The sequence below is a fragment of the Salmo salar genome, chromosome ssa28, assembly GCF_905237065.1.
Source record: "Salmo salar chromosome ssa28, Ssal_v3.1, whole genome shotgun sequence".
Taxonomy (NCBI): Eukaryota; Metazoa; Chordata; class Actinopteri; order Salmoniformes; family Salmonidae; genus Salmo; species Salmo salar.
In genome coordinates this window covers 25411541-25483629 of record NC_059469.1, presented here as the reverse complement: position 1 = coordinate 25483629, position 72089 = coordinate 25411541, and the positions used below count along the sequence as shown (strand labels likewise).

The window sequence follows — 72089 nt, the reverse complement described above, 5'->3', positions numbered from 1 at the left end:
TACAGAACTCCTTTATTAAGCAATCGCTGTGTCAGATTTTAAAATAGCTTTTCGGCGAAAGCACATTTTTCAGTATTCTGAGTACATAGCTCGCCATCACGGCAAGCTATTCAGACACCCGGAGCAACCTAAACTCAGAATTAGTATTAGAAATATTGTATTACCTTTGCTGATCTTCGTCAGAATGCACTCCCAGGACTGCTACTTCCACAAGAAATGTTGTTTTTGTTCGAAATAATCCATAGTTATGTCCAAATACCTCCGTTTTGTTTGTGCGTTCAGGTCACTATCCAAAGGGTAGTGCGCGAGAGCAAATCAAGACACAAAAAGTCAAAATGTTCCATTACCGTACTTAGAAGCATGTCAAACGCTGTTTAAAATCAATTTTTATGGTATTTTTAACGTAAAATTGCGATAATATTCCAACCGGACAATAGTGTATTCATTCAAGGAGGAAAAGAAAAAACAGCGTGCTCGCGGGAACGCGCATATCCAATCTCTTTGTCCTCAGGCAGACCACTCAGTAACTGAGCTCCTATACTCTGCCCAGAGACAGGAGAAGGCTCAATCCACTTTCTGAAGGCTTTAAGACAGCCAATGGAAGCCTTAGAAAGTGCAAAGTAACGGCACAGATACTGTAGTTTCGAAAGGGACTAGAAAGAAGAACTACATTTCTCAGATCCTACACTTCCTGGTTGACTTTTTCTCTGGTTTTTGCCTGCCATATGAGTTCTGTTATACTCACAGACACCATTCAAACAGTTTTAGAAACTTCAGAGAATTTTCTATCCTAACCCTAACCCTAACCCTAACCCTAACCCTAATGATATGCATATTCTCGTTTCTGGGCAAGAGTAGTAACCAGTTTAAGTCGGGTACGTTTTTTCATCCGGCCGTGAAAATACTGCCCCCTATCCATATCAGGTTAAAGCTGCAATATGTAACTTTTTGGGCAACCTGACAAAGTTCACATATAAATGTGAGTTATAGATATGCAATTTTCATTGATCTGTCATTCTCATAGAAAGCAAGCCTAAGAAGCAGTAGATCTGTTCTATGTGCACTATTTCTATGCTTCCCCGTTTGTACACCAGCTTCAAACAGCTGAAAATGCAACATTTTTGGTTATGTAAAATATATTTCACAGTGGTTAAGATGGTACAATGATTATCTACACTATAATTGCTTGTTTAGTCACAACCTGAAATTAGGCAAACTATTAGAATTTTATCAACCAGGAAACGGTGAAGCGATTTCTGCATATTGCGTCTTTAATATACCTCTAACTAAACATCACCTTTAATATACCTCTAACTAAACATCATCTTTAATATACCTCTAACTAAACATCGTCTTTAATATACCTCTAACTAAACATCACCTTTAATATACCTCTAACTAAACATCACCTTTAATATACCTCTAACTAAACATCACCTTTAATATACCTCTAACTAAACATCACCTTTAATATACCTCTAACTAAACATCACCTTTAATATACCTCTAACTAATCACCTTTAATATACCTCTAACTAAACATCCCCTTTAATATACCTCTAACTAAACATCATCATCACTTCCAGTTTTAAACATGAACATTTCTTATTCCCTTCAAATCAAGCTTTAATAGTATAATTTAACTCAATTCTAATCTAACTTATTACTCCAGTTACATCTTTAACATTCAACATCCCATCATCCTATTATTTCATTATAACATTTCACTATCAATCTCCTACAAGCCCGATAGACATAGTCCAAATGTACCCTAAAACAAATAAACATCTCATCCTAAACCATTTTACTATATTACTTCAGTCACCCTTTAACATTCCACAATGTTTCCAACATTTAACATATTCAACATTTCATAATAATTTTTATTGATTCTAGTTTCCAATTCATTTATTTTTCTTCTTTTCTATGGTCAATGTCAGTTTCTCTCAATCTTCATTCTCCTCTGTGCTCTGTGTGTGGGTGTGTGAGTGGGGCCTTCCTGTCAGCACTTCCTGTCCATGCTTTATGCCACCAAAAAATGTCACAGAAAACTAGGCCCTTAGCCTGCCATTCTGACAGTCGTCAGGATCTATTGTCCCAGGCACACAGGAGAGTTTGGCACAGACAACCGCAGACATGGGATCTGTGGGTTTGGCCCCTGAAGGTTGAATTTGACGGCTAGGGGTTTACTTTTGAATGTGATTATGACTATACAGTTGGTGTCAGGTTAAAGGAGCTTCTCCTTTTCAGAGCTATTTGGCGGACATTTTGATGTTCTTGGAAGAGATTTTTGAGCAGAGTCTTTCTTTTTCCATATTGAAGGTTTATATAGCAGACATCTCAGCGTGTAATGAAGGGATTGACGACTCTACCTCGGGTGTCATCCTCTGGTGGTACAGTTCCTGAAAGGCGTGCATCGACTAAGACCAGTATCTAAGTTTATGGTACCGACCTGGCTTTGGTCCTGAACGCTCTGTGTGAGTCTCTGTCTGAACCATTGCAGTCTGTGGATCTGAATGTCCTTTTCTACAAGACTGCCCTGCTCATGGCCTTGGTGTTGGCCAAGCACGTCGGGGATCTTTGCATGCGATCAGTACACCCTTTCTGTTTGGAGTTCACGCCTGGTTACTCCAAAGTGATGTTACCTGCTTATGCAGCTTGTGCTCCCAAGGTTTTGCCTATGTCTTACAGGTGCCTGGTATTTGAGCTGTTCCCCTTCTCACCTCCTCCATTTGCTTCCAGTGAACAACAGAGGTTGAATGGCCTGTGTCCGGTGCATGCTTTACACAAGTACACTGAACAAAAATCAGCGTGTTGGTGCCATGTTTCATGAGCTGAAATAAAAGATCCCATAAAAGGTCACTCTAAAATGTCTCTGTCACACCCTAATCTGTTTCCCCTGTCTTTGTGCTTGTCTCCACCCCCCTCCTGGTGTCGACCATCTCCCCCATTATCCCCTGTGTATTTATACCTGTGTTCTCTGTTTGTCTATTGCCAGCTAGTTTTGTTTGTGAAACCTACCAGCATTTGTTCCCCTGCTCCTGCCTGTTTTTTGCTCCTGTTTTCTAATCCTTCTCAGTTTTGACCATTCTGCCTGCCCTGACCCTGAGCCTGCCTGCCATTCTCTACCTTGCCCCACCTCACTGGATTATTGACCCCTGCCTGCCCTGACCCTGAGACTGCCTGCCGTTCTGGACCCTTTGCACCCTCTCTGGATTATTGACCCCTGCCTGCCTTTGACCTGTCATTTGTCTGCCCCTGTATTAGAAATAAACATTTGTTTCTTCAACACTGTGTGCTTCTGGGTTATACCTGAAATGTGATAGTCTCAAGTTTTGAGGGAGCGTGCATTTGGCATGCTGACTGCAGGAATGTCCACCAGAGCTGTTTCCAGAAAATGGAATGTTAATTTCTCTACTATAAGCTACCTTTAACATCGTTTTATTGAATTTGGCAGTACATCCAACCAGTCTCACAACAGCAGACCACATGTAACCACACCAGCCCAGGGCCTCCACATCCGACTTCTTCACCTGCAGGATCATCTGAGACCAGCCACTCGGACAGCTGATGAAACTGTGGGTTAGCACAACCGAAGAATATCTTCAAAAACTGTCAGAAACCATCTCAGGGACGTTCATCTACGTGCTCGTCGTCTTCACCAGGGTCTTGACCTGACTGTAGTTTGGCATCGTAACCAACTTTAGTGGGCAAATGCTCACCTTCGATGGCCACTGGCATGCTGGAGAAGTGTGCTCTTCATGGATTAATCATGTTTTCAACTGTACTGGGCAGATTAGGCAGCAAGTAGCCTAGTGGTTAGAGTGTTGGACTAGTAACCGAAAGGTTGCAAGATTGAATCCCCGAGCTGACAAGGTAAGAATCTGTCATTCTGTCCCTGAACAAGGCAGTTAACCCACTGTTCCTAGGCCGTCATTGAAAATAAGAATTTGTTCTTAACTGACTTGCCTAGTTAAATAAAGGTCAAATTAAACATTTAAAAAATGTCAGACAGCGTGTATGGCGTCGTGTGGCCAAGCAGTTTGCTGATGTCAACGTTGTGAACAGAGTGCCCCATAGTGGTGGTGGGGTTATGGTATGGACAGGCATAAGCAACGAACACAATTGCATTTTATAAATGACAATTTGAAAACACAGAGATATCGTGACGAGATCCTGAGGCCTATTGTCGTGCCATTCATCCGTCGTCATCACCTCATGTTTAAGCACGATAATGCATGGCCCCAAGTAGCAAGGATCTGTACACAATTCCTGGAAACTGAAAATGTCCCAGTTCTTCCATAGCCTGCATACTCACCAAACATGTCACCCATTGGGCCAGTTTGTGATGCTCTGGATCGACGTGTGCGACAGCATGTTCCAGTTCCCGCCAATATATATATACCCTTCACACAGCCGTTGAAGAGGAGTGGAACAACATTCCACAGGCCACAATCAACAGCCTGATCAACTCTATGTGAAGGAGATACAGTATGTCGCGCTGCATGAGGCAAACAGTGGTCACACCAGATACTGACTGGCTTTCTAATCCACGTCCCTACCTATTTTTTAAGGTATCTGTATTCACAGGCATGTCAAATCCATCGATTAGGGCCTAATGAATGTTTTTCAATTGACTGATTTCCTTATATGTCAGTAAAATCTTTTAAATTGTTGCATGTTGCATTTATATTTTTGTTCAGTGTATATGTATAGGACCAAGGATATCCACATTTGTGACCAGCTTTTTGTCTTTTTCGCTAATTCAGCTAGGGGTAGGGCACTTTCGAAGAGGCGTCTTTCTTATTAGATTGTGGAGGCTATCTCCCTGGTGTATGACAGCGAAGGACAAGGGTTGCCTAGCAGTGTGCGTGCTCACTCCACTAGAGGTGTGGCGGCTGCTTGTTGATATATTGGTGATATCTGTGCTGCAGCGAGTTGGGGTTCCCGACATAGCTTTGTGAGGTTTTATCGCTAGGACATAACTGTTTCCCAGTGTGGCTCATTATGTTGTTGAGCAACACTGTTTCAGGCAGTGGGCAGTTTACATATTTATCCAGGTTACCACTATTCCCTGTGGGTTTGAGGCTTGGACTTCAGCAGCATGTAAAGTGCTCATTATAAGGGTTACCACAGTTTCCTGTGGGTTTGAGCTTTGTGCTGCTGTTGTTCATTGACTCTGGTCGATGCTATGCAGCGCGCATGTGCACTTTACCAAGTCACGACAGGTGTTCTATTGTTTTGGGCTTGCAGTTCCTTGTACAAGTTCTGACATTTCAGGCTCGCATGGTAAGTATTGTTCTTGGAAGCGTGGGGTTTATGGACTTGGGTTGCAGTGGCAGCTTGTCAGTGCGCATAGCCAAGTTGCAGCAGGTTCTTGTTCCCTATATGGGGCTCTGACAGTTCAGGCCTCATGAGGCTCTGACAGTTCATGCTTCTTGGGTACGTTTTGGGGAAAAAGGTGGCTTCTGTAATCCCTTTTTGGAGCCAGTGGAACCTGTGAGTGCCTGGGCTGCCACGGGCCTCCTAGTTTGGTACCCTCTGACCTGGCTTGGGGTGTGATTGCTTGTCCCCATAGTATGTTATACAGAGTGATAAACTGAAAGGGAAAGTACAGTTATGAATATAACTACTGTTTCCTGAAGGAGGGAATGAGGTATAACATATTTTGGACCTATACCATCAGGGGATTTGGGCTCGCTAAAGAGCGATACTGAATTGAGGAAATGAATGCTTGTCCCGGTATTATAGTCAGGAAATGAGGCTTCCGAGGGCGGGCTCGGAATTTATTGGACCTATGATACATTTATTGGACCTATGATCACTAAAACAATACAACATACCAATACATTACATCCAATAATATATCATTCTAACAACAACACTATCATCATCATCATCTATCATCGTCTTACATATGAGGAAGCACAGATAACTCATGTGTACAGGTTTGGATAGATTTGAGCCATGTTTTCAAATGAAATGTAAAAGTACAATAAACAGTGCAGTTTCTCAAGTCCATGGGCATTGTATTCCAGTATATCGTAGTTCTAACAGAGAAGGCCGATTGACCGAGTTTACTGTGTCGAAAAGGGACAACGCAATCCCCTCTAATTACTGCCCTTGGAGGTGCTTTCCTTGAGCATGATATGCTGGCATAGGGGTGGAGGGGCAAGACCATGCAGGATCTTAAGACAAGGCTTGCATCTGCATACTGCTTAAAGCTATCCAGACTAAATAAGTTATGTTTGTAAATGATATGACAATGGTGGTAACGGTTTGGATTGTTTTAAAATCTTAAGTGTTTGTTTGTAGAATGATTCAATTGGTTTCAGAATAGTAGCTCCTGCTTGTGACCAGCATGTGAGGCAACATCTCAGATGTGAGAAGATCATAGCATATATAGTTTGGCGGCCTCCAGAGGAAGGAAAGGTCTTATCAACCTGAAGGTGGATAATCCAAACTTAACCGTGTTAATCACTTTCTTCACATGTTTCTTAAATGCCAAGTTGGAGACCAAAATGACACCAAGATACCTGGAGTTAGACACAACTTTCAGATTCTCCCCATTAACAAGAACAGCTCACTGGGAAGAATCCATGGATTTCTTGGAGAAGTACATACAAACAGTTTTATCGATATTTAAATGAAGACAAGAATTAGTCATCCATTTAGAAACATGTACCATAGTTTCAGTTAAGCGCCAGTTGTCTATTTTTTGTGTACATACAGAACTGCATCGTCTGTATTCATCTGCATGTTACTTGTGGGAGATAATTTATATATAATGGTAAACAGAAGGGGGCCTAATATTGACCCTTGTGGGACCCCAATGTTATAGTAAAGAGAGACAGACTGAGTGTCCCCCAGACGAACCCTTTGACTTCTGTTTGCAAGATAAGAATACATCCAACTAATGACTTCAGTGGACACAGTAAGGTAAGATAGTTTGGATACGAGGACCTAATGATTCACAGTATCAAAAGCCTTTTTAAGATCCAAAAAGACTTCACCACCTAGGTCCAGTTTGGATTTAATGCACTTCAGAAAATATGAATTGGCTGTTTCGGTAGAATGGTTAGTTCTGAAACCGAATGGCATTTGATGTATGGAGTTGCCCTGAATGAGGTGATCAGTCAGATGATCAACCACCCATCTTTCAGCTACTTTTGATAGCACTGGAAGAATGCTTATAGGTTGGTAATCTTCCACCAGTGTTGGGTCACCAGATTTTAAAACAGGTATCACTGCAGCAGACTTCCAAGATTTGGGGAAGAACCCATATTTGATGGACAGATTAACTAGATGTACAACAGAGAGTATATTTGTGTCTCTTCAGGAACACAGTGTCTAGACCAAATACATATTTTGTTCAAGAGTCCTGAAGAAGCTAATAATACTGTACACTGAGATTTCAGGAATTCTGAGTATTGGTTTATTATTATCTATGGGAGTGAGGTCTTGGTTGAAAATCTTAGAGCCAGTTCCCTGACAAAGTCAACAAAAAAATGGTTAAAGGTCGGAAATCGGAGTCTTAAATTAGAATCCCATTAACCTTTAATTTATGATGACCTCCCTGTTAGTTTGTTGAGATTTTCCCAAATCACTTTGCCATTTCCTTTTGCTTCATTGATCACTCTAAGAAAGAACTCTGCTTTTGTTTTTTTATATTCCTTACCACCTTATTTCTCAGTGCTGTAAATATACTTCTGTCATCATTCTGACCAGACTTCAGTGCTTTTTTTCAAGGGAAGATCCCGTTCTCTCATCTGCCTCCAGAGGTCCTCGTTGAGCCATGGTAGAGAGGTTTTTTGTCTTGGCTTACGTTGAAATTTCCTAGTAAAAGAGGTATCCACTTTGTCAATAGCTGACAGAAATGTTCTGTATCCAGACTCTGGGTCTTCACTGCTTAACAGATCAGACCCAGTCAATTTGACTTATAGCTGCATCGTAGATACTCTGCTCACTTTTCAGGATTTTTTTATCGTACTGTTACACATTAATATGGTTCTTAAATCTCTTTTTAGTGAGATTTCTTCGATCAGGTCTATTAGTATAGACCAGATCAATTTGAGCCTGAGATGACTGTGTTACTCTGCTTGGACCTTGTATGATTTGAGTCAGGTTGAAATAGTCTGTGATCTCTTTTAGTTTTTTCCTGCAAGTTTTGTTTTACCACTTTATATTGAAATTGCCCATGAAGATTGATCTCCTTCTTATGATCACATTCTTTAAGCATGGCATTTAGATAGTCATAAAATTAGATTTCACATGTTGGTGGTCGATATAATCCAATAATAGTGAGAGACATATGAGGGGAGAGGAAGACATTCAGTCCCATACATTCAAGGTCATTGGCATGTTTCCATATGATATGATTGCATTTAAAGCTATATTTCATGTGCATAAGCAATCCACCCCCTCTGCCCTCTCCCCTGTCCCTCATGAATATGGAATATCCAGGGACATTAAAGGCAGAAATAGGAGAAGATTTCTTCAGCCATGTCTCAGAGAAAAATAAAAAATCAAGATCAGAATCATTCAATACACGTTCTACCTGATCACTCTTAGAAATAATGCTACAAATATTCAGATGACCTCCCAATATTCCTATAGGCTTGGAACGAGGGTCCCAGAGCATTTTAGCCTGATTAACGGTTAGAAAAAATGTCATGGTACAACGTTTTCTAATACCTGGGTTAAGGGAACTGAGTTTCTGTCTCAAAGGCGGGTTTTGTTGGGGACATGTATCAAGAGTTGGCATTAAAAGGGAATGATCAGCAGATTGCTCCTTCTCTTGGAAAGCCATGTTAGTGACAGAGGTTATGGTCACGTACACATGTCCTTCTTTGATAAAATAGGCTACTCAAATATAGATTATTTCAATCATTCATGTTCCACCATGCATCAATGCTTTCGTTCTGGATGGCTAATTAGGGGGACTTTTCTCCACTTCTCCCAGAATTACATCCTCCATAACAGCCTTTTTCTGCAGGTGACCTAACTCCAGACTCTGATGGGGAGCTTGGTACCCTGGGCCGCTTGGGTGTTTGTTGATTCTGGATTATTTGAATGAAGGCCAGCATTGATGTTTGGCTGCGTTCTTTTGTATTCCGCAGAGAGTTGTACCGCCTTCGGGGTTCCTTATTATCCTCAGAGTTTTCTATTGGGTTATGATTGTCACTTGTCTCAGTTGCCACTTTTCCAGCTTCATTTTTAGAATTTTTCGTATTATTCTTCTTCTTATTCTTGGAATGAGAGGTCACTGTTGTAGACTCTGGCTCACCAGGTATCAACTCCAATGTTTCATTCACTCTGTCTTTGACCTTGGGAGCTGAGGAGATATCCTCTTCAACCTCAGTCTCACGTTGTGTCATTTCAGCTGCGATATGTGATATGTCTGCCCTACTCATGGTGACAAGATTGTTGTCCTGCACATAGTGTCAAACGTTTCCTCTATGCACCTTATGCTGTCCAGTGTAGTAGGACTGTACTCTACCATCTCCTGACCCCCTCTAGCGTGGGATTGTGTCAGCCAGTCCTATATACGCACTGACCTTGTCCATCATAAAATACTTTGATCCAGTGAGTGTCCATCTTTACCGACCGTGTTATAGGAGTGATGGGTGCTGCTTCAACATATACAAAAGGATCTCCATTGGAGCAGTTTCTAAATTGACCCTTGTATCTTATCATGCACCTCATCATTCTCCCCACCACCTTACACCCAGCTTTAGCCAGAAACTCAGTCACAACACTATCATCTGCTGATTCAGGTAGTTCTTTAATTGTAACTTGAATTGAGTTCTGGTCAGCCATGCGCTAGTAATATACTATACCAGCAACTAATTATTTTAGACAGACCATAAGATCCTTTACCGATATCATTGGCCTCTTGTACATTGAAATTAACTTACCATGAACCCTGTTACTGAGTCTATAGATTCAGTACCTGGATCCCGGTGTTTCTGTACTGGTACCTGTTGACTATTGTGCTTGCTAACAACAGAGGGAATATTATTAAGGGTTCACAGTGAAGCTTCTTCTCATGAACCATCCAAATAACACCAAATTCGGTTTGTAGGCCCATGGTACACTTCTTAACTTAGTTTGAGAAAAGCTAAGGGATTGGTTATGATCGGTGGGGCCCCCACGGGATGGTTGAGCTAACGTAGGCTAATGTGATTAGCATGAGGTTGTAAGTAACAAGAACAGTTTCGAGGACATAGACATATCTGATAATGGCAGAAAGCTTAAATTCTTGTTAATCTAATTGCACTGACCAATTTACAGTAGCTATTACAGTGAAAGAATACCATGCTATTGTTTGAGGAGAGTGCACATTTATGAACTTGAAAAGTTATTGATAAACCAATTAGGCACATTTGGGCAGTCTTGATACAACATTTTGAACAGAAATACAATGGTTCATTGGATCAGTCTAAAACTTTGTACATACACTGCTGCCATCTAGTGGCCAACATCTAAATAGCGCCTGGGCTGGAATAATATATTATGGCCTTTCTCTTGCATTTCAAAGATGACGGTACAACATTTTTAAACACATGGTTTTTTCTTTGTATTATCTTTTACCAGATCTAATGTGTTATCGTCCTACATTAATTTCACATTTCTGCAAACTTCAAAGTGTTTCCTTTCAAATGGTATCAATAATATGCATATCCTTGCTTCAGGTCCTGAGCTACAGGCAGTTAGATTTGGGAATGTCATTTTAGGCAAAAATAAATAAATAAAAGGGGGCGGATCCTTAAGTTAAGACAGCGTTTTCCAACCAAATATGTGAAGAAAAAAAATATTGGGAAAAATATGACCCCAGGCAGGAAAAAAAAAATTGGTCACTGGTGTGAAATCTCTAGTTATTTTATATTTATAGACCCACTTTTTTAGTTTAGTTTGTGTGTGTGCACATTGCTCTGTCTACCTGGTCTCTGCCCGCCCGTTGGCACAAAGTTTGATCCTCTGCTTGTGCCAAGTGTCCGTGATCCTTTGCTCCTCGCGCCAGAGTGCCTGCTGCTGTTATCCTCACAGAAACTGATTGATAAGACAACAGCTGATGCACTGAAGACTGTATCATTGTCAAATAACATGTTGTACCGTAGGATCGACGACATGGGCGTTAATATTGTTGAAAAAATATAATTTCTGTCCATTTTCTCTGCAGTTGGACGAATCGACTGATGTCAGTTGGGAAGCCCAGTTGATTGCGTTTGTGCGATAGAGACATTTCAGCAATTAATGAGAACATTCTGTTCTGCTAGAAGCTAACGGGGAGAACTACAGGTGAGGATGTGTTTGGATTTGAAATTCTGTGTTCATGTGTGCCTGGATGGAGCTGCATCAATGCCTGGGAGAGTAAAATGATTAATTGTCCACATAAAGAAAGTAAATCCCACTATCATTCACAGAGAGGCATTAGCCAGCAAGAGAATGAGTCCTGAGTTACATTATGTTTTGAATGATGCAGTGAAAGTAATTAAGTTTATCATCATAAATCCAGATCTCTGAATCACGACTGTTTGAAAGGCTCTGTGATGAGTTGGAAAGAGCACCAGCAGCTACAGCTTCACACCGACGCCCATTGTCTAACCAGAGGGAAAACGAGGCTTTTTGAGCTGCGTGCCCAAGGGATTTTCTGTCTGAGCACTCACACCCTCTTGTGGCTGTGTTCAAGGACACAGACTGGGGAGCCCGCCTTGCCTATCTTGCTGATGTGTTCAGCAAACTGAACAACCGGAATCTAACTGTGCAAGGTCAAGACACGCATTCTAAACATGTATGACAAAATGTGTGGATTCATGAAGATTAAACTCTGGGAGAGGAAATGTGATGATGGGGATATAAGTGGTTTCCAGCAGATTGACACCTACCTTTTTACCAGTGACGTTGACATAGATTCTATGGTGCAAATAGTAAACTCACATTTATCCAAACTCAACAGTGAGTTCAACTCCTACTTCCCTGACATTCAAAACAAGTCTGCCAAACTTGACTGGGAGCGTAAACCACATTTTTGCTAAAGTACCCCCTAATTTAGGAATCACGCCGGTTGCAGGTGCATGAGGGATTTTTTTTATGCAGGTCAAAGTGTTTTAGGGGTACAATACCCCAAAACGTTTGGGAACCACGGGGTTAAGAGACGGCTGTTATTGAGAAATCAGTCACTTATGTAGATGTCAGAGTGGAGCGCAATGACAATCACCGTAGCCCGATGATAAAGAAGTCACGACGAGAGCATGTTGGCGTTTCTCTACATTATATTCCCACATGTACAGTCTTTGTGTACAATAATACCAAATGCGACATATGTAATGGTTTGAAAATAGAGCAATAGCTTTCAAACAATTTAACAGTAAATTCCCACGCTGCATTATGGGAGTCTAAATCTGCATTTATTTCTATGAGAAACTAGACAGAGCACAATAATATACAGGTGTTGTTGCACAGATACACAGGCGACTGAAATAGCACATGCACCACACAATAACACTGACAAGGATTGACAAGGACTTTGACAGTTTTGTGTGCTATAAGACCAATGTGGCATATCTATAAATAATTTAAAGAATAGAACAATTCATTTCAGACAAAATATTTATAACAGCAAAAATATCACTGCAACTGTCAAGTCCCCTTAGCCAGGGGGAGATTGTCATTCTCCCTTCTGGCCAATTTACAAAAGTACCAACACGATTACATACAATTCCTCTGTTTGCTAAACTGATATTCAAAACAATACATTCTTGACAATGTTAAAGGCTTCTACTCATTCTGTCATTGTGCGATGTAGAAGAGTTTTGTGGAAAGAACTACAGTTAAACAAAAACCCTGAAACGTTCTTAGATGATCTATAAAACATAATTCTGCACAACACAACCACATGTTGAAAATGAAACGTCTACATTCTCAAGAATGGACAGCAGTTTCCTGTCTGGTACAATACAATCAGGTAGGGTCTGGTGCTATAAAAGAAGTCTGTCCCATCGGAAAAATGTACTCATATAGTATGATTGAGTAGTGTATGATATAGGCTAGTCTGTCCTACAGATGTAGGATCTTAATTTGATCTATATTGTCACAGCAAAATAATCCTGCAGCAACAGGATTTGAACGTTTTGTCCATAATGTTGCTTGATTGGTGGTTAGGCTATTAGCTGGCCATATGTAGGCTACATAAACAGTGCAATACTGTTAATATAACCATATGTTAGTGTGGGTTTTCAGTGAATTTATGTAAATCACAAAGCTCATCTTCAAATTCTCTGAAACAAAAGGGTAACCAAATTAAGATCCTAAATCTGTATAAATAATATTACCAGTATGTACACAAGCAAATCAGCTTGTACTGTAGGCTACAAGCAAATTACTTCCAAATACAGGATGAAATATGTACAAGCAAATCAATTAATGTTCCCTGATGTACATCTTAACTTAAATGTTAATATAGTAAATTTTTTGTAGATCTTTGGACAATATATGTCAGATAACTCATTATGTAGCTATTGAAAATCAGTTCGAGTTGTCAAGGGAAATGATTTGACTGCATTGCACTGTAAAGCAATCAGTGTTTCTGTCAATCAGTGTTTCCTATCTTCAAGTTTCTCTCACAATGACCCTCTCATGGACTACCTTTACTTGAAATCATTATCTGCATAAATCACAAATACACATTTGTAAACACTCCACTTTACATCCTCCAAAAACACTAGGGTCTTTTTAAATTTGGTTCAAAAACAGTTTATATTCTCATCTTTAAATAGAGATTTCCAGTAGCCAATAATGTCTTGTGTCACAGAGCAGTCCTGAAGTTTTATACAAACTGCCAGCCAACTAACATTACTTCTTATGAATTCAGTTGTTGACCCTCTTTGTCCTCTCACTTAAAGATGCACTATGCAGAAATTGATCCCCCATCTCTTGGTTGGCAAAATTCAAATAGTACACCTAATTTCAGTTTATATGGTGGCAAAACAAGCAAGTATAGTGTAGAGAATCATTGTACCATCTAAACCGCTGTGAAATGATGTATCATTTCCACAACCAAAATGTTTATTTTCAGCTATAAGCAGCTGGTGTACAAATCCAAAAACTAAACTTAACGGCAAGCATAGAAATAGCACACATAGAACAAATCTACCACTTCTTAGACTTGCTTTCAATGAAAGATCTATAACTTATTTATATGTGAATTTGGTCAGGTTGCCCAAAAAGTTACATATTGCAGCTTTAAATCTGAGGTCTGGGAAATTACTTTTGTACTTTCCAGAACCCATTATTTTTGGTACAAAATGTTCAACCCAGTAATTTCCCATTTCCGAGTGGTGTCACATAAGGTACAGTAACCTGCTGTGTTCAAGTAATTGATGAAAATACACTGCAAAAAAAATAAATAAATGAAGGGTGCTTTGTGGTTCTATATATAATCTTTTTGAGGGCCATGTTATGATATGAGCAACTGAACCTTTGTTTTAAATAGCAGCATTTCTTCTAGCAGCGTACACTGCTTGGGGTCTGCCTCTTTCTTGTTCCCCTTTAAAAAAAAAAAAAGATTAAAAAAAAGCTTTTATAATTGTCACTTTAACATTCAATAAACCACATATTAGGCACAGTAAATCCTTTTCTTTTAGACGAATCAACATGATAAATACACACAGTACAGCGAGAGACATGAAACATTTAACTACCTTAAAATAACATTGCAAGTTGTACTTTAAACTAGCATCAAACAAATGTCTTACTGTAATTAATACACAGAGCATTTACAACAATGAAATGTGCTACTGTTGTATACCTGATACAGTTAACCTGAATACATGCTTTCCATTTAACTCCTGTAAAATAGTACTTAAGGTATATGTATACAGACACATTACGGCACAATGTGATATTCAGTTACATTTTACAAGGTGGATATCCTATTAAATGTTCCCTAATGTGCTATTGTCATGTCAGTTCTATGAAGCCCATATCTGTGCTTATGTATTACGACTGCCTTATAACTCGCTATGAGTGAGTTCATAATGCATTATAGATACAGTATGTGCTTAATGTTATTCCATCCATGAGAACAGCTGATAGATAGCATGGCTGTTCTGAGCGAGGATTTTGACAATGAACAAAGCTATAGCAGGTGTTTCCCTTATTAAGTTAACCAGCGTACATATCAGCTATACATATGAAGGCTATATTAAGGTTTTCCCTATGTCAGTGAATACAGATCTTGTTGATGCAGTATAGCACAATATGCTCATTTTTCATCATTAAGAGAGTGATAGTAAGTTTCTCATGGATGATAAAGGGCTAAAAGACAATCGTTCAGTTTCAACATTACTAACAATGGTTTGAAGTTGAGCTTTTGTTTTTAAAATGCATCCTTATGCTGAAGCTTAAGTTATAATGTAGTCACAAATACCCTTCGACGAGAGTCCTCTGTATCACCCCCCCTCCATAGGTTGCATCCCAATTCTCTACCCTTTTCATTAAAAAGCATTGAATTGGTGTAAGCATTGACTGGGGAGAGTTTCAGCTAACGTTAAAGAGTTTCATCTAGAGAATTCATGATAGGCAGCGCACACTTCAAAAGAAGGATAGCGAAATGGGATGCAAACTTGGTTTCACCATCCCCCCTTCAGTACTCTCCTCGTCCTTCCCTAGTTGTCTGCCTATTTCACCGCAACGTTTTAACTATTCCCCCCCCCCTCTAGTTGATCATGGGGTCATCCCCACCAGGTGAGGCCAGCACGGGGACACTAACGAAGGGTACGTCCTTAGTCTTGTCCTCCTTCAGCGAGGTGGAGTTGGTCTGGTGGGACACGGAGGTGAAGGACAGATGGTCGTGCTCCAGTATTGCCAGGCGGTCCTGTGGTTTCTCCTTCTTCAGATAGAACATCTTCCTCAGGGTCTTCAGCTGCTGCAGCTCACAAAAGGTCTCCAAGACAACCAGCATCACAACCAGGCCCAGGAGGAGGTAGACTGTAGAGAGAAAAGGAATACAGATAAGGGGTTACTAGAGGAACCATTATCAATCACAGAAGGTTTCCAGGACCATCAGTATCACAATCAGGCCAAACAACAGGTAGACTGAGGGGGGCAGCAGAGACGGAGAGAGCGATGTTGCATTTCATTAAAATAAAATCTTCAGCAATATTTACTCATGGATTTCATGCCAATGATGCTCATTGAATTGAGAAGGAGAGATGAGTTAAACCAACAATAGCTGAGACAGAGAAAGGATGTGACCTTAGTAGTGGAAGCAACACTAACTGAGACAGAGCGATAAGGTAACCTTAGAAGTGTAAGCAACACTAGGTGAGAGGAGGTGACCTTATCCAAAGCGACTTACAGTTAGTACATTCATCTTAAGATTGCTAGGTGGGACAACCACATATCACAGTAAGTACATTTTTCCTCAAAGTAGCTCTCAGCAAAGTCAAAGCTAGTAAGAGAAAACAAAATGTGTGTGTTAGTTCACAAAAGGGGGGATGCTGTAGGATTTTTTAAAGATTCTCTTTAACGAGGTAGCATTTCAGATGTTTTCAGAAGATGGACAGGGACTCATTGGGGTGCCAGGACAGAGAAGAGCTTGGACTGTGCTGAGCAGGAACTTACCTCCAGGTAGTGTTGCGAGGGCCAAGAGACCAGAGGTGGTAGAATGGAGTGCTAAGGTTGGGCTGTAGGTTTTGAGCATAGCCTGAAGGTAGGGAGTAGAGGTCGACCGATTAATCGGAATGGCCGATTTCAAGTTTTCCTAACAATCGGAAACCGGTATTTTTGGACACGGATTTGGACGCTTTTTTTTTTTTTTTACACACCTTCATTTAACTAGGCAAGTCAGTTAAGAACACATTCTTATTTTCAATGACGGCCTAAGAACGGTGGGTTAACTGCCTTGTTCAGGGGCAGAACGACAGATTTTACCTTGTCAGCTCAGGGATTTGTTTTTGCAACCTTCCGGTTACTAGTCCAACGCTCTAACCACCTGCCTTACATTGCACTCCACGAGGAGCCTGCGTGGCAGGCTGACTACCTGTTACGCGAGGGCAGCAAGAAGCCAAGGTAAGTTGCTAGCTAGCATTAAACTTATAAAAAAAACAATCAATCTTCACATAATCACTAGTTAACTACACATGGTTGATGATATTACTAGTTTATCTAGCGTGTCCTGCCTTGCATATAATCAATGCGGTGCCTGTTAATTTCTCATCGAATCACAGCCTACTTCGCCAAACGGGTGATGATTTAGCACTGTCGTTGCACCAAACCTAACCATAAACATCAATGCCCTTCTTTAAAATCAATACACAAGTATATATTTTTAAACCTGCATATTCAGTTAATATTGCCTGCTAACATGAATTTCTTATAATTAGGGAAATTGTGTCACTTCTCTTGCGTTCCGTGCCAGCAGTCAGGGTATATGCAGCAGTTTGGGCAGCCTGGCTCGTTGCGAACTGTGTGAAGTCCATTTATTCCTAACAAAGACTATCATTAATTTGCCAGAATTGTACATAATTATGACATAACATTGAAGGTTGTACAATGTAACAGCAATATTTAGACTTAGGGATGCCACCCGTTAGATAAAATACGGAACGGTTCCGTATTTCACTGAAAGAATAAACGTTTTGTTTTCGAAATGATAGTTTCCGGATTCGACCATATTAATGACCAAAGGCTCGTATTTCTGTGTGTTATTATGTTATAATTAAGTCTCTGATTTGATAGAGCAGTCTGACTGAGCGGTGGTAGGCAGCAGCAGGCTCGTAATCATTCATTCAAACAGCACTTTCGTGCGTTTTCCAGCAGCTCTTCGCAACGCTTCAAGCATTGAGCCGTTTATGACGTCAAGCCTATCAACTCCCGAGATTAGGCTGGTGTAACCGATGTGAAATGGCTAGCTAGTGAGCGGGGTGCGCGCTAATAGCGTGTCAATCGGTGACGTCACTTGCTCTGAGACTTGGAGTAGTTGTTCCCCTTGCTCCGCAAGGGCCGCGGCTTTTGTGGAGCGATGGGTAACGATGCTTCGAGGGTGGCTGTTGTCGATGTGTTCCTGGTTCGAGCCCAGGTAGGGGCGAGGAGAGGGATGGAAGTTATACTTTTACACTGGCAATACTAAAGTGCCTATAAGAACATCCAATAGTCAAAGGTATATGAAATACAAATCGTATAGAGAAATAGTCCTATAATTCCTACAACCTAAAACTTCTTACCTGGGAATATTGAAGACTCATGTTAAAAGGAACCACCAGCTTTCATATGTTCTGAGCAAGGAACTTAAACGTTAGATTTTTTACATGGCACATATTGCACTTTTACTTACTTCTCGAACACTTTGTTTTTGCATTATTTAAACCAAATTGAACATGTTTCATTATTTATTTGAGGCTAAATTGATTTTATTGATAAATTAAGTTAAAATAAGTGTTCATTCAGTATTGTTGTAATTGTCATTATTACAAATAAATAAATAAAGTAAATAAATAAAAATAGGCCGATTAATCGGTATCGGCTCTTTTTGGTCCTCCAATAAATCAGTATCGGCGTTGAAAAATCATAAAAATCGATCGATCTCTAGTAGGGAGGGGCAGTTCCTCTTGCTGCTTGGTAAGCAAGTACCATGGTCTTGTAGTGGATGTGAGCTTCCTTGGGAATGTTGAAAACCAGGCAGGCTGCAGCGTTCTGGATAAGTTGCAGGGGTTTGTTGGCACAAGCGGGGAGCCCAGCGAACAGCGAGTCGCAGTAGTCCAGATGGGAGTTGACAAGTGCCTGGATTAGGACCTGCGCCCGCTTCCTATGTGAGGTAGGGTCATACTCTACAGATGTTGTAGAGCATGATCTGCTTTGATATCTGCAGAGAACGACAGGGTGTTGTCCAAGGTCATGGCCAGGTTCTTATCACTCTGCGATGGGGCCACCATGGAGTTGTCAACCATGATGGATAGGTCTTTGAGCGGGCATGCCTTCCCAGGAGGAAGAGCAGCTCAGTCTTGTCGAGGTTGAGGAGGTGGGCCAACATTCAAGCGGAGATATCTGCCAGGCATGCGTGTTGCCATGTGGGTGTCAGAAGGGGGAAGGAGAAAAGTAGTTAAGTGTCATCCGCATAGCAATGATATGAGAAACCATGTGAGGATATGACAGAGCCAAGAGGGCCTAGAACCGAGCCCTGGGGGACACCAGTCATGAGAGTACGTGGTGCAGACAGAGATCCTCTCAAATTCACCTGGTAGGAGCAGCCTGTAATCAGAGTGTGCGGTGCCTGAGATGACCAGCCCTGAGAGGGTGGAGAGGAAGAAATTATGGTTCACGGTGTCGAAGGCAGCAGATAGATCTCAGAGGATGAGAACAGAGGCAGTCTTGAATTCAGACTGGTTATCGTCACAAATATGGTTCTGAGAGAGAGTTGGTCAGAGACAGCACGCTCAAGTGTTTTGGAAAGGAAAGAAAGAAGGGATATCGGTCTGTAGTTTTTGACGTCAGAGTCAAGTGTTGGTTTCTTGAGGAGTGGAGCGACTTGGGTCATTTTGAAGTCAGAGGGGACGCAGCCAGAGGTCAGGGATGAGTTGATGAGGGAAGTGAGAAGGTCTCCAGATATAGTCTGGAGGAGGGGATGGGGTCGAGCGGGCATGTTGTCGGGCGGCCGGACCTCACTAGTCTCAGGATTTCATCTGGAGAGAGGAGAGAAAGATGTCAAGATGTCTGTGCAAGTGGGACCAGTGGTCTCAATAGGCTAAGTGAATTAGAAGCGGATGTCGTTCTTTTCAAAGACTCCAGGATTGGAGGATTGAGGGAGGAGAAGGTGGAAAAGTGTTTACTAGGGTTAGAGGCAGAAGCTTGAAATTTAAAGTGATAGAAAGTGAGACTTTAGCAGCAGAAAACAGAGGAAGAGAAGGTAGAGAGGAGTGGAAAGATGATAGGTCCTCCAGAAATGGTGTTTTCCACCATTTTCGCTCAGCTGCCCACAGAACTGTTCTGTAAGTTCGCAATGAATCACTCAGCCACGGAGCAGGGGGATAGTATGAGTCATAGGATGCGGAAAGGGAAGAGTAGGGTTGAAAAGGCAGAAGGAGGAGACAGGAGGGAGAAGAATTTAGCAGAACGGAGAGAGGATAGAAGAGGAGAGCAAAGATTGCAATGGCTTTTGACCATCTGGGTAGGGGCTGAGTGGCTAGGGTTGGAGGAAGGGAGACAGAAAAGGGAACAAAGTAGTGATCAGAGACCTGGAGGAGGGCTGCAGTGAGATTAGTAGGCGAACAGACTCTAGTAAAGATGCGGTTGAGCATATTGTCTGCCTTGTGAGGGGACTGGGAAAGGGTGAGTTCAAACACGGCAAGGAGGGGAAAGAGAGAGTTGGAAAGAAATTAATCGAAAGCAGACGTCTGGAGGTTGAAGTCGCCAAGTACGAAGAGTGGTGAGCCATTGTCAGAAAATGAGCTTATTAGGTGTCAAGCTCATTGAGGAATAAAAAAATAACCAAATCTAAGGGCACCTGGTGGGTGATTGTTGTTGTCATCTATGTTACGCTTGAGTGGACATGTGACTATGTCATTCAAATGAAGAGATGGACAGGTGAGGGAGAAAAGAGAAAATCTCCACTTAGGAGAAATGAGGCTGTTCGCCTACTAATCTCACTGTGCCACCACTGCGATGACCAGATGCTCTCGACTATGAGGGAAAACATAGTCAAGATGAAGAGAGAGCAGCTGGAGTATGCGTGTGCTCTGGGGTGATCTAGGTCTCTGTCAGGGCCAAAAAGGGATGGAGGGGCAGCATAGGCTGAGATGAACTCTGCGTTCTTGACTTCAGATCAGCAGTTCCAATGCTGACAGAGACCAGCAATTCCACATGGGTTGTGTGCGCATGGTACACTAAATTAGAAGAATTGCAACCAAGGGGTGGGGAGCATCTGTAAAGTCTACAGGGAGAATAGCGAACTAGGATAGAAAACACACACACACACACAACAAAAGAGCTAAATTATATTAAATCGAAAAATAAGTAGGTAAAACACTCAAGTGAGTTGTGGCGCCTTTCTCTCCTTCCTTCCTCGAACAACTCTGCTGAACAGTCTTCGTTTCGGCGACGAGACCTCTGCTGACATGGCAGCCGCTGAACTTAGAAGAGGAAGCAACACTAGGTGAGAGGTGATCAGATTTTCTCAGAGCCAAAATATTATTTTCTCCATAATTACACAAAAACAGATGAGTATGCTTTCTAAATGTTTCAAAAACAACATGTATTACTAGTAAGTAATGAGGTATCTAGCTTAATTTCATTTAGTTTTTGTGACCTGCGTTTTTTAACCAATGTATACTACATGGCCAAAAGTATGTGGACACCCCTTCAAATTAGTGGATTCATCCATTTCAGCTAGACACTGGTGTATAAAAACGAGCACACAGCCATGCAATCTCCTTAGATAAACATTGGCAGCAGAATTGCTCGTACTGAAGAGCTCAGTGACTTTCAACGTGACACCATCATAGGATACCACCTTTCTAACAAGTCAGTTTGTTAAATTTATGCCCTGCTAGAGCTGCCCCGGTCAACTGTAACTGCTGTTATTGTGATGCGGAAATGTCTAGGAGCAACAACGGCTCGACCGCGTAGTGGTAGGCCACACAAGCTCACAGAATGGGACCACTGAGTGCAGAAGCGCGTAGCGCGTACAAATTGTCTGTCCTCGTTTGCAACACTCACTATGGAGTTCCAAACTGCCCCTGGAAACAACGTCAGCACAAGAACTGTTCATCTGGAGCTTCGTGAAATGGGTTTCCATGGCCGAGCAGCCACACAGAAGCCTAAGATCACCATGCGCAATGCCAAACGTCGGCTGGAGTGGTATAAAGCTCGCCGCCATTGGACTCTGGAGCCGTGTAAATGCGTTCTATGGAGTGATTAATCACGCTTCGCCATCTGGCAGTCTGACGGCTGAATCTGCCCCAATGCAGTGCCAAATGTTACATTTGGGGGAGAAGGAGTAAATGGTTTATGGCTGGTTTTCATGGTTTGGGCTAGGCCCCTTTGTTCCAGTGAAGGGAAATCTTAACGCAACGGCATACAAATGGCATTCTAGACGATTCAGTGCTTCCAACTTTGTGGCAACAGTTTGGAGAAGGCCCTTTCCTGTTTCAGCATGACAATGCCCCCGAGCATTAAGCGAGGTCCAGACAGAAATGGTTTGTCAATATCGGTGTGGAAGAACTTGACTGGCCTGCAGAGAGCCCTAACCTCAACCCCATCAAACACTTTTGGTATTAATTGGAATGCCGACTGTAAGCCAAGCCTTATCGTCCAACATATGTGCCCGATCTCACTAAATGGAAACAAGTCCCCGAAGCAATGTTAAAATAGATAATTGAGAACCAATAATAAAAGCAGTTCTACAACTGAACATCAACAATCAACAAAGTGCCTGCCCTGCCACAATATGCTGAACTTATTCATTTTTAATAGGTCAGGGGATCTACGCTGAAACATTTTGAAAGGAGTAGAAATGTAGAAGCACACAAAGAAATAAATCAGAGAACAATGACTAAAATATCATGAATAAAAGTTTTGGGCTCTATTTGCGCCGTGATTTTGTCCCGTCAATGTGGAGATGTCACGTTATTGTAACAATCCTATTATACATAACACAGTCTGTATCTGGAAGCAAATTAAAGGTCCATTTTGACCAATATCATTCCTGCTCCCTATTGCGAGGAATCCCTCCTTTGACCCCTCTAACCTTTAACACATTTGAGCGATGGGGACAGCTAGGGATCAATACCATAGAAGGGACCTTTGCCTCTGATTTATTGAGGGAAATAATCTTCCCAGAAGTAACTTTTTCAAATACCTACAGATTAGAGACTGTTAGAAAACGTTCCTCCATTTGGAAATGCATAAAAAGTTGTGCCACCTCAGGCAAACAGATCTAATCTATATGACGCTTTTCAATCTGTTAGCACACCTTCTACAGATGCCATTAAGGCAAAATGGGAGGAAGAGCTAGGCACTGACATTTCTGTAGCAGACTGGGAAGAGAGCTTGGCGCATATCTACACATGCTCAATTAACTACAGACATTGTCGTCTCATACAAATCAAGATATTAGACTATTCCAAAACTAAGCTGCATAGCATATTTCCTGATACCTCCCCTATGCAAGTTAACACTACTTCCACTGCTTTGCCCTATGCTCTAACTTGCATGGTTATTGGTATGGAATTTTTGGGATCCTCTGAAGTTCTGGAGACTAATTGACCCAGACCAGCTTCTGATCAACCTGGGAGTGTCAGAAACCCTGAACAGATTAACCAACCAGTAAAAATGTTATTTTTTTCACATGCGCCCAAATGCTTACTTAGAAGCCCTTAACCAACAATGCAATTCAAGGAAAATAATTAAGAAAATAAACTAAAGTAAAAAATAAAAAGTAAATAGTCTGGGTGGCCATGTGATTAATTATTCAGCAGTCTTATAGCTTGGGGGTAGAAGCTGTTAGGAGCCTTTTGGACCAAGACTTGGCGCTCTGGTACCGCTTGCCATGCGGTAGCAGAGAGAAAAAGTCTATGATTTGGGTGACTGGAGTCTTTGACAATTTTTTGGGCCTTCCCCTGACACTGCCTAGTAGGTATTGGATGGCAGGAAGCTTGGCCCCAGTTTTGTATTGGTCTGTACGCACTACCCTCTGTAACGCCTGAAGGTCGGATGCCGAGCAGTTGCCATACCAGGCGGTGATGCAACCGGTCAGGATGCTCGGTGGTGCAGCTATATAAATTTGAGGATCTGGGGACCCATGCCAAATTTTTTAGTCTCCTGAAGTGGAAAAAGATTTGTCTTGGTGTGTTTGGACCATGATGGTGATATAGACACCAAGGAACTTGAAACTCAACACGCTCCACTACAGCCCCGTCGATGTTAACGGGGGCCTGTTCGGCCCTCCTTTTCCTGTAGTCCACGATCAGCTCCTTTGTCTTGCTCACATTGAGGGAGAGGTTGATGTCCTGGCATCACACTGCCAGGTCTCTGACCTCGTCCCTATAGACCGTTTCACTGTTGTGACGTCAGCAAACTTAATGACGGTGTTGGAGTCGTGCTTGGCCACACAGTTGTTGGTGAACAGGAGGGGACTAAGCACGCACTACTGAAGGGCCCCGGTGTTGAGGCAGGTGGCAGATGTGTTGCCTACCCTTACCACCTGCGGTCGACCCGTCAGGAAGTCCAGGATCCAGTTGCAGATGGAGGGGTTTAGTCCCAGGGTCCTTTGCTTAGTGATGATCTTCATGGGCACTATGGTGTTGAATGCTGAGCTGTAGTCAATGAAAAGCATTCTCATATAGGTGTTCCTTTTGTCCAGGTAGGAAATGGCAGTGTGGCGTGAGATTGAAATTGCGTCATCTGTGGGTCTGTTGGAGCGGTATGCGAATTGGAGTGGGTCTAGGGTTTATGGGATGATGGTGTTGATGTGAGGCATGACAAGCCTTTCAAAGCACTTAATGGCTACCGTCATGAGTGCTACGGGGCGGTAGTCATTTAGGCAGGTTACCTTCACATTCTTGGGCACAGGGACTATGGTGGTTTGCTTGAAACATGTAGGTATTACGGACTCAGTCAGGGAGAGTTCTGCGCATGCTCTGAGTACACGCCCTAGTAATCCGTCTGGCCCCGCGGCCTTGTGAATGTTGACCTGTTTAAAAAAGGTCTTCCTCACATCGGCTACAGAGTGTGATCACAAAGTCGTCGAGAACACCTGGTGCTCTCATGCATGCTTCAGTGTTGCTTGCCTCGAAGCGAGCATAAAAAAAAAGGCATTCATCTCGTCTGGTAGGCTCGCGTCACTGGGCACTTCGCGGCTGGGTTTCCCTTTGTAGTCCGTAATAATAGTTTGCAAGCCCTGCCACATCCGACAAGCGTCAGAGCCAGTGTAGTAGGATTCAGTCTTAATCCTGTATTGCCTCTGATGGTTCGTCTGAGGGCATAGTGGGACTTCTTATAAGCGTTCGGATTAGTGTCTCGCTTCTTGACAGCGGCAGCTCTAGCCTTTAGCTCGGTGCAGATGTTGCCTGGTTGGGATATGTACGCATTGTCACTGTGGGAATGACTTTGTCAATGCACTTCTCAATGCCATTGGATGAATCATGGAACATATTCCAGTCTGTGCTAGCAAAACAGTCCTGTTGCGTAGCATCCGTGTCATCTGACCACTTCCCTATAGAGCAAGTCATTGGTACTTCCTGCTCTAGTTTTTACTTGTAAGCAGGAATCAGGAGGATAGCATTATGGTCAGATTTGCCAAATGGAAGGCGACCTTTGTAAGCATCTCTGTGTGTGGAGTAAAGGTGGTCTAGAGTTTTTTTTTTCTCCTCTGGTTGCACATGTGACATGCTGGTAGAAATGAGGTAAAAACGGATTTAAGTTTGCCTGCATTGAAGTACCCGGCCACTAGGAGCGCTGCTTCTGGATGAGAATTTTCTTGTTTGCTTATGGCCTTTTACAGCTTGTTCAGCAGTCTTAGTACGAGCATCAGTTTGTGGTGGTAAATAGACAGCTACAAATAATATAGATGAGAACTCTTGGTAGATAGGGTACCTCGTGATAAGCTGAAGACCACACTACCTCAAGCGAGCAACACCGAGACTTCTTTAATATTAGACTATTGCAACCCAGCTGTTATTGACAAAGACACACCCCCGCCTCTAGTCTTACCAGACGTAGCTGCTCTGTCCTGCTGATGCACGGAAAACACAGCCAGCTCTATATTATCTGTGTCTTTAAGCCACGACTCGGTGGCTTAACCGTTTTTAAATGTTCCATTGGTAGGATAGTCTCGACCGTATAGCGAGTGTTTTCCAGTAATTGCACGTTGGCCAATAGAACCGATGGTAATGGCGATTTACTCACATACTAACACAGCACCGACCTTCTCCCTCTGACTTTTCTTCACGCAAAGGATGGGGATTTGGGCCTGGTCTCCGGAGAGCATTTTGTCCTTTGAGTCGGAGTCATTAATTATCAAAATGTGATCAAATCTGGTAACTTTATTATTTTAACCATTCAGCGCTGTGAATTTGTACATTTCAATTAACTCACGTGATCTTTCAATCTACCCTTGGGCAGCATGCGCTAGTCCCGTCACCCGAGCAGTGTGTGTGTGGGGGGGTGACATCTGCCCTCTTTCTGTTTACCTGTCCTTGTTCTGTATATCCTATTTTGTATTATTTATTTTGTACTCTGGGTCTTTTTGTATTCATCTGCTCTTTTATGTTTATATAAGAATTGCATACTTATTTTCTACAACACACCATTGTGTTCAATAAAAAAGTAAGCAAAAATGTTTTTATTTTGGTAGTGATCCATGCTTAATCAAGCACAATTATTAGGTGAGAAATGTTCAGCTGGCTCTTAAAGGGATGGTCTGTGGTAACTGCTTGCCTGTGATGGAAACAATTATTTCTTCCTAGCAGCAGACAGGTGCAGCAAACTCAAACTTATATTGAAAAACAACCTAGCATGTGAACAACACGATGTAACTGGACAAATAACAAGGAGGACAAAGTCACACTTTTGTAGCCTTTCTTGTAACTTCTACATGTGGGCTATGGATTAAAACATTTAAATAAACTATTCCCCAAATGCTCTGTGTGACCACCTGCCAATGTGGCTGGTGAAATATACATTCTTATTTACCAATCCTGGAGGTGACCTTAGAAGAGGAAGCCTCGTCACTTCCTTTTCTGGCGCACGTCACTTCTTGTTGAAGGTGGTACAAGGGAGAGCTTGATTTGGTGTTTTGGAAAGTTGATTGAAAAAGTTGAGTTACTAGCTAAGCTACCTTTTGAGTTCGGATCCTGCGACGTGCTACTAACTGTCCAGTGATCCAGCCAACCAAGGCCGGGTCTGAGGAGCTGTTCGATGCCTAGCTAGCTGCCTATAAAGGTGTTTAAATTCTTGAAATGTTCTGGATTGACTGACCATGTCTTAAAGTAACGATGGACTGTCGTTTCTCTTTGCTTGTTTGAGCTGTTCTTGCCATAATATGGACTTGCCAAATACGTCTCTCTCTGTATATCACCCCTACCTTGGTCACAACACAACTGATTGGATTAAATGCATTAAGTTAAAAAAATTCCACAAATTAACTTTTAGCAAGGCACAACTGTTAATTGAAATGCATTCCAGGTGACTACCTCATGAAGCTGGATGAGAGAATGCCAAGTGTGCAAAGATGTCATCATGGCAAAGGGTGGTTACTTTGAAGGATCTCAACTATATTTTGATTTGTTTTACACTTTTTTGGTTACTAAACTCAGCAAAAAATGAAATGTCCTCTCACTATCAACTGTGTTTATTTTCAGCAAACTTAACATGTGTAAATACTTGTATAAACATAAGATTCAACAACTGAGACAAACTGAACAAGTTCCACAGACATGTGACTAACAGAAATTGAATAATGTGTCCCTGAACAAGGGGGGGGGGATCAAAATCAAAAGCAACAATCAGTATCTGGTGTGGCCACCAGCTGCATTAAGTACTGCAGTGCATCTCCTCCTCATGGACTGCACCAGATTTGTCAGTTCTTACTGCGAGATGTTACCCCACTCTTCCACCAAGGCACCTGCAAGTTCATTTCTGGGGGGAAAGGCCCTAGCCCTCACCCTCCGATCCAACAGGTCCCAGACGTGCTCAATTGGATTGAGATCCGAGCTCTTCGCTGACCATGGCAGAATACTGACATTCCGGTCTTGCAGAAAATCACGCACAGAACGAGCAGTATGGCTGGTGGCATTGCCATGCTGGAGGGTCATGTCAGGATGAGCCTGCAGGAAGTGTACCACATGAGGGAGGAGGGTGTATTCCCTGTAACGCACAGAGTTGAGATTTCTTGCAAAGACAACAAGCTCAGTCCGATGATGCTGTGACACACCGCCCCAGACCATGACAGACCCTCCACCTCCAAATTGATCCCGCTCCAGAGTACAGGCCTCGGTGTAATGCGCATTCCTTCTACGATAAACACGAATCCGACCATCACCCCTAGTGAGACAAAACCGCGACTCGTCAGTGAAGAGCACTTTTTGCCAGTCCTGTCTGGTCCAGCAACGGTGGGTTTGTGCCCATAGGCGACGTTGTTGCCGGTGATGTCTGGTGAGGACCTGCCTTACAACAGGCCTACAAGCCCTCAGTCCAGCCTCTCTCAGCCTACTGCACACAGTCTGAGCACTGATGATTGTGCGTTCCTGGTGTAACTCAGGCAGTTGTTGTTGCCATCCTGTACCTGTCCCGCAGGTGTGATGTTCAGTTGTACCGATCCTGTGCAGGTGTTGTTGCACGTGGTCTGCCACTGAGAGGATGATCAGCTGTCCGTCCTGTCTCCCTGTAGCGCTGTCTAAGGCATCTCACAGTACGGACATTGCAAGTTATTGCCCTGGCCACATCTGCAGTCCTCATGCCTCCTTGCAGCATGCCTAAGGCACGTTCACACAGATGAGCAGGGACCCTGAGCATCTTTCTTTTGGTGTTTTACAGAGTCAGTAAAAAGGCCTCTTTCGTGTCCTAAGTTGTCAAAACTGAGACCTTAATTGCCTACCGTCTGTAAGCTGTTAGTGTCTTAACGACCATTCCACAGGTGCATGTTCATTAATTGTTTATGGTTCATTGAACAAGCATTGGAAACAGTGTTTAACCTTTCTGGGACCGGGGGCAGTATTGAGTAGTTTGGATGAATGAGGTGCCCAATGTAAACTGCCTGTTACTCAGGCCCAGAAGCTAGGATATGCATATAAATTGGTAGATTTGGATAGAAAATAGAGGTTGGCCGATTATGATATTTCAACGCCGATACTGATACCGATTGGAGGGCCAAAAAAAAGCCGCTACTGATTAAATCGGCCATTTTTTTGTGTTTATTTATTTGTAATAATGACAATTACAACAATACTGAATGAACACTTATTTTAACTTAATATAATACATCAATAAAATCAATTTAGCCTCAAATAAATAATGAAACATGTTCAATTTGGTTTAAATAATGCAAAACAAAGTGTTGGAGAAGAAAGAAAAAGTGAAATATGTGCCATGTAAAAAAGCTAAGGTTTAAGTGCCTTGCTCAGAACATGGGAACATATGAAAGCTGGTGGTTCCTTTTAACATGAGTCTTCAATATTCCCAGGTAAGAAGTTTTAGGTTGTAGGAATTATAGGACTATTTCTGTCTATACGATTTGTATTTCATATACCTTTGACTATTGGATGTTCTTATAGGCACTTTAGTATTGCCAGTGTAACAGTATAGCTTCCGTCCCTCTCCTCACTCCTACCTGGGCTCGAAGCAGGAACACTCCAAGCAGGAACTACTCCAAGTCTCAGAGCGAGTGACATTTACGTCATTTACGTAATTTAGCAGACGCTCTTATCCAGAGCGACTTACAAATTGGTGCATTCACCTTATGATATCCAGTGGAACAACCATTTGTGACGTTTGAAACGCTATTCGGTGGCCAAAAAAAAACCGATTACCGATTGCTATGAAAACTTGAAATCGGCCCTAATTAAATCAGCCATTCCGATTAATCGGTCGACCTCTATTAGAAAACACTGTAAAGTTTCCAAAACTGTTCAAATAATGTCTGAGTTTAACAGAACTGAAATGGCAGGCAAAAACCTGAGGAAAATCCATCCAGGAAGTGCCATTATTTTTAAAATGGGTGTTTTTCCATTGAAAGCCTATCCACCACATAAAGGGATATGACCCAGATTGCATTCCCTATGGCATTCCCTATCCACTAGATGTGAACAGTCTTTAGACATTGTTTCAGGCTATTTTTCTGAAAAATTAGGAAGAATGACCACTTTGAATGAGTGGTCAGTGGAAAGTCCCAGAGCTGTTTGGTGCGCGCAACCTAGAGCGTGCCCTTCGTTGTTTTTCCTTTATATTGAAAACGCTATATTCCGGTTGAAATATTATTGATTATTTAGACAAAAAGCAACCTGAGGATTGATTATAAACATCGTTTGACATGTTTCTACAAACTTTACTGGTACTATTTGGATTTTGTGTCTGCCTGTTGTGACAGCCTTTGAGCCAATGGATTACTGAACAAAACGCGCAACAAAACTGAGGTTTTTGGACATAAAGAGGGACTTTATCGAACATGTATTGTGTAACATGGAGTCTTGTGAGTGCAACCATATGAAGATCAAAGGTAAGTGATTAATTTTATCGCTATTTCTGACTTTTGTGAGTCCTCCACTTGGCTGGAAAATGTTTGTATGGTTGTGTGTGCTGGGCGCTGTCCTCAGATAATCCCATGGTTTGCTTTCGCCGTAAAGCCTTTTTGAAATCTGACACATTGGCCGGATTAACAAGAAGTTAAGCTTTATTTTGATGTATTACACTTGTGATTTTATGTAAGTTTAATATTTATAATACTGTAATTTGACTGTCGCGCTCTGCAATGTCACCGGATGTTGTCGAGGTGTCTCGCTAGTGGCACACTTTCCCAAACAGGTTAAACCCTTTACAATGAAGATCTGTGAAGTTATTTGGATTTTTACGAGTTATCTTTGAAAGACATGGTCCTGAAAAAGGGCACTTTTTTTGTTGCTGAGTTTACATGATTCCATGTGTTATTTAATAGTTTTGATTTCTTCACTATTATTCTACAATGTATAAAATAGTAAAAGTAAAGAAGAACCCTGGACACATCTACCCTTGTAGATGTGTCCAAACTTTTGACTGGTATTGTATGCGCTATGGCTTTTCAACCTCAGCACTGAATCAACGATATGGCAATCTAATAGAACTCTAAAGGGTTTTCGTTAAATGGAAGCTTCTCTAATGTCAAACATGTAAAGTGTGGTCTATTGCAGGGCAGCTCTCTAGGCCCTCTACTCTTTCCTATTTTTACCAATGACCTGCCACGGGCATTAAACAAAGCATGTGTCCATGTATGCTGATGATTCAACCATATATGCATTAGCAACCACAGCTAATGAAGTCACTGAAACCCTTAAGAGCTGCAGCCTGTTTTAGAATGGGGAGCCAGTAATAAACTAGTCCTCAACATATCAAACTAAGAGCATTGTATTTGGTACAAGTCATTCACTAAGTTCTAGACCTCAGCTAAATCTGGTAATGAATGTTGTGGCTGTTGAACAAGTTGAGGAGACTAAATTACTTGGCATTACCTCAGATTTTAAACTGTCATGGTCAAAAAATATAGATTCAGTTGTAAAGATGGGGAGAGGTCTGTCCGTAATAAAGAGATGCTCTGCTTTTTTGACACCACACTCCACAAAGCGAGTCCTGCAGGCTCTAGTTTTATCTTATATAGATTATTGTCCAGTCATATGCTCAAGTGCTGCAAAGAAAAACCTAGTTAAGCTGCAGCTGGCCCAGAACAGAGAGGCACGTCTTGCTCGTCATAGTAAATAGTAGAGGTCGACCGATTATGCTTTTTCAACGCCGATACTGATCGATTGGAGGACCAAAAAAAGCCGCTACCGATTAAATCGGGCGATTTTTTTTATTATTTATTTGTAATAATGACAATTACAACAATACTGAATGAACACTTATTTTAACTTAATATAATACATCAATAAAATCAATTTAGCCTCAAATAAATAATGAAACATGTTCAATTTGGTTTAAATAATGCAAAAACAAAGTGTTGGAGAAGAAAGTTTAAGTGCATTATGTGCCATGTAAGAAAGCTAAGGTTTAAGTTCCTTGCTCAGAACATGGGAACATATGAAAGCTGGTGGTTACTTTTAACATGAGTCTTCAATATTCCCAGGTAAGAAGTTTTAGGTTGTAGGAATTATAGGACTATTTCTGTCTATACCATTTGTATTTCATATACCTTTGACTATTGGATGTTCTTATAGGCACTTTAGTATTGCCAGTGTAACAGTATAGCTTCCGTCCCTCTCCTCACTCCTACCTGGGCTCGAAGCAGGAACAGGCTCCAAGCAGGTAAAAGGAAAAAACTACTCCAAGTCTCAGAGCGAGTGACGTTTACGTCATTTACGTAATTTAGCAGACGCTCTTATCCAGAGCGACTTACAAATTGGTGCATTCACCTTATGATATCCAGTGGAACAACCATTTGTGACGTTTGAAACGCTATTCGGTGGCCAAAAAAACCGATTACCGATTGCTATGAAAACTTGAAATCGGCCCTAATTAAATCAGCCATTCCGATTAATCGGTCGACCTCTATTAGAAAACACTGTAAAGTTTCCAAAACTGTTAAAATAATGTCTGAGTTTAACAGAACTGAAATGGCAGGCAAAAACCTGAGGAAAATCCATCCAGGAAGTGCCATTATTTTTAAAATGGGTGTTTTTCCATTGAAAGCCTATCCACCACATAAAGGGATATGACCCAGATTGCATTCCCTATGGCATTCCCCTATCCACTAGATGTGAACAGTCTTTAGACATTGTTTCAGGCTATTTTTCTGAAAAATTAGGAAGAATGACCACTTTGAATGAGTGGTCAGTGGAAAGTCCCAGAGCTGTTTGGTGCGCGCAACCTAGAGCGTGCCCTTCGTTGTTTTTCCTTTATATTGAAAACGCTATATTCCGGTTGAAATATTATTGATTATTTAGACAAAAAGCAACCTGAGGATTGATTATAAACATCGTTTGACATGTTTCTACAAACTTTACTGGTACTATTTGGATTTTGTGTCTGCCTGTTGTGACAGCCTTTGAGCCAATGGATTACTGAACAAAACGCGCAACAAAACTGAGGTTTTTGGACATAAAGAGGGACTTTATCGAACATGTATTGTGTAACATGGAGTCTTGTGAGTGCAACCATATGAAGATCAAAGGTAAGTGATTAATTTTATCGCTATTTCTGACTTTTGTGAGTCCTCCACTTGGCTGGAAAATGTTTGTATGGTTGTGTGTGCTGGGCGCTGTCCTCAGATAATCCCATGGTTTGCTTTCGCCGTAAAGCCTTTTTGAAATCTGACACATTGGCCGGATTAACAAGAAGTTAAGCTTTATTTTGATGTATTACACTTGTGATTTTATGTAAGTTTAATATTTATAATACTGTAATTTGACTGTCACGCTCTGCAATGTCACCGGATGTTGTCGAGGTGTCTCGCTAGTGGCACACTTTCCCAAACAGGTTAAACCCTTTACAATGAAGATCTGTGAAGTTATTTGGATTTTTACGAGTTATCTTTGAAAGACATGGTCCTGAAAAAGGGCACTTTTTTTGTTGCTGAGTTTACATGATTCCATGTGTTATTTAATAGTTTTGATTTCTTCACTATTATTCTACAATGTAGAAAATAGTAAAAGTAAAGAAGAACCCTGGACACATCTACCCTTGTAGATGTGTCCAAACTTTTGACTGGTATTGTATGCGCTATGGCTTTTCAACCTCAGCACTGAATCAACGATATGGCAATCTAATAGAACTCTAAAGGGTTTTCGTTAAATGGAAGCTTCTCTAATGTCAAACATGTAAAGTGTGGTCTATTGCAGGGCAGCTCTCTAGGCCCTCTACTCTTTCCTATTTTTACCAATGACCTGCCACGGGCATTAAACAAAGCATGTGTCCATGTATGCTGATGATTCAACCATATATGCATTAGCAACCACAGCTAATGAAGTCACTGAAACCCTTAAGAGCTGCAGCCTGTTTTAGAATGGGGAGCCAGTAATAAACTAGTCCTCAACATATCAAACTAAGAGCATTGTATTTGGTACAAGTCATTCACTAAGTTCTAGACCTCAGCTAAATCTGGTAATGAATTTTGTGGCTGTTGAACAAGTTGAGGAGACTAAATTACTTGGCATTACCTCAGATTTTAAACTGTCATGGTCAAAAAATATAGATTCAGTTGTAAAGATGGGGAGAGGTCTGTCCGTAATAAAGAGATGCTCTGCTTTTTTGACACCACACTCCACAAAGCGAGTCCTGCAGGCTCTAGTTTTATCTTATATAGATTATTGTCCAGTCATATGCTCAAGTGCTGCAAAGAAAAACCTAGTTAAGCTGCAGCTGGCCCAGAACAGAGAGGCACGTCTTGCTCGTCATAGTAATTAGTAGAGGTCGACCGATTATGCTTTTTCAACGCCGATACTGATTATTGGAGGACCAAAAAAGCCGATACCGATTAATCGGGCGATTTTTTTATTATTTATTTGTAATAATGACAATTACAACAATACTGAATGAACACTTATTTTAACTTAATATATCAATAAAATCTATTTAGCCTCAAATAAATAATGAAACATGTTCAATTTGGTTTAAATAATGCAAAAACAAAAGTGGAGAAGAAAGTTTAAGTGCATTATGTGCCATGTAAGAAAGCTAACGTTTAAATTCCTTGCTCAGAACATGAGAACATATGAAAGCTGCTGGTTACTTTTAACATGAGTCTTCAATATTCCCAGGTAAGAAGTTTTAGGTTGTAGTAATTATAGGACTATTTCTCACTATACCATTTGTATTTCATATACCTTTGACTATTGGATGTTCTTATAGGCACTTTAGTATTGCCAGTGTAACAGTATAGCTTCCGTCCCTCTCCTCGCTCCTACCTGGGATCGAACCAGGAACACATCGGCAACAGCCACCCTCGAAGCAGCGTTACCCATGTAGAGGAAGGGAAACAACTACTCCAAGTCTCAGAGCAAGTGACGTTTGAAACGCTATTAGCGCGCACCCAGCTAACTAGCTAGCCATTTCACATCGGTTACACCAGCCTCATCTTGGGAGTTGACAGGCTTGAAGTCATAAACAGCGCAAAGCATTGCGAAGAGCTGCTGGAAAAACGCAGTAAAGTGCTGTTTGAATGAATGTTTACGAGCCTGCTGCTGCCTACCACCGCTCAGTCAGACTGCTCTATCAAATCATAGACTTAATTATAACACACAGAAATACGAGCCTTAGGTCATTAATATGGTCGAATCCAGAAACTATCACATTTATCACAAATATTCCTGTTACATCGCACAACCTACAATGTTATTTCATAGTTACGTAAAATTCTGGCAAATTAGTTCGCAACGAGCCAGGCAGCCCAAACTGTTGCATATACCCTGATTCTGCGTGCAATGAACGCAAGAGAACTGACACAATTTCACCTGGTTAATATTGCCTTCTAACCTGGATTTCTTTTAGCTAAATATGCAGGTTTAAAAATATATACTTCTGTGTATTGATTTTAAGAAAGGCATTGATGTTTATGGTTAGGTACAGTCGTGCAACGATTGTGCTTTTTTCGCAAATGCGCTTTTGTTAACCTGTCTGGGAACCTGGGACGCTTGCGTCCCACCCTATTCAACAGCCAGTGGAATCGCGTCGCGCGAAATACAAATACCTCAAATGCTATAACTTCAATTTCTCAAACATATGACTATTTTACACCATTTTATAGATACACCTCTCCTGAATCGAACCACGTTGTCCGATTTCAAAAAAGGCTTTACAGCAAAAGCAAAACATTAGATTATGTTAAATAAAAAATAAAATAAAAATAAAATAAAAAAATTGGCAAATCGGTGGCCAAAAATACCAATTACCGATTGTTAGGAAAACTTGAAATCGGCCGTAATTAATCGGCAATTCCGATTAGTCGGTCGACCTCTAGTAATTAGATGGCTAATATTAATACTATGTATGCCAGTCTCTCTTGGCTAAGAGTTGAGGAAAGAAACATTCATGTTTTGGAAATTCTAAATTGTTTGCAGTCAGTTTACACACAGCACTGACACACACACTTACCCCACCAGACATGCCACGAGGGGTCTTTTCACAGTTCCCAGGTCCAGAACAAATTCAAGGAAACATACAGTATTATACAGAGCCATGAGTGCATGGAACTCCCATCTTATATAGCGCAAGTGAACAGCAAACCTGGTTTCAAACAACAAATAAAGCGACATCTCTCCCCTTTGTGACCTAGTTGTGTGTATGTACTGACGTATAGTATGTGTAACTAATGGATGCGCGCACACACACACACTTAAATACAATCATGTAAATTGTAGTCTGTCTGTAATGTCTTTTTCATTTTGCGTCATACCCCAGCAAGACTAGGTGTCGCCATTGGCGCCGGCTAATAGGGATCCTAATAAATAAATCAAATGTTAAGGGGAGTAGGAGAGATAAGTGAGTGGGTGGGGCCCAGGGGCATTGTATTATTAACAGTATGTCATGCAGCATGATATAGAGAGAGATAAACAGTTACGTCAGTGAGTGGTGTCTGTCTTGTCTGTCTAGTGACAGGAGGGAGTAGTAGTTCCTGCAAAACAGTCTGTTACAAACACATTCTGGAATGCAATGCCCCCTGCTCCCACAATCCCCCACACAACCACTACTGAATAGACCATCTGCAGTTCTCCTTTCCTCCTCTTCTCTAACTCTCAATGAGCCAGTGATGACTCTTAGCTCCTAGCATGGAAAACATAACCTCACAGTATTCGTTTTTCTATTGCTGTGACCTAATCTTAGCACTAGGGGGGAGTGAGAGCAGCTGATCACAATCAGCAGCATGAAGTGGAAAGGTTTTGGTTTTCCCCTCACTGACAATCATTATTGAACTCAAATGTAGATACACTAAAGTTAGACATCAACACAATAGGCTTTGCCAAGCCTTTCCAATGTGACCAACTATACTGATCGAGAAAGATCATTTTAAGAAAAGATGTGTGAAGATTCTCAGAGTCAAAACTTACAGAACATGCCAGAAGTACTGAAGGCAATTCACATCAAATATACAGGACACCCTTTAAGTTAAAATCAGCCTTTTTCTCTATTCTTAGCCACAAGATGTCTTTCAAGCCTGAAGCTTCTAAACAGAATGAAAAACTGTCCAAGAGAATTCAGAGCCTCAAGATGTTGTTGCTCTCTCTATATTTGTCTGGATATGTTTGTTTTCTTTAAATCAGAGGCAACCAAATATGGTATCATTCATCAAACTTTAAAGCCACAATCTGAGATTCGTTCAACAGCAGCCCCACCACTTTTTTCACTATAGAGCTGAGGGACACAGCTGGAGAAATGGAACCTCTCTCAAATTCGTAGATTAAGCTATGGATGTAAGGACTGTCTGACAGTCCATGAGATCAACATGAGAGTAAACAAATAATGTATTGCTCCAACACTAAGACATTGTTTTACTCCATTGTTTGTAAACAGAGGGGTATACTACCAAGCAGGATCAAAAAGTTAGCCAGCTAACTTGCCTAAATATTGTAAAATATGTTTATATATTTTTTAAATATAATCTTGAAATGGACTTGGTCTAATTTACTCAAACCACATTTCTAATCTTAGCTTTCTTAAAGCTGAAATATGTAACCTTTTGGGCGACCCGACCAAAATCACATTGACATATCTATCTCATTGAAAGCATGTTTAAGAAGCGGTAGATCTGTTCTATGCGAGCTATTTCTATACTTCCCATTAAGGTTTGTTTTTGCTTCTTTCACATCAGCTTCAAACAGCTAAACATACAATATCGAGTTATTTCTGGTTCTTTATCAAAGTTAGCTAACTCCTTGATCATGCTTAGTAGTACACCCCTCTGATGTTCTTAAAAAATAAATAAAATAAAAACTCACCAGTGATTCCGACTTTATAGAGCTGTCTGAACCTCTGGTTGAAGGACTCCCCTGGTACGTAATCTCCCAGTCCGATGGTACTTAGTGATATAAAACAGAAGTAGATGCTCTCCAGGAAGTTCCAGTTCTCCTCTAGGGAGGAGAAGATGGCCGCCGGGATGAGGAAGAAACAGGAAGCAGCCAGGATGGCGAGGAGTGTGGCGTGGACCACGGCTACGAGAGGCTTAGACAGGCCCCAGCGGGTCGACACGTACATGACTGGACGGCGCGTGCTGAAGACCATGATGCGTTGGACCACGGCGGTGAGGAAGAGGAGGGTGAAGGGGATGCCGATCACAGAGTAGACGATACAGAAGGCTTTGCCTCCATCGGAGAGTGGAGCGGTGTGACCATATCCTGGTTGAAACAAAGGGACATGGACAGGTTAGTTGATATAATGATCAATGTAAATGTAGCCTATAGAAAACTCACATTTAAAAGGATTTGTGGTTCTTAACAAAGCCAAAAATTTGCACACCCAATTAGTGAAAGTGCTGCCCTTTAGAGAAAACTTCAGATTATCAGCAAACTGATTAGACAAAAGGAAGAGCTGCACCCTTTCCTTTTGTTTAATCGGTTTCTGAACCACAAAACAAGATATCTATTGTCAGTAGCTTAAGTTTGTTTCTTTGGTAAAGCCTTATATGCTTCCAACACTCATCTTTTTCCACATCTACAAGGCAGTAGTCATGACAATCGTCTATTGCTGGTTTTAGAGCTGTTCTCAACAATAGGAAGGAGCAACAGAACACAATATTATCTCATGTAGACAGGCAAACCAGCATAGCCATGACGGCAGAGGGGGTTGAGCACTCTGTTCTGTAGCTCATGGCACGGACACGAGAAGGTGACATTAAAAGAAAAGAAAATGTAGCATGTTTTGGTTAAGTGTTCCTAGCACGAGTGGTTTAAATGCAATGGCCCTCCAACACAATCATGCAGATTGGGAACTCAACTAAGCTACTTGATGACAGAGATGGCCTACCATGATACATTGTCCTTGATATCTTTATGTCAAAACATATTAAAAAAAAAGTTGCCAGGAATGTTATCCTGCAGTAAAAGTATCTCTATCAAGTAATGTGATGAAGGGTTATGACAAGAAGAGCTGACGGAAAATTGTGAGATTGAATGTAAAGTATTACCATGTGTGATTGACTTGACACCAACAAGTTAGTTCCCCTCTGAGAAAAGACAGTTATTGCAAGTCTAAACCACCTCTTTACTACAGTAATAGGCTACTACTACTACCACCATAGCTTCTTGTCGAGAAGCAATGTGGTGGATTGTAAGGACCAGAACTGAGAGAGTTCTTCTATACCACCTGTGAAATGAATACCTCAACACCATAGCTTCCCTTGTACTTTACTTTTTCATGAATCTCTGGCTGTATTGTAACTATTGTATATTTTCTTGTGTTTCATTGTTGCAATGAAGAAATTACATTCCTGTGTGAGGAAAATGTGACTGAGAAGGAACAGTGGTTGGTGACTTGAGTCATGTCATGGAAATATTAAATGACAATGGGTAACTAATCTTGTCAAACCGGATTGTCTGCAATCGGCACACCCATATTTCCCAGCTTTAGGCCTATCCCTGTGACACTGTTCTATTGACATGGGACCACACACCAAGCCTATGTATCACCTGGGACTTAAGGTGCAACATCAACTCAGACACCAATTTCAAAATGGCCTATATGTTGGAAGCACAGTCAAGGATAGCTTAACTTCTGAGCGTCTTTATATCACTTGGGTTAGAACCAAAGTTCTACAGAGACATGAAACTAATGTAGGCCTTTTTACGCAATAGGCTATATGATAAGGAGGCTGTTATACATAACACCTATTCAAAAGAAACGCCTTTGCTGTCTGATCTGAAGCATGTAATGTTGGTATCCCATCCCTAAACATCATTTATGTTAGGCCTACATACAATTATATATGTTGTAACTTGAAAAGTTAGGCTGAAACGGAGTTGAGGACATAAAGTGTTGTTTTCTTTTAAAGTCGGTAATCATTGGTGGGAGTGTGAAAAACTACAGACCCAGGCTTGTGGGCTTTTTTAAAGGATAAATGTGTTGATTGTGTGAGAAAGAACGTGCCCTTGCTCGATGCATAAACACAGACAAGCAGGCAGACAGACAGACATTGAGGGCATACTGTATATTATCATGGCAGAATGCTGAGCTCGGGTAACGTAGGCAGGTGTTTCTTGGGTGTACAGTGTCCGGAAAGGGTACATTTCAGTGTCACAGGCAACAACAAAAAACGCAACCTGCTTTCAGGAAGGTCGTGTGCCTACCTTACAAGACGCCTATGACAATAATCAACTATATTACCACTAGACATGACTACGTAAGCAAACAACTCCCTTATTTTTCTGAAAATAGAGCTATTAAAAGAAACCCATTTCTGAATTGCACCTTTTCATTTCTGGTGGCGATGCGCCGACGCAGAACGCGTTTTGACGCGGAGGCTGCATCACCTCCAAGTCCCGTATGTCATTCAACGTCTCATCGATAGATGGCTGAAAAAGCAGCAGTCTACACTTAAAATGGGCCGCTGACTGACTCACCTGTGGTAGACAATACAGTACTGGCGAAAAACAGCGACGAGGTGAAGTCCCAATTCCAATTGGCCGATGCGTTGTTGAGAATGGACACTCCATAGTTACTGGCCTCGAGCGCTTTCTCCAGAAACTCCTCGAGCCGTTCTTCCGACAGACATTCGTTTTCTTGGAGGAATTGTTTTTTGATGGTTCGGAGCTCCTGGCGTAGAAGGTCTTCATAAGGCAGTTCCACCGAGGAAAAGACAACCGCTCCGAATATAAGATACAGAATGTAGCCCAGGACTAAAAACAAAAAATACCATGTCGATTTGTGACTTTCGATCAATCGCACACACGAATTGCTAGTTAGAGATTGTAGCATTTTCCAAGAGTTCTTGAATCGACAAGTTGATAGGCTACAGTTGATATGCTTGTCATAAACAATGAATAGCCTAGACGTTACGAATGTCTTCTAGTTTCTTTTCACACGCGCTGCCCTTAGCAACAGCTAAGCTTACGATGACAGTGGTTGTCTCTGTCTGTTGGAAAGCTAAATGGACACGCCTGGTGCCCAAATTGATGACGTTGTCGTGCAGCGAGAGTCGAGTGGAGACGAACAGATTCGGTTCAGTCATTTCAATCCGTCTTCCTGATGAGCCCTTCCCAGCTAGCTACGTTAGACGTTAATAATGCGGTACTTGTAGGCTACATTTTCGGTGAAGATCGCGACAATAAATGTTTTAGCTGTCACCGTGGCCTGATTGATATTGGCTACACTATCTACACTGAACAAAAATATAGACGCACCATGCAACAATTAACGATTTTACTGAATTACAGTTCATATAAGGAAGTCAGTTAATTGAAATTAATTCATTATTTTATTTAACCTTTATTTAACTAGACAAGTCAGTTAATTAAGAACACATTATTATTTACAATGACGGCCTACCAAAAGGCAAAAGGCCTCCTGCGGGGCTGGGATTAAAAATAAATCAATACAAATATAGGACAAAACACACGTCATGACGAGAGACAACAACACTACATAAAGAGAGACCTAAAATGACAACATAGCATGGCAGCAACACATTAAACACCCATCTATGGATTTCACATGGCTGGGCAGGGGTGCAGACAATCACAATTCGATTTTCCCCTACAGGGCTTTAAAACAGACAGAAATACTTCTCAGTTTCATCATCTGTCCGGGTGGCTGGTCTCAGATGATCCCGCGAGGCCAGTTGGGCATACTGCCAAATTTTTAAAAAACGACGTTGAAGGTGGTTTAAGGTAGAGAAATTAACATTAAATTCTCTGGCAACAGCTCTGGTGGACATTCCTGCAGTCAGCATGACAATTGCATGCTCCCTCAAAATTTGAGACATCTGTGGCATTGTGTTGTGTGACACAATGCCACAGATGTGTATTTTAAGAGTGGCCTTTTATTGTGCACAAGATGCACCTGTGTAATGATCATGCCGTTTAATCAGCTTCTTGATATGCCACGCCTGTCAGGCTCACTAACAGGGGTGTAAACACGTGTGCACATTTGAGAGAAATAAGCTTTTTGTGCGTATGGAATATTTATGGGATCTTTTTTGCGACCAATGAAACATGGGACCAACACTTTACATGTTGCGTTGATATTTTTGTTCAGTATAGCTACAGTACTTCCCTCTATTTACTGCAGCAAGCGGGAGCTAAGGACACGGTGACGCGTGTTGCTGTGTTGGCTTGCAGCATCAACTCTCCCTAGCATTGAGCAGTATAGACTATCCCGGTGACACCCAGATGGTTACTATCAATAGCCTATTACAAGTCATTTATCGTGTAGGCTGCTATCAAGTGGGATGGAACAAATTAGAGATGGTGACCAATACTCCCAAGTTATTTCCCCATCGATATAAACATCACTTTCCTTTACAAGTTATAACTAGCACAATGCTGCTGCTGTTGCCAGCATTAACTAGCTCGACTGACTGAACAGAATCCACCCTCGACTCTCCGCTGCGCGACATACGTCATCCATGTGAGCACCAGGCGTGCCTGTATAGCCTCTCTTTCCATACTTACCTATTCTGTCTATTCAGTTCATTTTCACGGAGAAGTGTCGATCTGCTGCTGAGTGGAGGATGATGTGGCGGCGGAGGGAATGTGCCTCTCATCTCTTCCCAGGTGAAACGCATTGAAAGAGAAACTCGGGCGTAGAGCGCTGGTCTATAGCACCTCTTTGGCTATAGCTATTGTTGTCGAAAGTAACAGACGATCAGCGAGAAAGCCAAAGGCGTAGTGAAATCACACATTTTGTCTAAAATTAGATGCAATTGCTGAAAGTGAAATTGACTTTTTATTTAGTGTTAACCTACCCAAAGAGAATGACTGACATTGGCAGGGACAACATTATTATTTTAGTAGGCTGTGGCCTGTCACATCCCTCTTCCAAAAGGCTGCATGTATGTATGTCTTTCACACATAATCGCCAAACCATCTCATTCCACTCCCCACCTGTCTGATATTATAACCTTCATTTGAACAAGGATACAAGGCCAGTTGCCAAGTAGGCTAGGCTCCTTTCCAGATCCTGTATTGTGTAATGTTTTATCTCTTTACTAAGTTAACAACCTATTAGACCGAATAGTCTATTTTCTCTTTCAAAATAAATAGATCAAATACAATTTAATTTGTCACAACAGGTGTAGACTAACAGTGAAATGCTTACTTACAGGCCCTTCCCAACAATGCAGAAAACCAAAACAGAAATAGTAAAAAATAATAACACAAGGAATAAATACACAATGAGTAAAGATAACTTGGCTATATACACGAGGTACAAGTACTGAGTCGATGTGCAGGGGTACGAGGTAGATAGGTACATATCGGTAGGGATAAAGTGACTAGGCAACGGGATAGATAATATCAGTAACAGCAGAGTATGTGATGAGACAGAACCACCCTTGCTGTCTCTGCCTGGCCGGCTCCCCTCTCTCCACTGGGATTCTCTGCCTCTGACCCTAGTACGTGAACTGAGTCACTGGCTTACTAGTGCTCTTCCATGATGTCCCTAGGAGGGGTGCGTTGTGACAGTTTTTGTTGTTGTTGCTATACTCAACTTGAGTGGGTTGAGTCACTGATGTGATCTTCCTGTCTGGTCTTGCGCCCCCTCAGACTCTTGCGGTGGATCAGATCTTCGTGGGCTATACTCAGTTTTGGCTCAGGGTAGTAAGTTGGTGGTCTGTTGACATCCATCTGGTGGTGTGGAAGCTGTGCTTTGGTAAAGTGGGTGGGGTTATATCCTTCCTGGTTGGCCCTGTCCGGGGTATCGTCAGACAAAGCCACAGTGGTACCCGATCCACCCTATCTCAGCCTCCAGTATCTATTCTGCAATAGTCTATGTCCCAGGGGGCTAGGGTCAGTCTGTCCTATCTGGTGAAATTCTCCTGTCTTATCTGGTGTCCTGTGTGATCTTAAGTATGCTCCCTCTAATTCTCCCATATCTCTCTCTCCCCTCCCAGGGGACCTGTGCCCTAGGACCATGCCTCAGGACTACCTGGCCTGATGACTCCTGGCTGTCCCAGTCCCCAGTCAAACATGTTATTCTGCTGCTCCAGTTTCAACTGTTCAGCCTGCGTTCTTTGGCTGTCCAAAGTTCTACCTGGAGTTATAGCTGGAACCAAAAAGAGTTATTCAAAGGGTTCTCCAATGGGGAGAGCCGAAGATAGATAGCACCTTTTTTTCTTAGAGTGTACTCTTATAATCTCCACCCGGGACAGCCAGAAGATGATTGACCACCCCTCAGAGCCTGGTTCCTCTCTAGGTTCCTGCCTTTCTAGGGAGCTTTCCTAGCCACCGAGATTCTACATCTGCATCGCTTGCTGTTTGGGGTTTTAGGCTGGGTTTCTGTATAAGCACGTTGTGACATCTGTTGATGTAAAACAGGCTTTATACAGTTGAAGTCGGAAGTTTACATACACTTAGGTTGGAGTCATTAAAACTTGTTTTTCAACCACTCCACAAACTTCTTGTTAACAAACTATAGTTTTGGCAAGTCGGTTATAACATCGACTTTGTGCATGACAAGTCATTTTTCCAACAATTGTTTACAGACAGATTATTTCACTTATAATTCACTGTATCACAATTCCATTGGTTCAGAAGGAGACGCGTTCTGTCACCTATGGAGGAATGTAATTTGGTGCGAAAAGTGCAAATCAATCCCAGGACAACAGCAAAGGACCTTGTGAAGATGCCGGAGGAAACAGGTACAAAAGTATCTATATCCACAGTAAAACAAGTCCTATATTGACATAAGCTGAAAGGCCGCTCAGCAAGGAAGAAGCCACTGCTCCAAAACCGCCATTAAAAAGCCAGACTACGGTTTGCAACTTCACATGGGGACAAAGATCGTACTTTTTGGAGAAATGTCCTCTGGTCAGATGAAACAAAAAGAGAACTGTTTGGCCAAAATGACCATTGTTAAGTTTGGAGAACAAAGGGGGAGGCTTGCAAGCCGAAGAACACCATCCCAACCGTGAAGCACGGGGGTGGCAGCATCATGTTGTGGGGGTGCTTTGCTGCAGAAAGGACTGGTGCACTTCACAAAATAGATGGCATCATGAGGGAGGGAAATTATGTGGATATATTGAAGCAACATCTCAAGACATCAGTCAGGAAGTTAAAGCTTGGTCGCAAATGGGTCTTCCAAATGGACAATGACCCCAAGCATACTTCCAAAGTTCTGGCAAAATGGCTTATGGACAACAAACTCAAGGTATTGGAGTGGCCATCACAAAGCCCTGACCTCAATCCTATAGAAAATTTGTGGGCAGAACTGAAAAAGCATGTGTGAGCAAGGAGGCCTACAAACCTGACTCAGTTACAACAGCTCTGTCAGGAGGAATGGGCCAAAATTCACCCAACTTATGGGAAGCTTGTGGAAGGCTACCCCAAACATTTGACCCAAGTTAAACAATTTAAAGGCAATGCTACCAATTACTAATTGAGTGTATGTAAACTTCTGACCCACTGGGAATGTGATGAAAGAAATAAAAGCTGAAATAAATCATTCTCTCTACTATTATTCTGATATTTCACATTCTTAAAATAAAGTGGTGATCCTAACTGACCTAAGACAGGGAATTATTACTATGATTAAATGTCAAGAATTGTGAAAAACGGAGTTTAAATCTATTTGGCTAAGGTGTGTGTAAACTTCCGACTTCAACTGTAAATACATTTGATTGATTGATAGACAAAATAGATTAGTGCAAAAAGGGTCAATGCAGATATTCTGGATAGCTATTGGTTAACTATTTAATTAACTATTTAGCAGTCTTATACCTTGGGGGTAGAAGCTGTTCAGGGTCCTGTTGGTTCCAGACTTGGTGCATTGCTACCGCTTGCCATGCAGAGTCAGAGGGAACAGTCTGACTTGGGTGGCTGGAGTCTTTGACAATTTTTAGGGCCTTCCTCTGACACCGCCTGGTATAAAAGTCCTGGATGGCAAGGAGCTCGGCCCCAGTAATGTACTGAGCGTATGCATATCGTCTGTAGCGCCTTGCTGTCGGATGCCAAGCAGTTGCCATACCAAGCGGTGATGCAGCCCGTCAAGATGCTCTCAATGGTGCAACTGTGTAACTTTGAGGATCTAAGGGACCATGACAAACCTTTTCAGCCTCCTGAGGGGGAAGAGGAATTGCCGTGCCCTCTGCGTGACTGTGTTGATGTGTTTGAACCATGACAGTTCCTAAGTGATGTGAACACACAGGAACTTGAAGCTCTCTACATGTTCCACAACAATCTAGTTGATGTGCCTACTACATACTGTATCTATTTTACCAGGTGAGTTCACATTCTAATGTTCCATCTGCAGGCTATGTACACTACCCTTTAACTACATTATTATGATGAGCTCATGTCCACCAGTAGGTGTGTCATGCACCCCAAAAATCTGAGGGGGCACTAAGTACGTGTGGATGGCTGGGGGTAATTTGGAGGGATTTTTCTAACACCTGTAACAGATTTTTCCTGCAATCTAGAGCCATAATCATTACGCTTAATTCTATGTAATAAAATATATATATTTTTCTGCATATCCAAGCATAACTCTTGAGCTGTCTGTATCCTCCTGACTGGTGGTTCTTTTTTTTTTAAAGAAACTAACTATGCTTTTCTGCAAGTCTGCTAAAATCTAGGTAAAATATCAAAAGGAGTGTGTCTTATTCATTTCATTTAGTTATTGCTTGCTTTTCTAAAGTCTACCAACCTTGCCAGCTAAGATAGACAAGCTAGCTACTGTAACTTGATTGTTAGCCTGAAATGGCTTCTTGGTAGCTAGTTATCAAATGTTAATGGTCACATACACATGGTTAGCAGATGTTAATGCAAGTGTAGCGAAATGCTTGTGCTTCTAATTCCGACCATGCAGTAATATTTAACAAGTAATCTAACAATTTCACAACAACTACCATATCCACACAAGTGTAAAGGAATGAATAAGAATATGTACATATAAATATATGGATGAGCGATGGCCGAACGGCATAGGCAAGATGGTATAGAGTACAGTATATACATATGAGATGAGTAATGTAGGGTATGTAAACATTATATAAAGTGGCATTGTTTAAAGTGACTAGTGATACATTTATTACATCCAATTTTAAATTATTAAAGTGGCTAGAGATTTGAGTCAGTATGTTGGCAGCAGCCACTCAATGTTAGTGATGGCTGTTTACAGTCTGATGGCCTTGAGATAGAAGCTGTTTTTCAGTCTCTCGGTCCCAGCTTTGATACACCTGTACTGAACTCGCCTTCTTGATGATAGCAGGCAGTGGCTCAGGTGTTTGTTGTCCTTGGTGATCTTTTTGGCCTTCCTGTGACATCGGGTGGTGTAGGTGTCCTGGAGAGCAGGTAGTTTGCCCCCGGTGATGCGTTGTGCAGACCTCACTACCTTCTGGAGAGCCTTACGGTTGTGGGCGGAGCAGTTGCCGTACCAGGCGGTGATACAGCCCGACAGGATGCTCTCGATTGTAAAAGTTTGTGAGTGTTTTTGGTGACAAGCCAAATTTCTTAAGCCTCCTGAAGTTGAAGAGGCGCTGTTGCGCCTTCTTCACCACGCTGTCTGTGTGGGTGGACAATTTCAGTTTGTCCGTGATGTGTACGCCGAGGAACTTAAAACTTTCCACCTTCTCCACTACTGTCCCGTCGATGTGCATAGGGGGGTGTTCCCTCTGCTGTTTCCTGAAGTCCACGATCATCTCCTTTGTTTTGTTGACGTTAAGTGTGAGGTTATTTTCCTGAAACCACACTCCGAGGGCCCTCACCTCCTCCCTGTTGGCCGTCTCGTCATTGTTGGTAATCAAGCCTACCACTGTAGTGTCGTCTGCAAACTAGATGATTGAGTTGGAGGCGTGCATGGCCACGCAGTCATGGGTGAACAGGGAGTACAGGAGAGGGTTGAGAACGCACCCTTGTGGGGCCCCAGTGTTGAGGATCAGCAGGGTGGAGATGTTGTTTCCTACCCTCATCACTTGGGGGTGTCCCGTCAGAAAGTCCAGGACCCAGTTGCACAGGGCGGGGTCGAAACCCAGGGTCTCGAGCTTAATGATGAGTTTGGAGGGTACTATGGTGTTAAATGCTGAGCTGTAGTCGATGAACAGCATTCTTACATAGGTATTCCTCTTGTCCAGATGGGTTAGGGCAGTGTGCAGTGTGATTGCGATTGCGTCGTCTGTGGACCTATTAGGGCGGTAAGCAAATTGGAGTGGGTCTAGGGTGTCAGGTAGGGTGGAGGTGATATGATCCTTGACTCCTCTCTCTCAAAGCACTTCATGATGACAGAAGTGAGTCCTACGGGGCGATAGTTGTTTAGCTCAGTTACCGTAGCTTTCTTGGGAACAGGAACAAGGGTGGCCCTTTTGAAGCATGTGGGAACAGCAGATTGGGATAGGGATTGATTAAATATGTCCGTAAACACACCAGCCAGCTGGTCTGCACATGCTCTGAGGACGCGGCTAGGTATGCCGTCTGGGCCGGCAGCCTTGCGAGGGTTAACACATTTAAATGTTTTACTCACGTTGGCTGCGGTGAAGGAGAGCCCGCAGGTTTTGGTAGCGGGCCATGTCGGTGGCATTGTATTGTCCTCAAAGCGAGCAAAGAAGCTGTTTACTTTGTCTGAGATTAAGACATCGGGGTCCACGACGGGGCTGGTTTTCTTTTTGTAGTCCGTGATTGACTGTAGACCCTGCCACATACCTCTCGTGTCTGAGCTGTTGAATTGCGACTCTACTTTGTCTCCATACTGACACTTAGCTTGTTTGATTGCCTTGCGGAGGGAATAGCTACACTGTTTGTATTCAGTCACGTTTCCGGTCGCCTTGCCCTGATTAAAAGCAGTGATTTGCGCTTTCAGTTTTGCGCGAGTGCTGCCATCAATCCACAGTTTCTGGTTGGGGAAGGTTTTAATAGTCGCCGTGGGTACAACATCACCGATGCACTTGCTAATAAACTCACTCACCGAATCAGCGTATACTTCAATGTTGTTGTTCGACGCTATCCAGAACATATCCCAGTCCACGTGATCGAAGCAATATTGAAGCGTGGAATCAGATTGGTTGGACCAGCGTTGAACAGACCTGAGCACAGGCATTTCCTGTTTTAGTTTCTGTCTGTAGGCTGGGAGCAACAAAATGGAGTCGTGGTCAGATGTGCCAAAAGGCGGGCGAGGGAGGGCTTTGTATGCATCGCGGAAGTTAGAGTAACAATGATCCAGGATTTTGCCAGCCCGGGTCACGCATTCGATATGCTGATAAAAATTTAGGGAGACTTGTTTTCAGATTAGGAACCTATCTGGGCTAGCTAAAGCCAACTTCATAAAATTGCTAGGTGGCTAGTATTATTATTAAATCTGAAGGGGTACGTGCCCCCAATGGGCATGACATCTCTGTCCACCAGCACCTCTCTCTCTTCCCCATTTCCACCACTATCTCTTTTCTCCCACTATCCACTCCACACACACACACTCCTTTCTCTTTCAAGGCAAGCAGGCAAGGTCTTTACAGAACTGCTAGACTGGCATCAGATGCAGCGTGCTGACAGGGAACACCTCCCTTACTGCAACACTCCACTCTGGTGTGTGTGCGTGTGCGTGTGCGTGTGTGTGTGTGTGTGTGTGTGTGTGCGCTTATATCAGATCCCAGAACCAAATCTTGTGTGTGCTGGCCAGTTGGTTACTTGATTTAATATTAGATTCATGTTAACAGTCTCTCATGCGAAATGAATAGACCATACACAGAGTCTACTGTAGCTGTGTACAGGCAGGGAAATGAATCACTCCTAGTCACTAATCACGCCTACGAATACAGTGCACTATTAAAAATAAGGGTGCTTTTTAGGGTCATAAAAAAGCAAGCTTTTGAACCCTTTTTGGTTCTATAAAGCACCAATTGGCTTGCTAGACTCAATATTTCATAATCAAACGGAAAGTTTCAGTGAGTACGGGTTTTCCTTTTCTATATAAACTCAGCAAAAAAAGAAATGTCCCTTTTTCAGTAATGTGTCTTTCAAAGATAATTCGTAAAAATCCAAATAACTTCACAGATCTTCATTGTAAAGGGTTTAAACACTGTTTCCCATGCTTGTTCATTGAACCATAAACAATGAATGAACATGCACCTGTGGAACGGTCGTTAAGAAAATAACAGCTTACAGACTGTAGGCAATTAAGGTCACAGTTAAAACTTAGGACAGTAAAGAGGCCTTTCTACTGACTATGAAAAACACCAAAAGAAAGATGCCCAGGGTCCCTGCTCATCTGCGTGAACGTGCCTTAGGCATGCTGCAAGGAGGCATGAGGACTGCAGATGTGGCCAGGGCAATACATTTCAATGTCCGTACTGTGAGACGCCTAAGGCAGCGCTACAGGGACACAGGACGGACAGCTGATCATCCTCACAGTGGCAGACCATGTGTAACAACACCTGCACAAGATTGGTACATCCGAACATCACACCTGCGGGACAGGTACAGGATGGCAACAACAATTGCCTGAGTTACACCAGGAACGCACAATCCCTCCATCAGTGCTCAGACTGTCCGCAATAGGCTGAGTGAGGCTGGACTGAGGGCTTGTAGGCCTGTTGTAAGGCAGGTCCTCACCAGACATCACCGGCAACATCATCGCCTATGGGCACAAACCCACCGTCGCTGGACCAGACAGGACTGGCAAGAAGTGCTCTTCACTGACGAGTCGCGGTTTTGTCTTGCTAGGGGTGATGGTCGGATTCATGTTTATCGTAGAAGGAATGAGCGTTACACCGAGGCCTGTACTCTGGAGCAGGATCGATTTGGAGGTGGATTGTCCATCATGGTCTGGGGCGGTGTGTCACAGCATCATCGGACTGAGCTTGTTGTCCTTGCAGGAAATCTCAATGCTGTGCTTTACAGGGAATACACCCTCCTCCCTCATGTGGTACCCTTCCTGCAGGCTCATCCTGACATGACCCTCCAGCATGACAATGCCACCAGCCATACTGCTTGTTCTGTGCGTGATTTCCTGCAAGACAGGAATGTCAGTGTTCTTCCATGGCCAGCGAAGAGCTCGGATCTCAATCCAATTGAGCACGTCTGGGACCTGTTGGATCGGAGGGTGAGGGCTAGGGCCTTTCCCCCCAGAAATGAACTTGCAGGTGCCTTGGTGGAAGAGTGGGGTAACATCTCACAGTCAGAACTGGCAAATCTGGTGCAGTCCATGAGGAGATGCACTGCAGTACTTAATGCAGCTGGTGGCCACACCAGATACTGACTGTTACTTTTGATTTTGACCCCCCTTTGTTCAGGGACACATTTCTGTTAGTCACATGTCTGTGGAACTTGTTCAGTTTATGTCTCAGTTGTTGAATCTTGTTATGGTCATACAAATATTTACACATGTTAGGTTTGCTGAAAATAAACGCAGTTGACAGTGAGAGGACGTTTCTTTTTTTGCTGAGTTTGTAGATAAACTTGAACCTATTCTCTTCAGGCTATATCTTGCATATTCTTATCTATCTGTTCATCATTTCAAGCAGTTTGCATATACGCCATCATCAGGTGTTCAACAGTTCGTCATTTCTCATAGTAACAAGAGGAACCAGTTTGTGAAACAATGTCAACTTCCCAAATGGCACCCTATTCCTTGTATAGCACACTACTTTTGACCAGGACCCATAGCCGCTATGTAGGGAATACACTCAGGAAAAAAGGGATGTTTAAGGCGTTCGCATGCTTCCCAACCGAAACAGTTCGGTGGAGTTTGTGCATATATTATGATGACATTTTGTGAAGTTTTTGTTCGTTTTGGATTTCATTTATAGTTTTTCTCATATGGCAGGCAAAAACCTGAGAAGATTCTGTACAGGAAGTGCCCTCTCTGACCATTTCTTGGCCTTCTACACTCTCTTTATTGAAAACTGAGGATCTCTGCTGTAACGTGACACTTCCTACGGCTCCCATAGGCTCTCAGAAGGCGGCAGAACGTTGAATGATGACTCTGGTGTCCCAGGCTGAAAAACAGTAGCGCATTTGCTAAGTGGTCGATCTGAGAACAATGAGACGGGGGCGCACATGCACGTGAAGAGTCCATTTTAGATTTTCAGTCTTTGAACGAAAACAGGGTTTCCCGGTCGGAATATTATCGCTTTTTTACGAGAAAAATCGCATAAAAATTTATTTTAAACAGCGTTTGACATGCTTCGAAGTACGGTAATGGAATATTTAGAAATTGTTTGTCACGATACGCGCCGGGCGCGTCACCCTTCGTTACCCTTCGGATAGTGTCTTGAACGCACAAACAAAACAGAGGATATTTGAACATAACTATGGATTATTTTGAACCAAACCAACATTTGTTATTGAAGTAGAAGTCCTGGGAGTGCATTCTGACGAAGAACAGCAAAGGTAATCCAATTTTTCTTATAGTAAATCTGAGTTTGGTGAGTGCCAAACTTGGTGGGTGTCAAAATAGCTAGCCTGTGATGGCTGAGCTATCTACTCAGAATATTGCAAAATGTGCTTTTGCCGAAAAGCTATTTTAAAATCGGACATAGCGATTGCATAAAGGAGTTCTGTATCTATAATTCTTAAAATAATTGTTATGTTTTTTGTGAACGTTTATCGTGAGTAATTTAGTAAATTCACCAGAAGTTTGCGGTGGGTATGCTAGTTCTGAACGTCACATGCTTATTTAAAAAGCTGTTTTTTGATATAAATATGAACTTGATTGAGCAAAACATGCATGTATTGTATAACAATGTCCTAGGAGTGTCATCTGATGAAGATCATCAAAGGTTAGTGCTGCATTTAGCTGTGGTTTGGGTTTATGTGACATTATATGCTAGCTTGAAAAATGGGTGTCTGATTATTTCTGGCTGGGTACTCTGCTGACATAATCTAATCTTTTGCTTTCGTTGTAAAGCCTTTTTGAAATCGGACAGTGTGGTTAGATTAACGAGAGTCTTGTCTTTAAAATGGTGTAAAATAGTAATATGTTTGAGAAATTGAAGTAATAGCATTTCTAAGGTATTTGAATATCGCGCCACGGGATTCCACTGGCTGTTGAGTAGGTGGGACGATTTCGTCCCACATACCCTAGAGAGGATAAGCAACGTTTTTGAGTAATCTGATGAACCAATTGCATTTCTTTTCAAAATGTTGTATCAAGTCTGCCTAAAAGTGCCTAATTGGTTTATTGATACATTTTCAAGTTCATAACTGTGCACTCTCCTCAAACAATAGCATGGTATTCTTTCACTGTAATAGCTACTGTAAATTGGACAGTGCAGTTCGATTAACAAGAATTTAAGCTTTCTGCCCATATCAGATATGTCTATGTCTTGGGAAATGTTGTTACTTACAACCTCATGCTAATCACATTAGCGCACATTAGCTCAACCGTCCCGTGGGGGGGTTCACGGATCCCGTAGAGGTTGGTCCATGTCCTCTTCTTGAAGCCATGCACAAACTCATGCAGCTGATGATCAAATTCCTCCCAGAGTTTTGGCGAGACTTCATCCATGAAATCAGCTACAGGTGCCACAGACACTTTTGTTTAAATTTCTGTTCATACAGTGTAGCAGACACTATTGTTCAGAAATATTTATATTGTTCAGAAATATTTGTACCTACACTCTGACACTTAGATTTTATTCCATAGACACTTGTTTACGTCTGTCCTCAGCAGACACTTTTCTATTGTGGTTTAATTTCAGAGCCCAGAAGAAAGAATAAAGGTTTATTGTTGTGTGCTGAAAGCTCTGTTGGCATTTCTTCATCTCAATACAAGGTGTTTCAATGCCTTCTATTTGAATATCAAGTGCTGACAACATACAAGAGCTGTGTGCCACCGACTTTACTGCACACCGAGACGTAATAGAATCAGGTTTCATTTTATTAACAAGATTAAAACTCTACATTTTAGTACAAATGTAGTACTTTGGTTCACTGTGCACACAAATTACTGAGTCTGTGTGTCCCTCAAGGAGTTTGTGTGAGCAGTCCAAAGAAAGGCCTATTCTGCATGAATGTGTGGCCTTGGGTTGTTGTTCTCTCCTAACCATGTCTTCCTGCCTTGGCACAAGACGTCCTTTAAGCCATGCCGCCCTGGCACAAGAGGGTCTCCCTGGCTCTTGAGGTTGTTGTCCCCTGCCACAACCATCCATGTTGGTAGTTGCCAGAAGGGAGGGGTGTGCCAGCAAAAGCGGGAGGCATGTATCTTGCGTTTGGCTCATGAGCTTCATCCGTGGAGGACAGGTAGGTGAAGGGCCACACATGCCCATAGCCTTTTCAGGGACACACTTGATTGGATGACTAAGAGTACTCCTTCTTGCAGACATGATGCCAGGGGCATTCTCTGACTCTGACAACGAGAGTGGCAGTAGTTCCAGGTACACCCAGGTTCATTGAGATGGACACCAGTGAATAAGAGGTAACAAGAGAATGTCATATATATATATATATATATATATATATATTGCTAAAAAAAATAAAGGGAACACTTAAACAACACAATGTAACTCCAAGTCAATCACACTTCTGTGAAATCAAACTGTCCACTTAGGAAGCAACACTGATTGACAATACATTTCACATGCTGTTGTGCAAATGGAATAGACAAGAGGTGGAAATTATAGGCAATTAGCAAGACACCCCCAATAAAGGAGTGGTTCTGCAGGTGGTAACCACAGACCACTTCTCAGTTCCTATGCTTCCTGGCTGATGTTTTGGTCACTTTTAAATGCTGGCGGTGCTTTCACTCTAGTGGTAGCATGAGACGGAGTCTACAACCCACACAAGTGGCTCAGGTAGTGCAGCTCATCCAGGATGGCACATCAATGCGAGCTGTGGAAAGAAGTTTTGCTGTGTCTGTCAGCGTAGTGTCCAGAGCATGGAGGCGCTACCAGGAGACAGGCCAGTACATCAGGAGATGTGGAGGAGGTCGTAGGAGGGCAACAACCCAGCAGCAGGACCGCTACCTCCGCCTTTGTGCAAGGAGGAGCAGGAGGAGCACTGCCAGAGCCCTGCAAAATGACCTCCAGCAGGCCACAAATGTGCATGTGTCTGCTCAAACGGTCAGAAACAGACTCCATGAGGGTGGTATGAGGGCCCGACGTCCACAGGTGGGGGTTGTGCTTACAGCCCAACACCGTGCAGGACGTTTGGCATTTGCCAGAGAACACCAAGATTGGCAAATTCGCCACTGGCGCCCTGTGCTCTTCACAGATGAAAGCAGGTTCACACTGAGCACATGTGACAGACGTGACAGAGTCTGGAGACGCCGTGGAGAACGTTCTGCTGCCTGCAACATCCTTCAGCATGACCGGTTTGGCGGTGGGTCAGTCATGGTGTGGGGTAGCATTTCTTTGGTGGGCCGCACAGCCCTCCATGTGCTTGCCAGAGGTAGCCTGACTGCCATTAGGTACCGAGATGAGATCCTCAGACCCCTTGTGAGACCATATGCTGGTGCGGTTGGCCCTGGGTTCCTCCTAATGCAAGACAATGCTAGACCTCATGTGGCTGGAGTGTGTCAGCAGTTCCTGCAAGAGGAAGGCATTGATGCTATGGACTGGCCCGCCCGTTCCCCAGACCTGAATCCAATTGAGAACATCTGGGAGATCATGTCTCGCTCCATCCACCAACGCCACGTTGCACCACAGACTGTCCAGGAGTTGGCGGATGCTTTAGTCCAGGTCTGGGAGAAGATCCCTCAGGAGACCATCCGCCACCTCATCAGGAGCATGCCCAGGCATTGTAGGGAGGTCAAGACATGATGTCACAGATGTGCTCAATTGGATTCAGGTTGCATTAGTTGGACTGGGCAGAGACGCAGCCATCGGTGGGCATAGGCCCACCCACTGGGGAGCAGGCCCAGCCAATCAGAAAAAATAAAATCCCCACAAAAGGGCTTTATTACAGACAGAAATACTCCTCAGTTTCATCAGCTGAGTGGCTGGTCTCAGACGATCCCACAGGTGAAGCCAGATGTTGAGGTCCTGGACTGGCATGGTTACACGTGATCTGCGGTTGTGAGGCCAGTTGGACGTACTGCCAAATTCTCTAAAGCGAAGTTGGAGGCGGCTTATGGTAGGGAAGTTAATATTCAAGTCTCAGGCAACAGCTCTGGTGGACATTCCTGTAGTCGGTACGCCAATTACACACGCCCTCAAAACTTGAGACATCTGTGACATTGTGTTGTGTGGCAACTGCACATTTCTGAGTGGCCTTATTGCCTCCAGCACAAGGTGCACCTGTGTAATGATCATGCTGTTTAATCAGCTTCTTGATATGCCACAGCTGTCAGTCGGATAGATTGTTGGTAAAGGAGAAATGCTCAAACAGGGATGTAAATAAAATTCGGCACAAAATGTGCAACATTTGGGATCTTTTATGATTTTTATTTTACTAGGCAAGTCAGTTAAGAACAAATTCTTATTTACAACGACGGCCTAGTAACAGTGGGTTAACTGCCTTGTTCAGGGGCAGAACGACAGCTTTGTGCCTTGTCAGCTCGGGGATTCGATATTGCAACCTTTCGGTTACTAGTCCAGCGCTCTAACCACTAGGCTACCCTGGCCACCCATGAAACATGGGACCAAACTTTTGTGTTTATATTTTTGTTCAGTAGATGATCAGGACAGTCAAAGGTACTATTTGCCAAAGAGGTGAAGTATTGCGATGAGCTATACAACTGTACTTATAATTCTCAAGAGGAATGTTAAAACCCTCAACCATGAGGTCACTGAGGAGGACCAACAGTGACAGGGGGATTGTCTGAAATGGATTGACATGCTGGGATGGAACATAAGGATTTTGGTCACTGGCCAGCAGACCACGATTTCTACAAGCCGGGGTAACAAATCTGTGGCATGCGATGTTTGTAAAGGCTAAATGTCACTGCTGTGTCAGGCTAGTTAGGCACATTGTCTACTAGCCCAGTCTGAAAAGTACTTGCCTCGGACTAGCTTAATTTCCATCACCTGCTGACATGTATAACTGATTTCGCAGGTCATTTGATTAGTAAAGTGTTTTGTATATGAAAACACTGAGCCCACAAGTTCTTTGCGAGCAGCTCACCGTTTGTGTCGTCACACTTTTCCACATGGTGACATGCTAGCTAATGTTGGCCAACCAAGGCATGGATATTTAGTGAATGTTTAGCTAGCTATTTACGTTAGCTCATCGTTCGTGTAGTCAGACTTTTCCCCAGACCCCACGGGTGGTGACATGCTAGCTAGTCCATCAGGGCAGGGATAGTTAACACTAATCGCTAAGGTTAGACACATTCACTAGCATGCCAACGCCTCTCTGCAAAGTCAGACTACACCACAGTGAGATATGGTGCAACCTTAGCTAATGTAGCCAACTAGCCAACCAAGGTGCCTAACTAGCTAGCCTATCAGGTGATATTTTGCTAGCTATATCCCTGCCCTGGTGGGCTAGCATTAGCTAGCAAGTCACCATGTGAAAAAGTATGACTACACAAACCGTGAGCTAACGCTAACTAGCTGGCTCGCTCACAAAATAAAAAAATAAGGTCACAACAGTCATTATGCTAGCCTATGCTGGTTTTCTTTTTACTTGTAAGGAAGGTAACGCATGTTGTACACGTAACTACAGTCAGTGGTTCTCTAGCTATTTTCAATAGGATCAAGATAACCAAAGATATTTGACCAAATCAAAATGACTAGTTAGCAGCTGGCAAACAAGGCTTACCTTGTCACACAGCTCCAGCAACGACTCTCGCTTACAGAGGTCAAAAACGATAAAATGCACGGAGTGGTGGTTACAATCCAGTACATAGCACAGAACCATCTTTGCTTCTGACCAATGGAGAGAGCAAAGGTTAGCTAGTTATCTACAAAGGCAACTGTAATTCAAAACATTATAATAATAAAAAAATGCTAAGTGAGCTAGCTAGGTAATTTAAGAACATCTCAACAAGAATGCACATGAGAAATAAATGGTATCAGTTATTTACAAGAGAAACTAAAAAGGCTATAATATCTATTTGCTAGGGTACTTGCTGCTTGTCGATGAGAGTTTGCCTTGCCTTGAGTGATTACGTCAAAGCTTGCAACAGGATGTGTGGTTCTGTATGATAGCCACATTAGCGGCTACTTACCATTCCATTTTTGGGGGGGAAATTATAGGCAAACATATTGATAAAAGTTACCTTGTCCGAGAGAGATTTGTGAGGTTATCAAAACACCATGCCAGGGTAAGCCTACACGAAACACAGACCTTATTAAATGAAGTAGTTTTAAAATCCCCTACAGGAAAATGATTGGTGGATTTCCAGGTTTTACCTCTAGGTTTTATGGCTATTATGACTCTTATTACTCATACTGTGGTACTCAATAAACCATCACTAACTGCACCAACCTTGCTGTTTTTACAGGAAACAACACAACTATTGACCTAATGCCTGCAACCAAGAAATTTGGTCATCCAAACAACTCAACATTTTTTTTGAGTTGTCATGTATTGTAGAGTAGGGCAGGGCGTGACAGGGGGGTTTATTCTATGTGTTCTATTTCTATGTTCTTAGGTTCTAGTTTTTGTATTTCTGTGTTGGTTTGTTTGGGATGATCTCCAATTAGAGGCAGCTGGTCCTCGTTGTCTCTAATTGGATATCATACTTAAGTAGGGGTTTTGTGGGTGATTATTTTTGAGTAGTGTTTGTTTCTCCTCTGCGTCACGGTTTGTTGTTTTGTCATTTCAGTTATTTGATGTATTGCATAGTTTCACAGAGTAAATAAAATGTGGAACTACACACACGCTGCACCTTGGTCCTCTCCTTTTGACAGCCGTGACAAGAGTGTAACTTACAGTACCAGTCAAAAGGTTTGGACACATCTACACATTCAAGTTTTTATTTTTTACATTGTAGATTAATAGTGAAGACATCAAAACTATGAAATAACACATGGAATCATGTAGTAAACCAAAAGAAAAACTGTTAAACAAATTATTATACCTTTATTTCAACAAGGAACACAGACTGAGACCAAGGTCTCTTTTACAGCTGGGCACTGCGTATACATGTTTACACATACAGTTTAGGTACAATGATTAAGAAACTACACAAGACAAACTAAATGATCACAGAACACAAACAAAAATACAGCAGGAGAATGTTACATTTAGACACAGGTTATTCCCCTAACAGCACATGAACTTGCATTACCCGAAGCAGTTAGAAGCAATACAAAAATATGTTTAAAATGGGCAAGGGGGACAAGAGTCTCAAGTTTAAGTTTAGTCTGCAGGTTATTCCATAAGCAACACACATGCAGAGATCATTCATTCGCCTACTCTGCATCTCACAAAGACACAGCGGTTGTAAACAAAACTCAAATTTGGATTTCCACCGGCTAATGTCCATTGCTCGTGTTTCTTGGCCCAAGCAAGTCTCTTCTTCTTATTGGTGTCCTTTAGTAGTGGTTTATTTGCAGCAATTCGACATGAAGGCCTGATTCACACAGTCTCCTCTGAACAGTTGATGTTGAGATGTGTCTGTTACTTGAACTCTGAAGCATTTATTCGGCATGCAATTTCTGAGACTGGTAACTCTAATGAACTTGTCCTCTGCAGCAGAGGTATGTCTGGGTCATCCTTTCCAATGGCAGTCCTCATGAGAGCCAGTTTCATCATAGCGCTTGATGGTTATTGCGACTGCACTTGAAGAAACTTTAAAAGTTCTTGAAATAATTCATATTGACTGAACTTCATGTCATAAAGTAATGATTGACTGTTGTTTCTCTGCTTATTTGAGCTATTCTTGCCATAATATGGACTTGGTCTTTTACCAAATAGGGCTTATTTCTGTATACCACCCCTACCATGTCACAACACAACTGATTGGCTTCAATGCATTAAGAAGTTAAGAAATTCCACAAATTAACTTTTAGCAAGGCACACTTGTTAATTGAAATGCATTCCGGGTGACTACCTCATGAAGCTGGTTGAGAGAATGCCAAATGTGTGCAAAGCTGTCGAGGCAAAGGGTGGCTACTTTGAATAATCTCAAATTCAAAATATATTTTGATTTGTTTAACACTTTGTTACAACATGATTCCGTATGTGTTATTTCATAGTTGATGTCTTCACTATTATTCTACAATGTAGAAAATAGTAAAAATAAAGAAAAACCCTTGAATGAGTAGGTGTCTGAATTTTTGACTGGTACTGTACATCTCAAAGACATGCATGCAAGAAGCCTTGACCTGTCTGGTGCACACATATTCCTCTGGCCTCAGTTTGATTGAAGGCCTCAATCTGTATATTTGCCCTGTAACTGATAGCTTCTAGACAGAGAGACGGAACATCACATGATCAAGATGAACTAGCTACTAGTTTAACGCAATTAGTTACAAATGAATGAATGTATGGGCTACAATTATGAGAATACATGCATTTGCTTAACTTATCAATCTTGAAGACGATACACTAATTTATCACCAAAAAAGTCAGTGAGTCAGTGCACCAAACCTATTTCCAGGGTGTTGATGCATCCTACCAATACAGCCTCTTCCAAGACCATCAGCAAATGTTTTGCTTTGATGTCAATTCAACTCATATTGTTGCTAACTTAGCTGTTGTGCTAGCTAACATGCTACTGAATCGTGACATGAGCATATTGACATGCATATTAGTATTAAAAGACAGTAAAGTATTCACCTACAAAAATAAGTGTTTAGGTCCATTATTAGCTAGTTACTTGTCACGTTAATTGTTAAAAAATATGATAGCTAATGTTAGCTAGCTAAGCGCTAGTCTGTCAGTGGCGCTGAAAGGTTGAAACTGGTATCAACAAAATGTGTTTCACTCTATCCCATAAACAATTGCATTGCTAACTAGGCATCATTTAGCTAATAAATGGTAAAGTGTATTAGGAAGTTTAATAAGGTAGACACTCACCGAATTACTTTGGTAGCTAACTAGATAGATATCTGAAAATGGAAACCAAGCTTTTTCGAATCCCCGATTGGGCATCAACGGTTACTGATCTTGGAGCTCGTGTTCTCCAGAAATGGCATCTTGTAAGTCGTTTACCACTAGTGGGAATAAATGTTGTTGCCACAGGTTCAAATAGAATCTTGAGAGAATAGTCTGCCAGGAAAAAACCTCTGGCAAACTGTTTGCCACTAGTGGCAATAAATATTAGTGGCAAACATTTGCAGTTTCTGGCAACATTCTGTGGCACACTAGTTTGCAGCAAATTTGTGAGATGTTTGCCGCAACAAATTCATTTTTGCACTTCTTATTTTCGATTACTGTTTTAATATTGTGACTGTGGAGTTCTTTTTTTTTACAGGTTACAATGCTTGTAAATGTTATTGTGGCAAGATTACAATTTGTTTTGAAGCCCCTACTGACCGCTACTAGTCCTTGTATGAACATTACTTTTTTTCAACTCTCCATGTTTTGATTTTGTGCCAGTTAGTGCTGTGGCCCAAAATAGACTATGTTCTGTGGTGTGCTGTTATTTCAAGGCCCCGGTATTGGGAATTTGAGATTCCTAGCAGGGCTAGAAGTAATTAGAAGTCAATCCAAGGTTGTATACTAAGCATTTGACTTCCAGTTGCTGGTTGACATCAGAAGCTCAGGTTCGACCTGCCCTTGAGCAAGGCACTTTACAACTAACCAGCTTTAAGTGTGTCATAATATGGTAGACCTTCTGCTTCAACTTCTCCAACATCTGTGTGGGTATGTATGTATTTTCCGTGGGGTTGAGATGAAGAACAAATTTATTTTGGACATTCCTGGACATTGGACAATAAACTTTTTCACTGGTCCCGACCTTAAATGCTCAAACTTTTAGAGAAGACACATTGCATGAATAAAATACAACCAACTAGTTCTATAAGACTATAACAGAATTCTAGAAGAGCAATAGAACAGAATACCTGCTGAAAAAGAGGCTAAATTGTACATGGTTGAATACACAGAAAACAAAATAACAATTTTCTCCAGTTATGCGGTTAACATGTGGTATTGTGTATGGCTTACTGTCCTCATAACATACATCAAGTTTGCAGACGACACAACAGTGGTAGGCCTGATTACCAAAAACAACAAGACAGCCTATAGGGAGGAGGTGAGGGCCCTGGCGGAGTAGTGCCATGAAAATAAACTCTCCCACAACATAGAAAAAACAAAGGGGCTGATCATGGACTTAAGGAGACTGCAGAGGGAGCACACCCCCCATATACACTTTGACGGGGCCGCGGTGGAGAGGGTGAAAAGCTTCAAGTTCCTCAGTGTGCACATCACTGACAACCGCCTGGAACGGCAACTGCACGGCTCTCCAGAGGGTGGTGCGGTCAGCCCAACACATCACTGGGGGCATATTGCCTGCCCTCCAGGACATCTACAGCACCCAGTGTCACAGGAAGGCCAAGAAGCGCATCAAGGACCTCAGCCACCCGAGCCCTGGTCTGTTAACCCCGCTACCATCTAGAACTCGGAGACAGTACAGGTGCATCAAAGCTGGGACAGAGAGACTGAAAAACAGCTTCTATCTCCAAGCAATCAAAAGGTTAAATAGTCACCACTAGCCGGCCTCTGCCCAGTACCTTGCCCTGAACTTTAGTCACTGTTACTTGCCGACTACCATCCAGTACTCTACCCTGCACCTTAGAGACTGCTGCCCTATGTACTGTACATAGTCATTGAACACTAGTAACTTTAATACCGTTTACATACTGTTTTACCCACTTCATATGTATTTAGTGTATTCTAATCAAGGCTCATCATATATGACTACTGCTACACACACACACACCTCTTCTATTCATATACTGTACGTACACTACCGTTCAAAAGTTGAGTCACTTAGCAATGTCCATGTTTTTAAAAGAATAGCACATTTTTGTCCATTAAAATAACATCAAATTGATCCGAAATACAGTGTAGACATTGTTCACGTTGTAAATTACTATTGTAGCTGGAAACGCCTGATTTTTTAATGGAATATCTACATAGGCGTACAGATGCCCATTATCAGCAAACATCACTCCTGTGTTCCAATGGCACGTTGTGTTAGCTAATCCAAGTTTATCATTTTAAAAGGCTAATTGATCATTAGAAAACCCTTTTGCAATTATGTTAGCACAGCTGAAAACTGTTGTTCTGATTAAAGAAGCAATAAAACTGGCCTTCTTTAGACTATTTGAGTATCTGGAGCGTCAGCATTTGTGGGTTCGATTACAGGCTCAAAATGGCCAGAAACAAATTAATTTCTTCTGAAACTCATCAGTCTATTCTTGTTCTGAGAAATGAAGGCTGTTCCATGCAAGAAATTGACAAGAAACTGAACATCTCGTACAACACTGTATACTACTCCCTTCACAGGACAGCACAAACTGGCGCTAACCAGAATAGAAAGAGTGAGAAGCCCCGGTGCACAACTGATAATGGGCCTCTGTACACCTATGTAGATATTCCATAAAAATAAAAAGCCTATTCCGGCTGCAATTGTCATTTTGTCACGACTTCCGCCGAAGTCGGCTCCTCTCTTTGTTCGGGCGGCGTTCGGTGTCACTGGCTTTCTAGCCATCGCCGCTCCATTTTTCATATGTTAATTTGTCTTGTCCCATACACACCTGGTTTTCATTTCCCCAATCAATCTACATGTATTTAACCCTCTGTTTCCCGTCATGTCTTTGTGTGTAATTGTTTCATGTTATGTGGTGTTTGATTTATGCGCTTGACTTTTATTTAATATGGGGATGAGGTAGCTAGATTGGATGGGCTATTTACAGATGGGCTGTGTACAGCTGCAGCGATCGGTTAGCTGATGTTTAAAGTTAGTGAGGGAGATATGTCTCCAACTTCAGTGATTTTTGCAATTCGTTCCAGTCATTGGCAGGGGAGAACTGGAAGGAAAAGCAGCCAAAGTAGGTGTTGGCTTTGGAGATGACCAGTGAGATATACCTGCTGGAGCGCGTGCTATGGTTGAGTGTTGATATTGTGACCAGTGAGCTGAGATAAGGCAGAGCTTTACCTAGCAAAGACTTATAGATGACCTGGAGCCAGTGGGTCTGGCGACGAATATGTAGCGAGGGCCAGCCGACGAGGGCATACAGGTCGCAGTGGTGGGTGGTGTATGGGGCTTTGGTGACAAAACGGATGGTGATAGCAAATTGGATGCAGTCTGAGTAGAGGGTTGGAGGCTATTTTGTAAATGACATCGCCAAAGTCAAGGATCGGTAGGATAGTCAGTTTTACGAGGGTATGTTTGGCGGTGTGAGTGAAGGAGGCTTTGTTGCGAAATAGGAAGCCGATTGTAGATTTAATTTTGGACTGGAGATGTTAAATATGAGTCTGGAAGGAGAGTTCACAGTCTAGCCAGACACCTAGGTATTTGTAGTTGTCCACATATTCTAAGTCAGAACTGTCCAGAGTAGTGATGCTAGTCGGGTGCGGGCAGCGATCGGTTGAAAAGCATGCATTTAGTTTTACTAGTGTTTAAGAGCAGTTGGAGGCCATGGAAGGAGTGTTGTATGGCATTGAAGCTCGTTTGGAGGTTTGTTAACAGTGTCCAAAGAAGGGCCAGATGTATACAGAATGGTGTCGTCTGCGTAGAGGTGGATCAGGGAATCCCCCACAGCAAGAGCGACAACGTTGATATATACAGAGAAAATAGTCAGCCCAAGAATTGAACCCTGAGGTACCCCCATAGAGACTGCCAGAGGTCCGGACAACAGGCCCTCCGATTTGACACACTGAACTCTGAGAATGAGTTAGTGAACCAGGCGAGGCAGTCAGAGAAACCAAGGCTGTTGAGTCTGCCGATAAGAACACGGTGATTGACAGAGTCAGAAGTCTTGCCCAGGTCGATGAAGACGGCTGCACAGTACTGTCTTTTATCGATGGCGGTTATGATATCGTTTAATACCTTGAGCGTGGCTGAGGTGCACCCCGTGACCAGCTCGGAAACCAGATTGCACAGCTGAGAAGGTACGGTGGGATTCGAAATGGTCAGTTTATTAACTTGGCTTTCGAAGCCTTTAGAAAGGCAGGGCAGCTATAGGTCTGTAACAGTTTGGGTCTAGAGTGTCACCCCCTTTGAAGCTTTCCAATCTTTAGGGATCTTGGATGATATGAACAGACTGGTAATAGGGGTTGGAACAATGGCGGCGGATAATTTAAGAAAGTCACGGTGTTGTGCCCAGGGATGAACTGGCCATATGGCAGTTCGGGCAAATGCCAGAATGCCTGGTCAATCTTTAGTCAGTGGGCTTGATTTATTTGTGTTTCAACTCACAATAGTATAACAATAGCATTCCACAATAATGAGGTCATCCCATTATTCTTTGAGCATCATTACAGTATATGTTCACTGATCCAAAGAGCCTGCTTGTCATTGCATGGCAACAACCATAGAAGTTACAGTGAGGGAAAAAAGTATTTGATCCCCTGCTGATTTTGTACCTTTGCCCACTGACAAAAAATTATCAGTCTATAATTTTAATGGTAGGTTTATTTGAACAGTGAGTGACAGAATAACAACAAAAAAATCCTGAAAAACGCATGTCAAAAATGTTATAAATTGATTTGCATTTTAATGAGGGAAATAAGTATTTGACCCCTCTGCAAAACATGACTTAGTACTTGGTGGCAAAACCCTTGTTGTCAGACATTTATTGTAGTTGGCCACCAGGTTTGCACACATCTCAGGAGGGATTTTGTCCCACTCCTCTTTGCAGATCTTCTCCAAGTCATTAAGGTTGCGAGGCTGACGTTTGGCAACTCGAACCTTCAGCTCCCTCCACAGATTTTCTATGGGATTAAGGTCTGGAGACTGGCTAGGCCACTCCAGGACCTTAATGTGCTTCTTCTTGAGCCACTCCTTTGTTGCCTTGGCCGTGTGTTTTGGGTCATTGTCATGCTGGAATACCCATCCGCGACCCATTTTCAATGCCCTGGCTGAGGGAAGGAGGTTCTCACCCAAGATTTGACGGTACATGGCCCTGTCCATCGTCCCTTTGATGCGGTGAATTCTATATCACATAATTACACAAATAGAATAACACACTTTTAAAGAAGAGAACCTGATTATTACACTATTGCACTTCAAACAAGAAACACAAACTAAATTGCGCAACTGCCATCTAAACCCTGACCTTTCTTGCCTTCCTTGATGCAAAGTCATCAATTACGTCATCATAAGAAATCTGCCCAGCAATTGCATGGTTAATACTGATGACAGCAAGGCCACTAAGGCGTTCCTGTGACATGGTGGGCCTCAGGTAGGATTTGATGAGCTTCAGCTTTGAAAAGCTCCTCTCTGCTTCAGCTACGATCACTGGAAGAGTAAGTCAAATTCTGAGAGCAGTCCACAAATGTGGATATATTTCTGAGAGCTCCCTTTCGTGTATAAATATCAGCAGCTCAAGCAGGGTCATGGTCTTCGATGGCAAGTCAGGCAAGTTCTTCAGTTCCTGTGCAAGCTCTCTGCCATCCAAGTCTTTGTGTTCATTATAGTGCAGTTGTAATGGGTGCGTGCTTGTGGCAGGGAAGTCAGGAGCAGGAGAACGAACTTGGTATAAACGGAGTCGTTTAATAAATGCTCACAAAACTCCGAAAACCAAAATATACAGAATAATAAAAGTGGGTACAAAACCCGTCGCGCACCAGAACATAACTTGCACATCACATACAAACAATCACCGACAAGGACATGAGGGGAAACAGAGGGTTAAATACACAACATGTAATTGATGAGATTGGAACTAGGTGTGATGTAAGACAAGACGATACCAATGGAAAATGAAAAATGGATCAGTGATGGCTAGAAGGTCGGTGACGTCAACCGCCAAACACCGCCCGAATAAGGAGACATCGGCAGAAGTCGTGACAGTACCCCCCCCGACGTGCGGCTCCAGCAGTGCGTCGACACCGACCTCGGGGACGACCCAGAGGACGAGGCGCAGGGCGATCCGGATGGAGAAGGTGGAACTCTCGCAGCATTGAAGAATCCAACACATCCTCCACCGGAACCCAGCATCTCTCCTCCGGACCATACCCCTCCCAGTCCACGAGGTACTGAAGGCCCCTCGCCCTACGTCTCGAATCCAGTATGGAACGAACGGAGTACGCCGGGGCCCCCTCGATGTCCAGAGGGGGCGGAGGAACCTCCCGCACCTCAGACTCCTGGAGCGGGCCAGCCACCACCGGCCTAAGGAGAGACACATGGAACGAGGGGTTAATACGGTAATCGGGGGAAAGCTGTAACCTATAACAAACCTCGTTCACTCTCCTCAGGACTTTAAATGGCCCCACAAACCGCGGACCCAGCTTCCGACAGGGCAGACTGAGGGGCAGGTTTAGGGCCGAGAGCCAGACCCGGTCCCCCGGTGCGAACACCGGGGCCTCACTACGGTGACGGTCTGCGCCAACTTTTTGGCGCAGCACGGCGCGCTGAAGGTGGACATGGGCGGCATCCCATGTTTCCTCCACGCACCGGAACCAGCCGTCCACCGCAGGAGCCTCGGTCTGACTCTGATGCCAAGGAGCCAGAACTGGCTGATACCCCAATACACACTGGAAGGGAGAGAGATTTGTGGAGGAGTGGCGGGGCGAGATCTGGGCCATCTCTGCCCAGGGCACGAACGCTGCCCACTCCCCCGGCCGGTCCTGGCAATAAGACCTCAGAAACCTACCCACATCCTGGTTAACTCTCTCCACCTGCCCGTTACTCTCGGGGTGAAAACCTGAGGTGAGGCTGACCGAGACCCCCAGACGTTCCATGAACGTCCTCCAGACCCTCGACGTGACCTGGGGACCCCGATCAGACACTATATCCTCAGGCACCCCGTAGTGCCGCAAGACGTGTGTAAACAGGGCCTCCACAGTCTGTAGGGCCGTAGGTAGACCGGGCAAAGGGAGGAGACGACAGGACTTAGAAAAACGATCCACAACGACCAGGATCGTGGTGTTACCCTGTGAAGGAGGAAGATGGTTCAGGAAATCTACTGACAGGTGCGACCACGGCCGTTGTGGAACGGGTAAGGTTTGTAACTTACCTCTGGGCAGGTGCCTAGGAGCCTTACACTGGGCGCACACCGAGCAGGAGGAAACATAAACCCTCACATCCTTGGCCAAAGTGGGCCACCAGTACTTCCCACTAAGACAGCGCACCGTCCGACCGATCCCAGGATGACCAGAGGGTGACGTGTGGGCCCAATAGATCAGCCGGTCGCGGACAGCAGACGGAACGTACAGACACCCAGCTGGACCCTGGAGTGGAGCGGGCTCTGCACGTAACGCCTGCTCAATGTCCGCGTCTAGCTCCCACACTACCGGCGCCACCAGGCAAGAGGCGGGGAGTATGGGAGTGGGATCCATGGGCCGCTCCTCTGTGTCATACAGCTGGGACAATGTATCTGCCTTAACGTTCTGGGAGCCTGGTCTGTAGGAAAGGGTAAACACAAAACGGGTGAAAAACATGGCCCACCTTGCCTGGCGAGGGTTCAGTCTCCTCGCCGCCCGGATGTACTCCAGATTGCGGTGGTCAGTCCAGATGAGAAAAGGTTGTCTAGCCCCCTCATGCCAATGTCTCCACGCCTTCAAGACCTTTACGACAGCCAACAGCTCCCAGTCCCCCACATCATAGTTTCGCTCCGCCGGGCTGAGCTTCTTCGAGAAGAAGGCACAGGGGCGGAGCTTCTGTGGCGTACCCAAGCGCTGAGAGAGCATAGCTCCTATCCCAGCCACGGACGCGTCCACCTCCACTATGAACGCCAAAGAGGGATCCGGATGGGCCAACACGGGAGCCGAGGTAAACAGAGCCCTCAGGTGACTAAAAGCCCTGTCCGCCTCAGCTGACCACTGCAAGCGCACCAGGCCCCCCTTCAGCAGTGAGGTAATGGGAGCTGCTACCTGACCAAAACCCCAGATAAACCTCCGGTAGTAGTTGGCAAACCCTAAGAACCGCTGCACCTCCTTTACCGCGGTGGGAGTCGGCCAATTACGCACAGCTGCAATGCGGTCACTCTCCATCTCCACCCCTGAAGTGGAAATGCGATACCCTAGGAAGGAGACGGACTGTTGGAAGAACAGGCATTTCTCAGCCTTGACGTACAGGTCATGCTCCAACAGTCGACCAAGCACTCTGCGCACCAGGGACACATGCTCAGCGCGTGTAGCGGAGTATATCAAAATGTCATCAATATACACTACTACACCCTGCCTGTGCAGGTCCCTGAAAATCTCATCTACAAAGGCTTGGAAGACTGGTGGCGCATTCATCAACCCGTACGGCATGATGAGGTACTCATAGTGCCCAGAGGTGGTACTGAAAGCCGTCTTCCACTCGTCTCCCTCTCGGATAGGCACCAGGTTGTAAGCGCTCCTGAGATCTAGTTTGGTGAAGAAGCGCGCCCCGTGCATTGACTCTATCGCTGTGCCTATGAGCGGTAGCGGGTAACTATACCTCAGAGTGATCTGATTCAGACCCCGATAGTCAATACACGGGCGCAGACCTCCCTCCTTCTTCTTCACAAAAAAGAAACTCGAGGAGGTGGGTGAAGTGGAGGACCGAATGTACCTCTGACGCAGGGATTCGGAGACATATGTTTCCATAGCCTCCGTCTCCGCTTGTGAGAGGGGAAACACGTGACTCCTGGGAAGTGCAGTGTCTACCAGGAGATCTATTGCACAATCGCCCCGTCGATGAGGTGGTAATTGAGTCGCTTTCTTTTTGGAGAAGGCGAGAGCCAAATCGGCATATTCAGGGGGAATGCGCACGGTGGAGACCTGGTCTGGACTCTCCACTGTAGTAGCACCAACGGAAACCCCTAAACACCTACCTGAGCACTCTCGCGACCACCCCTTGAGAGCCCTCTGTGGCCGAGAAACAGTGGGGTTATGACAAGCTAACCAGGGTAGGCCCAGCACCACGGGAAACGCAGGAGAGTGTATAAGGAAGACACTAATTCTCTCCGTATGACCCCCCCTGCATCACCATGCCCAAAGGCGAGGTGACCTCCCTAGGTGACCTCACTAATTAACCCTGACCCTAATGGTTGACTATCTGAGGCGTGAACGGGGAAGGGCACATCCACGGGAACGATGGGGATCCCTAAACTATGGGCTAAAGCACTATCAATAAAATTCCCTGAATCGACTAGTGCCTTATGCTGGGAATGCGGGGAAAACTCAAAGAACGTGACAAACACAAGCATCTGTGCAACAGAGGACTCTGGGTGAAAATGGTGCCGGCTCACCTGGGGTGACGCCAGAGCGCCCTGCCTGTTGCCTCGACTCCCAGAGGAACCAACCCGGCACCGACCGGCAGTGTGACCTCTGCGGCCACAGATGGTGCACGAGCGGGAACCCCCTCCGGTCTCCCTGCGCACTGCCCCTCCCAGCACCATGGGTATTGGAGAGGGGGTGCGGGAGGATGGAACTACCAGACCCCGATATGAACGTCCGCGAGTAGCCAGCAGGTTGTCCAGCCGGATGGACAGGTCCACCAGCTGGTCCAACGTGAGGGTGGTGTCTCTGCAGGTCAGCTCCCAACGGACATCCTCGCGCAGCCTGCAGCGATAATGGTCGATCAGGGCCCTGTTGTTCCATCCCGCGCCGGCAGCCAGGGTCCTAAACTCCAGGGCGAACTCCTGGGCGCTCCTCGTCTCCTGCTCACCCGCCGCTCTACCCTCGGGCGGGTGGTCGAAGACTGCCCGGAAACTGCGGGTGAACTCCTCAAACTGGTCCAACGCCGCATCTCCCTCTCTCCACATGCCATTGGCCCAATCCAGGGCTCTCCCGGTGAGGCACGAGACGAGGGCGGACACCCTATCACGGCCCGATGGAGCCGGGTGAACGGTGGCCAGATAGAGGTCTAATTGTAATAAGAACCCCTGGCAGTTCGCAGCCCCCCGTTGTACTTCTGGGGCAAGGAGAGACGGATCCCACTGGATTCAGGCGGGAAAGGGGTGCTCAAGAGAGACCCCGGTTGTGCTGGTGGAGGCGCTGGAAGAACTCCCTGTCTCTCCCAGCGGTCCATTGTCCGGACAACGCGATCCATGGCAGTACCAAGATGGTGAAGTAGTACTGCATGCTCCTGGACGCGCTCCTCCACCTCAATGGCCGGGGTACCTTCTCCTGCTGACGCCATAGTTTGGTTCGGTGATTCTGTAATGGGTGTGTGCTGATGGCAGGGAAGTCAGGCGCAGGAGAACGAACTTGGTATAAACGGAGTCGTTTAATAAGTGCTCACAAAAGTCCGAAAACCAAAATATACAAAATAATAAAAGTGGGTACAAAACCCGCCGCGCACCAGAACATAACTTGCACATCACATACAAACAAACAATCACCGACAAGGACATGAGGAGAAACAGAGGGTTAAATACACAACATGTAATTGATGAGATTGGAACCAGGTGTGATGTAAGACAAAACCAATGGAAAATGAAAAATAGATCAGTGATGGCTAGAAGGTCGGTGACGTCGACCGCCGAACACCGCCCGAGCAAGGAGAGGGAACGACTTCGGCGGAAGTCGTGACAGCAGTGTCATACGAAGGACCTCACATTGCTCTGTCAGCTCCTCATTTGAGAGACTTTGGAAGGTTGACAGCACTCCAAATTTCTCTCCCACATTTTCCAATGTGGAAAATCTTTCCTGAAGGGCTGAGGTTGCAGCATCAACGACGACACTGAAAAATGGCACCTCCAGCTTCTTTAGGGCATCACTCAAAGGCTCATCAAATGCTTCGTATGAAAAGTGCCGGTTTGTGGACCTCAGCCCTTTTTGTTGTAGAACAGCCTCTACATTCATACCCTCGCAAATATCCTTGGCTGACATTTGTGCAGTCATAAAGCCTGTTGCCCTGTAGTTGCTGAGTCATCTCTCTGTCTTTCTGAGAAGACTGACTGCAACATCTACATGCATACTGTGAGACTGCATCAGCTTGCTCACATGTTGGATCTGGCTCAAGATGTCATACCACAACACTGTACAGATGCTGAAGCGGTATGATCCCACCTCCTTTGACAAGGACTGGGCCTCAATCTTTATCACAGGGTCTTTGGTTTGATCCCTCACCTCAATCAGTGCCTCTCTCACCGCTGCTGCCTGATATCTCAGTGGCTTGAAACTCTTAACTTTCCTCTCCCACCTTGTCTCAGTCCACATCTTCAAAGTGATGTCCACATGTTTTTTCAGGATGGCCCATCGCTGTGTGGAGGCTGAGAACTAGGTGTACAGTTTGTGTAAGATGCTAAAGTAACCTGTGGCATCGACAGAACTTTTAGCAGCATCAGCCACAACCAGGTTCAATGTGTGAGCCCCACATGGCACAAATAGAGCTCTTGGATTCAATTCCAGGAGTCTGGCTTGGACACC

The 72089-nt window shown here is 43.3% G+C and overlaps 1 protein-coding gene across 2 annotated transcripts; it reads right to left on the bottom strand.

The window, feature by feature from the left end:
* Window positions 1–12388: 12388 nt before the first annotated feature.
* Window positions 12389–40860, bottom strand: kcnk1b (potassium channel, subfamily K, member 1b). Of its 2 annotated transcripts, XM_014180070.2 has the most exons (4): window positions 40224–40860; window positions 37608–38003; window positions 16627–16708; window positions 12389–15990 (listed from the first exon to the last, which is right to left on the bottom strand). In XM_014180070.2, exons 1-4 carry the CDS (start codon window positions 40576–40578, stop codon window positions 15936–15938), a joined length of 888 nt encoding a protein of 295 aa, XP_014035545.1. In that variant the 5' UTR covers window positions 40579–40860; the 3' UTR covers window positions 12389–15935. The 2 variants fall into 2 exon arrangements, with proteins under 2 accessions (XP_014035545.1, XP_014035544.1); XM_014180069.2 differs by lacking the exon at window positions 16627–16708 and having other exon boundaries at window positions 40224–40840.
* Window positions 40861–72089: the final 31229 nt, after the last annotated feature.

What these genes read in the sequence shown, in the direction of transcription:
- kcnk1b (XM_014180069.2), bottom strand. Translation starts at nt 40,578, where the DNA reads ATGCTACAATCTCTAACTAGCAATTCGTGTGTGCGATTGATCGAAAGT. An exon ending in TACTGTATTGTCTACCACAG is followed by an intron (nt 38,004 to 40,223) that starts GTGAGTCAGTCA and finishes TGTTTCAACCAG; the next exon opens with GATATGGTCACACCGCTCCA. An exon ending in CTATAAAGTCGGAATCACTG is followed by an intron (nt 15,991 to 37,607) that starts GTGAGTTTTTAT and finishes TTCTCTCTACAG; the next exon opens with TCTACCTCCTCCTGGGCCTG.